The sequence below is a fragment of the Durio zibethinus genome, chromosome 7 (assembly GCF_047325235.1).
Source record: "Durio zibethinus cultivar Kanyao isolate XHJ-2024 chromosome 7, ASM4732523v1, whole genome shotgun sequence".
NCBI classification, from domain to species: Eukaryota; Viridiplantae; Streptophyta; class Magnoliopsida; order Malvales; family Malvaceae; genus Durio; species Durio zibethinus.
This window is the reverse complement of record NC_143168.1, coordinates 19,536,104-19,608,192: the sequence shown is the minus strand read 5'-3', so window position 1 is coordinate 19,608,192 and position 72,089 is coordinate 19,536,104. Positions and strand designations below refer to the sequence as shown.

Below are 72,089 nucleotides of genomic sequence, written 5' to 3'. Positions count from 1 at the left end.
TTCATTTTTAAGAAAATACGAATATCTCTAAAAATCTCCAACATCTAAAAGGATTTTCGAAGCAAGTTCGATTTTAATGATTTTTGAAAATTAATTAAAAATTTCTTATATTTCTTTTTATGAAAATTTATTAATAATAATTCTCCAACATCTAGGCGAAATTATTTTTTTAGAAAAATATTTTTTCTTCCGTCCAACATCTAGGCAGGAAAAATAATAATAATAAAAATAATTTTTTTTGGCGATTTTAATATATATTTTTAATTATTGCTTGTTTTCAAAATTATTATTATTAAAACAATTAAACATTTATTCTAACAAATTTAGAAATTTATTATGCAAGAATAAAAAAATACTCAAAATAACAAAAATAATAATATAAAAAAATTTAGAAAATTTAAAAAAATAAAAAAATAAAAAAAATTTTTTTGCCCTGAACTGGACCGGTTAACGGTTTGGTCTGGATCGGTTGACCGATTCTGTGATTCAGTCAACTGTTCGAGCTAGCGGTCAATGGTTCAATCTGATTCAAATTGGTTCTATTGGATCAGTCAACAGTTGTTGGAAGAGCGGGTTCACGGGTCGGGTTTACGAGGATCTTAGGTCAGATCCGGGTCAACGCGCAGATCTCCCTAGCCTAAAACGGTGTTGTTTTGGCTTGTTGCTTTTTATATAAAATCAAAACTTTTTTTTTAGCTCATTTCAAACCTTCCTCAGAAAAAAAAAAGTCCAGAGCTTCGAGAGAGCTCTTTGGCTTCGGCTAGAATCCGACACCGGACCACCATGTCGGTCACCGTCTAGGTTGCCATCGGCAGTCACTGTCGGTGGTTTTCGATTGCTAGAAATGTCAAAATTCTTCTGAAAGTTCTCTTTAACGTTCTTTTGTCAGATCTGGCTTTCTTTTCGTCAGAAACAGCCTCGATCATCGTAGATCGAGGCTTGAAGGTTTCTACCTTTTCTCTTTTCTTTTTTTTTTTTGAAATGAGACTGATATATATTTTTTTGCTTTTGCAGGTAGCTTGGCTTTGGGTTCCTCCTTGCGAGGAAGATTGTGTTTATCTTTGTTTTTTGTTTCTGTTTTTATGTTTCTATTTGGGTATGGGTTTGGTAAGGGTTGAGGCTTGGATTAGGGTGCTAGTATGGGGCTGAGCTTGTTGAAGGGGGGCTGGGCAGTGATAAAGGGTAAACGCTTGGTGTCTGGTGCCAAAAGGGTGAAATGAATTGGCTCCTGGGCGTCCGAGAGAGAGGTCCTAAAGGGGAAGAATCTGTGAGGTTTTTAAGAGCTTTAAATATGGGGATCTGGGTGGCTGTAGGTGGGTTGAACAAGGGGCTAGTCAGGGGCTGGACAGGGGGCTGATTAGGGTGGCAGCAACGTCGTACCAGCCTTCTGATTTTTGTCTCTTTTTTTTATTATTATATTTTTTTAAATTATTATTAATATTATTATTAAAATTATTAATATTAAACTGAAATGAAAACAGTAAACCCTAACAAAATCGGTGTCTATAGCTTCCCCTCTTTGCACATTACTGAGAATCAGGAATAGGGCAAAGACGAAGAAAACGATTTTGTCTGAAAGCAAATCATGGATTTTTTTATTTACTATTTTTTTAAAACACAAAATGATTGGGATGACACCATAAGTCAAAAAATAATGAATCGATCGAGATAGCATTGCTAATCAAATTTATGCTTAGAGGTCTTAAAAATCATGTCTGAAGGTCTTAAGCATCATGCCCGAAGGTGTTACAGAATCGACCAGGATAACACTGTAAGTCAAAAATAATGAATCGATCGGGATAACATCGCGAATCGAATTTATGCTCGGAGGCCTTAGAAATCATGCTCGGAGGTCTTACAGAATTAACTGGGACAACACCGTAAATCAAAAAATCAAGAATCGATTAGGATAATATCGCCAATCAAATTTACGCCCAGAGGTCTTAGAAATCATGCCCGGAGGTGTTACAAAATCATGCCCGGAGGTCTTACAAAATCTACTGGGATAACATCGCAAGTCAAAAGATAAGGAATCGATCTGGATAATATCGCGAATCGAAATTATACCCGGAGGTCTTAAAAATCATGCCCGGAGGTCTTACAAAATCGACTGGATAATACCTTAAGTTGAAAGATAGAAATCGATCGGGATAACATCGCAAATTGAAATTGTGAGTGGAGGTCTTAAAAATCATGTCCGGAGGTCTTACAAAATCGACTAGGATAACACTGCAAGTCAAAAGATAAAGAATCGATCGGGATAACATCGCGAATTGAAATTATGCCTAGAGGTCCTAGAAATCATGCTCGGAGGTCTTACAGAATCGACTGGGATAACACCGTAAGTCGAAGAGAAAAAATTGATCAGGATAACATAGCGAATCGAAATTATGCCCGGAGGTCTTACAGAATCGACTATGATAACACCACAAGTCGAAAGATAATGAATCGATCGGGATAACACCGTGAATCGAAATTACGTCCGGAGGTCTTAGAAATCATGAAAATCTTTGAAAGCTCCTCCTAATCAGAGGCAATGAAACTTTAAAAATTTGAAAATCTTTTACTCGACAGTCTTTAAAGTTGTGCCTGAAGATCTTAGAGATTATACCTAGAGGTCTTACAAATCTCAAAATCTTTGCATGCTCCTGCTAATCAAAGGCAATGAAACTTTAAAAATGACTTTCCCATGATCAAAGATTTTTGAGACTTTAAAGGTCTTGTTTGAAGAAGGTTCCTCCTAAACAGAAGCTTCAAAATTTTGTTTGAAAAAGGTTCCTCTTAAACAAAGGCTTTGAAATCTTGATTGAGAACGGTTCTTCTTAAATAGAGACTTTAAAACTTTAAAAACATGCCCTTTTTTTCTTTTATTTATTTTTAATACTCGCAAAGTTGATATATCCAAACATGATACAAATGTCTATTCTCATCAAATGATGCTAATGGAAATATCGATGCAAATGTCAATGCCAACATAAGAATGCAAATGCTTGATACATTTAACTTTTTCATAATGCAAATGACAATGTCCTTTTCATGTAGATGCCCCTACAAATACCTTTTTTTAGGATGCAGATGCCATGACGCAAATGCAAATTCTTTTTATGGTGTGAATGCAAATGTCTTAAACAAATGCCAATGCGAGCGATGCAAATACGAATGTCTTTCTTGTGATGCAGATGCAAGCGATGCAAATGCAAAGACTCTTCTTGCCCTTTTTTTTAAAAAAAAATTTTGTTTAAATTTTCATTATTTCATTTTCACCCAAAAAAAATGATCTCAGTATTATGTAAAAAATACTCAAATAATCTTGAAAATTTTCAAAAGTGGTAAAAAATTACCCCACATAAAGTATCTTCACAATTAATGAAAAATTTAAAACTCAAAACTCCCAAATCTCTTGGAAGTTAATGACTACTATTTAAAAAGCTTATGGATGGGAGGGTAATTGACAATTCAACTCATTTCACTGGTGGGCATATCTAATGGAAAGCTGGACGAGGGTTGCAAGGATTTTTTTGGGCTCCAAAAGAGATAAATTTTTTTTTAAAACACTTCTATTTTGAAAATATGATACTTCAATGTGAGTCAAAACTAGCCATTACTTTCCAAACAAGATTTGGGAAGAGGACAAGGCTGGTTTTTTTTTTTTTCTTGAAAGGTCTTTAATAGGTACCAATCTTTCAAAAGGCTTTGCATCGAGATTTTTTATTTCGGATAAAACCTTGGAACTCTGAAATTCATTTTGGGGCCTTAAAAATGACTTTAGCTCTAAACTGCCATTTTAAGGTTTTCACCTTAGAGTTATATTTTTTATCAATGAAGAATTCAACAAGTATATACAAATTCAATGACATTGCTTTTTAATCCAAGTGTCAACATTTGATCAAAATGGACTTTTCAAGGTATGTAATGTAGGCCAAGTTTAGGGGTTTTGAAAGAATAGATAAATAGGCTCAAAATATGTTATTCAGGGTAATTAGGCCAAGGATCTTGATGAACATTCCCTGACTTTCTTCCTTTGCCCCTTTTTTTTGAAACATTTGGCTTTAATTTCAGCAACTTTATTCACCTTTTTTTTTTAGCCTTGAATTCTCATTTTCAAGGTACATAGTTTCTCTTCTTTTCTCTTACTTTTTTTTATTCTAACTGAAGCTTAAGGTTCTTATCTCTAAGGTTTCTTTGCCTTAAAAATGCTTAATTTCATCTTTGGCTATCTTGAAATTTCAATTGAAGCCTTGTTCACTTTTTGCCCCAAACTTTCACCTCCAAAGGGCATGTTAGATGCTTTCAATTATCGGATACTTTTCTTAAAGTTGATCTTGAATATATCCTAATTTTACCCCCCAATGTAGAAAATGATCATTGGCTATGGTTTATTTTGGAACAAAAAATTTAATAAGCTCAAATGGGTAGCAAATGGATAATTTTTATGTATGAGAAGGATAAAGAAAGATGGCCATTCATCATTTCAAACATGATCACTTGGCTAGAAGAGCAAATCATTGAAGATGTCTTTTTTTTTTTCTTCATTTCTTTTTTTTGCTTTTTTTTTATTTTTTTTGATGCCCCATCCTTTTTTACTCAAGGTTCTAATGACAATCAAGTCGTATAAGATCGATCGCATAGTTCAAAAAGGCTCTTTGGGCTTCAAAATTTTTTTGGCATTTTCTTGGTGAAAGGAAGAGAAAAGGTGTAAAGGTATGAAACAAATTATCTTAGGCAGAAAGGGATTCTTTTTTCTTTTTCTCAATACGCCTTAAGACATGGAACAAAGGTTATTTAAGAAAAAGGCTCAAACGTTTTTGTATCTATAGTCATAGCAAAATTTTGACACATATTAAATTATCAATTGAAATTTTAAAAGAGTATTCGATTTTTGAAATTCAAAACAAACTTTCAAAATTAATCTCTTTTGTTTTTTGCCCAAGAAAAGATTATCGGCCCTTTAAGGTCTGAACTCAAACTCACATTCTCTGAAAGGTTATGGTTGATGAGTCCAATCATTTAAGTGATTAGGGACATGAAAGTATTTGAAAAGGTGTGGAGGTATTTGATGAGCTTTTTTCTAATAGTAATCACCATTTCCCTTAAGAATCCTTCCATCTTTATTGCAAAAGAAAACTTCTTTTTCTTTTTTTTTGTTTTTTTTTTTTAAAGTTATTTATGTGGGACTTTTATTCAAACAAATGTATAAAGAGAAAATTTCATGAAAAAGAACCAAAGCATTCAATTCCTCCAAAATAAGTTAGATAACTTCTAGAGACATAATGCACATGTCATACATATACAATAAAAAAAATAAAAAAAAATAATCCTATCCTGATTTTCAAAACTCAAAACCTCCCTCTTCATCTCAACTTCGCACATTGATAATTGAATGGAGTTAACAACTTCCATTGTTCTATTACCTCTGGAGTTAGAATACCATTCTTGATAAGATCTTTAACCTTTTCTTTTAACTATTTGCATTTTTTAGTTGAGTGGCTAATTACCCCCATATGGTAATCACACTTGCCATTAGGATCATAACTCTTTACTGATGGATTTGGTGTTATTTTCAAAGGCACAAGAGTGAGATATCGACCTTCTATTAGCAAAGGCAAAAGGTGAGAAATAGGGATAGGCCATTTCTCTTGATCATTCTTTAGTCTCTTTCAATTCTTTGTTGGTTGGATGGTGGGTTCAAATATAGGAACAAGATCATGAATGACCATTTGAGGATAAGAATTTGCTAGAAAGCTCAAATGCTGGCTTGGTTGGCAAAGATATCAGTTTTGAGAGATATGGCTTATGATAGGGTGATGAGGTTGATAAACAGGATAAGGATCATACAGGATAAAGCTATTAGGTAGATGCCCCTCTATTGTGATTGCTTGCACCTTTTTTTTATTCTGTTCTGATGTACTTTCCTTTTCAACATCTACGTATCTTTTAACTTAATCATGCCACTCTTGATTGCATTTTCTATAATTTCACCAAAAATTATCATGTCCGAAAAGTTTTTGGAGATATTTCCAATCATTCTTTCATAATAGGGAGTGTCCAAAGAATTGACAAACAAAATAGTAATTTCTTTCTTTGACAAAGGCAATTGTACTTGAGCTGCTTTGTCTCTCCATCTATGTGTATATTCTTTAAATGTTTCAGTTAATCTTTTCTTCATGTTCTGCAAGGATAACCTATCTCGCACCATATCTTCAACATGCTTGTATTGTGCTAGGAAGGCCCTAGCCAATTCATTCCAAGAGTAAATCTTACTTTGGTCTAACTGAGCTTACCATCTTGCTGCAGGTCCAGTGAGACTATTTTGAAAGTAATGGATTAACAATTTATCATCATGAGTGTAGCCTATCATCTTTCGACAGGACATGATAATGTGTGTTAAAGGGCATTTCGTTTCATCGTACTTTTTAAAACCTGGGGCTTTGAATTTTAATAGAATAACAAGATCAGGTACTAGACAAAGTTCATTGGCACCAACATTCTTGTACATATCATGGCTTTCAATTACTTTTAATTTTCTTTCCAACAGATCATACTTATCTTCCATCACTATATCTTTTGATGGATCTGGCATCCTTTTCAATTTCTTCAATTCTTTATGATCATCCACATTAGGCACAGTAGTGAAGTCGTGAGGAGTATGCCCAGGATTGACATTTGTCTAAACTGATGGTAACTTGGCAAAATGGCCAATATAAAGTTGATGAGTTGTTGGAGGTGCTTGTGACACATTGGGATCTTGAACATACGTAGACCCAGATGGATATAATGGTGTCTCAATAGCTATTTCTTCCCTTCTCTTATACGTTTCAACAATTTCTTTTCTTTTTGTCAATTCTACTATCATCCATTTTAATTCTACCAGTTGTCTGTTCAAGTTCTATTGTATTCTTGTGACTGTTTCGTTGATCTCTCCCTGAGCTTTTTTTACTCTGTCTATTCAATCTGCATCTTCATGTTTCATGACTCTGGTATAGACTCGAGTGCTATAAGGTGCAAACTGAACTGACCTCGTTTCTTAGGATAGTTATCCTTGAACCTTTTATTAATTGCCAGAAGTTAGAAAATGCATGACATGAATTCTATAATAAAAAATCTTTTGACTTTGAAGGTTTAACAAAAGTAGATTCACAATCATCATCTTTTGTCTTTAACTAGCATGAAAAATAATAAATTCAAATAGATGATGCATCATGTGCAAGCTAAATTTTATTATTATTAAGAAGAAGGAAACTCGAGTTTCATCATATATTATGGCTGGGTTATCTAAAGACATTCTTTCCTCTTTGAAAGTTCGATGAAAGTATATTCACAACTGTCACTCTTTTTCACTAGCTCCAATTATTAAAGGTGGACAAAAGCATCAATTCATAGAAAATCTAGGTTAAAAAAAGTTGTCATTCATTCCAAAAGTATCAAGTTTACACATCATAAACCATTCTAGGACTGGGGCCAAAAAGTGCCAAACCTGCTCCCATTTCCCTTTGTCTCACCTAAAAAATACTTGACTATGATTACTAGAGAGAACAACTCTTTGCTTAAAAAGCTTTTTATTCATCATCCTGACTAACTTTACTATTGCCTGCAGCACTGCCTACCATTTCAACATGGATCAAAGAAGGGTTCTCGTGAATAACTGGCTTCATCTTATCTTCAAAACTCAGATATCTGACTTTCATCAATCCCTGTACCCTATGTTTCAAAGCTGTGCAGTCTTTCAGAGAATGGCCCACAACACCAAAATGGTATCCACATCAAGAATTAGGGTCATACTATTTGGGAAAAGGTGGTTTACGAGGTTCAGTAGGGATGGGGGCAATGAGGTAGTTTCCTATGAGCAGCAGGTATAACTCTATGTAGGACATGGGTATTGGATCAATAGGAACTTTTCTTTTGGTGTTACTAGAGTTTTTCTGTCCTATGGTTGGTTTGCTTTGCTGAAAATGTGCTAGTATAGTTGGTCTCGAGGTGAATTGAAAAACTTTAGGTTGAAGATTAGGCTGATAAAGTGGTGATTGGATAGCATACTGAACAAGTGATTGTGAAATGTGAGGTGGGGGACGTGAATTCAAGTGTGAAATTTTTGAAGGTTACCTGACACTTGGGGGCTTAATCCTAAGTGCTTAGAAAAGAGGTTAGAAGTAGTCATAAGAAGGATTTAGGTATAGGTTAGGACTTGTGATAGTTGGTGATGGTTGTTTGAAGAAAAGTAACTCCTTATTGGAAATCAAACTCTTGAGGTTAGTCATTTGTGTTGCTAGTTCACCCATTTCTCTATTGAGTTCGCCCAAACTTTAATCACTGTTCAAATCAGCCAATGCCTTAGTTTGTTCTGGAAAAGTGCTAAAACTAATAGGAGCCAATTGATCTTGACTTGATGGAATCGAAAGTGACAATGATCTTTGAGGAGGAACAAACTCAACTCCACCACTACCTTTAACCATTTCTATCAATTGAGCCATTTGTCGTTTCATCTCTCGAAGCTCAAGCCATAATTCCTCTTGACTCAACTCCAAAGCACTAATCTTTGCTTCCAATTGATCTCCCATTTTTGCCATTCTAATTTCTACCAAGACAGACATTTTATTTCGGGACTTAAACCAAAAATTCTAGACTATTACCCTTATTGAATGAATATCACAAAAACAAAGACACACAAAGTATGTTTATGAATACATTAATATGAGAATGTCACGAAATGCATATATACTTATGACAATGGATTTTTATATGTACAAAGACCCAAATAAAAATTTTTGTCAACCATGAATGTGTATGCAAAAAAAATACAATGCTATGTTATAAGAATGGTGGGATATGAAATGCAATGTACGTTCCATACGACCCTATTATTCATGAATCTATATGTATGAAATGCAACGACATATTTACGTGAATGATGAGATGTATTCCTATGACTAATGCAGCATACTTATATGGAATGGATGAACCTATCAAGTGATCATTATATTTTTACATGAAATGCAATGCTTATGTTATGTCATCCTAATGAACTGACGCTACTTTTAAACATGTAATGAGATAGAATGTGAGCACTACTTATTAAGACGCGTATGGTAGGCATGCATCATTTATCAACAAGTGTATAACATGGGATGCATGCACTGTCCACTGATGTGGATGGGATGGAGTGCTCATATTATCCTATCATGATACGCATGGGATGGGATACATGTATTATTTCATCATGATGCATGAAATGCGAAAGATGTAGTAAAATACAAATTTTTTTGTTTTGAGAAGGAAAAATGAAATAAATGAGGCTTGAAAATTAGTCTTTATTCGGCTAATAAACAAAGAATTTAAGAAAAATCTTTAATCTTTGAAAATACTCTTTTACCTTTTTTTTTCTTTTTTTTTCAATGATTGACCTAAAATAAATACCATATATTCAAATATAATGCACACAATCAAAGAATATATATAAAATAAAAATAAAATAAAATAAAATAAAATGACTCAAGAATTCAAAACAAACAAGTAAGAGAAATAATATAATAATCATATAACAAAATAATATAACGTATACTGTCCTAATTTTTGGTAATTTTCTAAAAAGGTGGCATGGCTCTATCTTAGGTAGGCTTCCTATGGCTCACGATATGCTGGGTTAGGATTTATATGTCTAAAGGTTCCCAGACTATTCCTCACATCATTGCCTATTATAGACTAGTAAGGTTCCCCGATCCTCGTCCATTATGGGTTATTAATGGAAAGGGTTCAATCTGAGTGGAATTGTTTTGCTAGCAAATGTGGAGGTTATCATCTCACAAGAGCGTAGTTACTTCACTTCCTCCTAAAAAGGGTAGAGCCTGGGTATAGAGCTCATGCATGTGAGCGAATATGCAAAGTGTGTGTAAAGCAATGTATTAATCCAAATAAATAAATCAAAAGAACAAAATCAAAATAATAACTATCATGCAATTTATTCTGTTTATTAACTTGTATATATATATTTTTTGAAAAATTAAAACAAAGGGAATTAACTAAATATTAAATAAAACCAATTAATCCAACCATTGCTAATATTGCATAATTAAAATTTTGGCCTGACTCTTAAATGTCCCCAGTGGAGTCGTCAAGCTGTCATAATGGTTTTAGGACCGCCAGACGTAAAGTGTTTTAAATTCAAGAAAAATAAAAGGGAGTCGCCACCAATCTTTGTTAGGGTGTGATTGGCCACCCAAAAGTTTATCTTTTTAATAAAACTATAAAAATAAGTTTAATGTTTATCAAAAAGATAAATTTTGGTCTATGAAAAATCAAGTTGGGTTCGGGAGTTGGTTACTTGTGGGGAAGGATTAACACCCTCACAACGCCCATAAATTGGTACCATTTAATTATGCGTTATTTTTTATGTTGCATAAAAATGGTTTTGATTTGAAATTTAATACTAATTCCCTTTGTTTTTTAAAAAATATTTTTGCTAAAATTTTTATTTAGAAATATTGAGAAAATCTTTAAGTTAAAAAATTATCTTAAAATTCTCCAACATCTAGGCATAATTTAAAATAACTCTTTTCGCTTAAGATTTAACACAACAATCCTTAAAATGAAATAACACTCTTTATAGAAAATTGTTGGTGACTCTCTAACATTTAGGCAGAGTACCAAGAATTATTTCTTTCGAAATGTTATTTTTATTTTATTTTGTAATATTACAATTTTTTGAAAAGTATTATTCTTTTTTATTATAAAAATATTTTATCATCAAGTAGTAAATAAAAATTAAAGATAGAATAGTGCAAATAATTACTAATAATAATATGCTAACGTATGTATGCCAATGAATGTCATATAAAATAAAATGCAATTTAAAAGTTGGATTCTTAAGTATAATGAGACCACCCCGACTCTCTAACATCTAGGCAGAGCTTAGGTGCGACTGTTTATATTTAAGATCCCGATTTGTTATTATACTTTTTATTTATTAATCTTATTATTAATGCGAATTAAGAAATTGTGTGAAAAGACCTAACGAAGTAAAATTTTCTAAATACCTCATCATCTATACGGCATTCGGGAACAAATTGCTTCAAATGGAATTTTCACATCTGTCCTTAAGATTTTTAGGATGTTTTGAGTAAGGGCTTGAGTAGAGGTTTTAAAAATTAAGGTTTCAAGATTTTGAAGATTCGGATTTTAAGAGTTTGGATTTAAGTTTTGAGGGTTTTAGTGTTTGGTTTTAAGGTATTGAAGGTTTAGGGTTTTGATTTTAGAGTTTTAAGATTTTAGCATTTCGATTTTTAAATTTGAGGTTTGGGGTTTTGATTTAAGGGTTTAGATTTAGGAGTTTAAAGGTTTAGGATTTCGGATTTTAAGGGTTTTGAATTTTAGGGGTTTCAAATTTTAAGGGTTTGGATTAAAGGGATTTTGGATTATAGGGGTTTGGATTTAAGGAGTTTTAGAAACCTAGGATTTTGAAAATTAAGAATTAATGTTTAAGGTTTCGTTTTTAAGAAAATATGAACATCTCTAAAAATCACCAACATCTAGGCGGATTTTCGAAGCAAGTTTGATTTTAATGATTTTTGAAAATTAATTAAAAATTTCTTATATTTCTTTTTATGAAAATTTATTAATAATAATTCTCCAACATATAGGCGAAATTATTCCTTTAGAAAAATGTTTTTTATTCCCTCCAACATCTAGGCAGAAAAAATAATAATAATAATAATAATAATAATTTTTATTTTTTTTTTTGGTGATTTTAATATATATTTTTAATTATTACTTGTTTTCAAAATTATTATATTAAAATAATTAAACATTTTATTCTAACAAATTTAGAAATTTATTATGCAAGAACAAAAAAAATACTCAAAATAACAAAAATAATAATATAAAAAATTTAGAAAATTCAAAAAAAAATCAAAAAAAAATTTTTTTTACCTGAACCGGATCGATCAACAGTCCGGTCAACGTTGGTCTGGATCGGTCTGCCTGGTTCTACGGTTTAGTTAAAGTTCGGGCTAGCGGTCAACGGTTCGATCTGGTTCAAACCGATTCAATTAGATCGTTCAGCTGTTGGAAGAACGGGTCCACAGGTCGGGTTACGCGGATCCTGGGTCGGATCCGGGTCAACGTGCGGATCACCCTACCCTAAAACAGTGTCGTTTTGGCTTGTTGCTTCTTGTATAAAATCAAAACTTTTTTTTAGCTTATTTCAAACCTTTCTTAGAAAAAAAAAGTCCAGAGCTTCGAAAGAGCTCTCTGGCTTCAGTTAGAATCCAGCATCGGACCACTATGCCGGTCGCCGTCTAGGTTGTCGTCGACAGTCACTGCCAGTGGTTTTCAATTGTTGGAAATGTCAAAATTCTTTTGGAAGTTCTCTTCAACGTTCTCTTATCAAATCTGGCTTTCTTTTCGCCAAAAACAGCCCCGATCATCGTAGATCGGGGCTTGAAGTTTTCTTCTTTTTCTCTTTTTTTTTTTTTTTAAATGAGACTGATATATTTTTTTTTGCTTTTATAGGTAGCTTGGTGCTGGGTTCCTCCCTACGGGGAGGATTGTGTTTATCTTTGCTTTTTGTTTCTATTTTTGTGTTTCTATTTGGGTATGGGTTTGGTGAGGGTTGAGGCTCGGATTGGGGTGCTAGTATGGGGACTGAGCTTGTTGAAAGAGGGGCTGGGCAGTGATGAAGGGTAAGCGCTTGGTGTCTGGTGCCAAAGGGGTGAAATGAATCGGCTCCTAGGCGTATGAGAAAAAGGTCTTGAAGGGGAAGAATCTATGAGGTTTTTAAGAGCTTCAAATACGGGGATCTGGGTGGTTGTAGGGTGGCTGTAGGTGGGCTGAACAGGGGGCTGGTCAGGGCTTATCGGGGGACAGTGACACCTTACCAGCCTTCTGGTTTCTGTCTCCTTTTTTTTATTATTATTATATTTTTTTAAATTATTATTATTATTATTAAAATTATTAATATTAAACTGAAATGAAAACAGTAGACCCGAACAAAATCAATGTCTACAGCTTCCCCTCTTTGTACATTACTAAGAATCAGGAATAGGGCAAAGACAAAGACAATGATTTTGTCCGAAAGCAAATCATGGATTTTTTTATTTATTATTATTTTTAAAACACAAAACGATTGGGATGACACTGTAAGTCAAAAAATAATGAATCGATCGAGATAACACTGCAAATCAAATTTATGCTTAGAGGTCTTAGAAATCATGTCTGAAGGTCTTAAGAATAATGCCCGGAGGTCTTACAGAATCGACCAAGATAACACCGCAAGTCAAAAATAATAAATCAATCGGGATAACACCACGAATCGAATTTATGCCTGGAGACCTTAGAAATCATGTCCGAAGGTCTTCCAGAATTAACTAGGACAACACCGTAAATCAAAAAATAAAGAATCGATCAAGATAACATTGCGAATTGAATTTATGCCCAGAGGTCTTTGAAATCATGCTTGAAGGTCTTATAGAATCATGCTCGGAGGTCTTACAAAATCGACTGGGATAACATCGCAAGTCAAAAGATAAGGAATCGATTGGGATAACACCACGAATTGAAATTATGCCCAGAGGTTTTAAAAATCATGCCCGGAGGTCTTACAGAATTGACTGGATAATACCGTAAGTCGAAAGATAGAAATCGATCGGGATAACATCGTGAATGAAAATTATGCTCGGAGGTCTTAAAAATTATATCAGGAGGCCTTACAAAATTGACTGGAATAACATCGCAAGTCAAAAGATAAGAAATCAATCGGGATAACAACGCAAATCAAAATTATGCCTGGAGGTCTTAGAAATCATGCTCGGAGGTCTTATAGAATCGATTGGGATAACACTATAAGTCGAAAAGAAAAAATCGATCAGGATAACATCGCGAATCAAAATTATACTCAGAGGTCTTAAAAATCATGCCCGGAGGTCTTACAGAATCGATTGGATAACACCGTAAGTCGAAAGATAAAGAATCAATCGGGATAACACTGCGAATCAAAATTATGCTTGGAGGTCTTAGAAATCATGAAAATCTTTGAATGCTCCTCTTAATCAGAGGCAATGAAACTTTTAAAATTTGAAAATCTTTTGCCCGGAGGTCTTGAAAGTTGTGCCCGAAGATCTTAGAGATTATACTCGAAGGTCTTACAAATCTCAAAATCTTCGCATGCTCCACCTAATCAAAGGCAATGAAACTTTAAAAATGACTTTTGCGTGATCAAAGATTTTTTAGACTTTAAAGGTCTTGTTTGAAGAAGGTTCCTCCTAAACAGAAGCTTCAAAATTTTGTTTGAAAAAGGTTCCTCTTAAACAGAGGCTTTAAAATCTTGATTGAGAATGGTTCCTTTTAAACAGAGACTTTAAAACTTTAAAAACATGCCCCTTTTTTTTTATTTTTAATACTCACAAAGTTGATAAATCCAAACATGATACAAATGTCTATTCTCATCAAATGATGCTAATGGAAACATTGATGCAAATGTCAATGCCAAAGTAAGAATGCAAATGCTTGATAATCTGACTTTTTCATAATGCAAATGACAATGTCCTTTTCATGTAGATGCCCCTACAAATACCTTTTTTTAGGATGCAGATGCCATGATGCAAATGTAAATTCTTCTTATGGTGTGAATGCAAATGTCTTATACAAACGCCAATGCAAGCAATGCAAATACGAATGTCTTTTTCTTGTGATGAAGATGCAAGCGATGCAAATGCAAAGACTCTTCTTGCCCCTTTTTTTTTGAAAAATTTCTATTTAAATTTTCATTATTTCATTTTCACCCAAAAAAAAATGATCTCAATATTATGTACAAAATACTCAAATAATCTTGAAAATTTTCAGAAGTGGTCAAAAATTACCCCATATAAAGTATCTTCGCAATTAATGAAAAATTTAAAACTCAAAACTTCCAAATCTCTTGAAAGTTGATGACTACTATTTAAAAAGCTTATGGATGGGAGGGTAATTGACAATTCAACTCCTTTCATTGGTGGGCATATCTAATGGAAAGCTGGATGGGGGTTGTAAGGATTTTTCTTAGGCTCCAAAAGAGATAATTCTTTTTTTAAAAACATTTTTCTATTATTGAAAATGTGATACTTTAATGTGAGTCAAAACTAGCCATTACTTTCCAAACAAGATTTAAGAAGATGACAAGGCTGGTTTTCCTTCTTTTTTTTTTCTTGAAAGGTCTTTAATAGGTATTGATCTTTCAAAAGGCTTTGCATTGAGATTTTTTATTTCGGATAGAACCTTGGAACTCTGAAATTCATTTTGAGGCCTTAAAAATGACTTTAGCTCTAAACTACCCTTTTAGGATTTTCACCTTAGAGCTATATTTTCTATCAATGAAGAATTTAACAAGTATATCCAACTTCAATGACATTGCTTTTCAATCCAAGTGTCAACATTTGATCAAAATGGACTTTTTAAGGTATGTAATGTAGGCCAAGGTTAGGGGTTTTGAAAGAATAGATAAATAGGCTTAAAATATGTTATTCAAGATAATTAGGCCAAGGATCCTGATGAGCAATCTCTAACTTTCTTCCTTTGCCCTTTTTTTTTGAAACATTTGGCTTTAATTTCAGCAACTTTATTCACCCTTTTTTTTTCTTTGAATTCTCATTTTCAAGGTACATATTTTCTCTTTTTTTTTCTCTTACTTTTTTTATTCTAACTGAAGCTTAAGGTTCTTAGCTCTAAGGTTTCTTTGCCTTAAAAATACTTAACTTCATCTTTGGCTATTCACTTTCTTGAATCTTGAAATTCCAATTGAAGCCTTGTTCACTTTTTACCCCAGACTTTCACCTCCAAAGGGCATGTTAAATGCTTTCAATTATCAGATACTTTTCTTGAAGTTGATCTTTAATATATCCTAATTTTAGCCCCCAATATAGAAAATGATCCTTGGCTATAGTTTATTTTGGAAGAAAAAATTTAATAGGCTCAAATGGGTAGCAAATGGATAATTTTTATGTATGAGAAGGATAGAGAAAGATGGCCATTTGTCATTTCAAAAATGATCACTTGGCTAGAAGAGCAAATCATTGAAGATGTCTTTTTTTTTTCTTCTTTTCTTCTTTTTACTTTTTTTATTTATTTTTATTTTTTTTATGCCCTATCCTTTTTTACTCAAGGTTTTAATGACGATCAAATCGTATAAGATCGATCGCATAGTTTAAAAAGGCTTTTTAGGCTCTAAATTTTTTAAGATATTCTCAATCATTCTTTCATAATAGGGAGTGTCCAAAGAATTGACAAACAGAATAGTAATTTTTTTTTTATAAAGACGGTTGTATTTGAGCTACTTTGTCTCTCCATCTATGTGCATATTCTTTAAATGTTTCAGTTGATCTTTTCTTCATATTCTGCAAGGATAACCTATCTAGCACCATATCTTCAACATGTTTGTATTGTGCTAGGAAGGCCCTAGCCAATTCATTCCAAGAGCAAATCTTACTTCAGTCTAACTGAGCTTACCATCTTACTGCAGGTCCAGTGAGACTATCTTGAAAGTAATGGATCAACAATTTATCATCATTAGTGTAGCCTGTCATCTTTCGATAGTACATGATAATGTGTGTTAAAGGGCATTTCGTTTCATCATACTTCTTAAAACTTAGGGCTTTAAATTTTAATCGAATAACAAGATCAGGTACTAGACTAAGTTCATTGGTGCCAACATTCTCGTACACATCATGGCTTTCAATTGCTTTCAATCTCCCTTCCAATAGATCATACTTATCTTTCATCACTATATCTTCTGATGGATCTGACACCCATTTTAATTTTTTCAATTCTTTATGATCATCCACATTAAGCACAGTAGTGAAGTCATGAGGAGTATGCCCAAGATTGACATTTGTCTGAACTGATGGTAACTTGGCAAAATGGCCAATAAAAGGTTGATGAGTTGTTGGAGGTACTTGTGACACATGGGGATCTTGAACATACATGGACCCAGATGGATATAACGATGTCTTAACAGCTGTTTCCTACCTTCTCTTGTACGTCTCAATAACTTCTTTTTTTTTTATCAATTCCACTATCATCTGTTTTAATTCTACCAATTATCTATTCATGTTCTGTTGCATTCTTGTGACTGTTTCGTTGATCTCTCCCTGAGCCTTTTCTACTCTATCCATTTGATCTGCATCTTTATTTTTCATGACTCTGGTACAGACTCGAGTGCTATAAGTGTGCAGACTGAACTGACCTCGTTTCTTAGGATAGCTATCCTTGAACTTTTTATTAATTACCAAAAGTCAAAAATGCATGACATGAATTCTATTATCAAAAATCTTTTGACTTTGAAGGTTTAACAAAAGCATATTCACAATCATCATCTTTTATCTTTAACTAACATGAAAAATAATAAATTCAAACAGATGATGCATGATGTGCAAGCTGAATCTTATTATTATTAAAAAGGGGGAAACTTGAATTCCATCATATATTCTGGCTGGGTTATCTAAATACATTATTTTCTCTTCGAAAGTTTGATCAAAGTATATTCATAACCATCACTCTTTTTCACTAACTCCAATTATTAAAGGTGGATAAAAGCATCAATTCATAGAAAATCTAGGTTAAAAGAAGTTGTCATTCATTCCAAAGGTATCAAGTTTACACATCATAAATCATTCTAGGGTTGGGGCCAAAAAGTGCCAGACCTGCTCCCACTTCCCTTTGTCTCACCTAAAAAATACTTGACTATGATTACTAGAGAGGATAACTCTTTGCTTAAAAAGCTTTTTATTCATCATCCTAACCAATTTTACTGTTGCCTGCAGCACTGCCTACCATTTCGGCATGGATCAAATAAGGGTTCTCATGAATAACTAGATTTATCTTGGCATCAAAACTCAGATATCCGACTTTCATCAATCCCTGCACCCTATGTTTCCTAGCTATGCAGTCTTCTAGAGAATGGCCCGCAACACCAAAATGGTATTCACATCAAGAATTTGGGTCATTCTATTTGGGGAAAGGTGATTTACGAGGTTCAATAGGGATGGGGGCAATGAGATAGTTTCCTATGAGCAGCAAGTATAACTCTATGTAAGACATGGGTATTAGATCAATAGGAACTTTTCTTTTGGTGTGACCAGAGTTTTTCTATCCTATGGTTAGTTTGCTTTGCTAAAAAAGTGTTGGTATAGTTAGTCTCGATGTGAATTGAAAAACTCTGGGTTGACGATTTGGCTAATAAAGTGGTGATTGGATAGCATGCTGAACAAGTGATTATGAAATGTAAGGTAAGGGACGTGAATTCAAGTGTGAAGTTTTTGAAGGTTGCATGACACTTAGGGTCTTAATTCTATATGCTTGGAAAAGAGGTTGGAAGTAGTCATAAGGAGGATTTAGGTACGTGTTAGGACTTGAGATAGTTGGTGATGGTTGTTTGAAGCTAAGTGACTCCTTATTGGAAATCAAACTCTTGAGCTCAGTCATTTGTGTGGCTAGTTCACCCATTCCTCTCTTGAGTTCGTCCAAACTTTGATCACTGTTCAAATCACCCAATGCCTTAGTTTGTTTTAGAAAAGTGCTAAGACTAACAGGAGCCGATTGATCTTGACTTGATGGAATCGAAAGTGACAACGATCTTTGAAGAGGAACAAACTCCACTCCGCCACTACTTTTAACCATTTCTATCAATTAAGCCATTTATCGTTTCATCTCTCGAAGCTCAAGCCATAATTTCTCTTGATTCAACTCCAAAGCACTAATCATTGCTTCCAATTGATCTCCTATTTTTGCCATTCTAATTTCTACGAAGACAGACATTTTATTTCGGGACTTAGACCAAAAATTCTAGACTACTACCCTTATTGAATGAATATCACAAAAACAAAGACACACAAAGTGTGTTTATGAATACATGAATATGAAAATGTCATGAAATGCATATATACTTATGACAATGGATTTTTATATGTACAAAGACCCAAATAAAAATTTTTGTCAACCATGAATGTGTATGCAAAAAAAATGCAATGTTATGTTGCAAGAATGGTGGGATATGAAATGCAATGTATGTTCCATACGACCCTATTATTCATGAATCTATATGCATTAAATGCAATGACATATTTAAGTGAATGATGAGATGTATTCCTATGATTAATGCAGCATACTTGTATGGAATGCATGAACGTATCAAGTGCTCATTATATTTTTACATGAAATGCAATGCTTGTGTTATGTCATCCTAATGAACTGACACTACCTTTAAACATGTAATGAGATGGAATGTGCACACTACTTATTAAGACGCGTATGGTAAGCATGTATCATTTATCAACAAGTGTATAACATGGGATGCATGCACTGTCCATTGATGTGGATGGGATGGAATGCTCATATTATCCTATCATGATACGCATGGGATGGGATACATGCATTATTTCATCATGATGCATGAAATGCGAAAGATGCAGTAAAATACAAAATTTTTTGTTTTGAGAAGGAAAAATGAAATAAATAAGGCTTGAAATTTAGTCTTTATTCACCCAATAAACAAAGAATTTAAGAAAAATCCTTAATCTTTGAAAATGTTCTTTTGCCTTTTTTTTTCTTTTTTTTTCAATGATTGACCTAAAATAAATACCACATATTCAAATATAATGCACACAATCAAAGAATATATATAAAATAAAAATAAAATAAAATGACTCAAGAATTCAAAACAAACAAGTAAGAGAAATAATATAATAACCATACAATAAAATAATATAACGTATAATGTCTTAATTTTTGGTAATTTTCTAAAAAGGTGGCATGGCTCTATCCTAGGTAGGCTTCCTATGGTTCACGATATGTTGGGTTAGAATTTATATGTCTAAAGGTTCCTAGACTATTCCTCACATCATCGTCTATTATAGACTAGTAAGGTTCCCCAATCCTCGCCCATTATGGGTTATTAATGGAAAGGGTTCAATCTGAGTGGAAGTGTTTTGCTAGCAAATGCAGAGGTTATCACCTCATGAGAGCATAGTTACTTCATTTCCTCCTAAAAAGGGTAGAGCCTGGGTATAAAGCTCATACATGTGAGCGAATATGCAAAGTGTGTATAAAGCAATTTATTAATCCAAATAAATAAATCAAAAGAACAAAATCAAAATAATAACTATCATGCAATTTATTCTGTTTATTAACTTGTATATATATATTTTTTGAAAAATTAAAACAAAGGGAATTAACTAAATATTAAATAAAACCAATTAAATCCAACCATTACTAATAGCGCATAATTAAAATTTTGGCCTGACTCTCAAATGTCCCCAGCAGAGTCACGAAGTTGTCATAACGATTTTGAGACCGCCAAACGTAAAGTGTTTTAAAATCGAGAAAAATAAAAGAGAGTCACCACCAATCTTTGTTAGGATGTGATTGACCACCGAAAAGTTTATCTTTTTAATAAAACTATAAAAACGGGTTTAAAGTTTATCAAAAAGATAAATTTGGTCTACAAAAAATCAAGTTGGGTTCGGGAGTCGGTTACGTGTGTGGAAGGATTACCACCCTCACAACGCCCATAAATTGGTACCATTTAATAATGCACTATTTTCGATGTTGGATAAAAATAGTTTTGACTTGAAATTTAATACTAATTCCCTTCGTTTTTTAAAAAATATTTTTGTTAAAATTTTTATTTAGAAATATTGAGAAAATCTTTAAGTTAAAAAATTATCTTAAAATTTTCTAACATTTAGGCAGAATTTAAAATAACTCTTTTCGCTTAAGATTTAACACAACAATCCTTAAAATGTAATAACACTCTTTATAGAAAATTGTTGGTGACTCTCTAACATCTAGGCAGAGTACCAAGAGTTATTTCTTTCGGAATGTTATTTTTATTTTATTTTGTAATATCATAATTTTTTTAAAGTATTATTCTTTTTTATTATAAAAATATTTTATCACCAAGTAGTAAATAAAAATTAAAGACAGAATAGTGCAAATAATTACTGATAATAACATGCTAACGTATGTATGCCAATGAATGTCATATAAAATGAAATGCAATTTAAAAGTTGGATTCTTAAGTATAATAAGACCACCTCGACTCTCCAACATCTAGGTAGAGCTTAGGTGCGACTATTTATATTTAAGATCCCGATTTACTATTATACTTTTTATTTATTAATCTTATTATTAATGCGAATTAAGAAATCATGTGAAAAGACTTAACGAAGTAAAATTTCCTATATACCCCATCATCTAGGCGGCATTCAGGAAAAAATTGCTTCAAATGGAATTTTCACACCTGTCCTTAGGATTTTTATGATGTTTTGAGTAAGGGCTTGAGTAGAGGTTTTAAAGATTAAGGTTTCAAAATTTTGAAGATTCGGATTTTAAGGGTTTGGATTTAAGTTTTGAGGGTTTTAGGGTTTGGTTTTAAGGTATGGAAAGTTTAGGGTTTTGATTTAAAGGTTTGGATTTAAGAGTTTAAAGGTTTAAGATTTCGAATTTTAAGAGGTTTTGAATTTTAGAGGTTTTGGATTTGAGGGGTTTCAGATTTGAGGGGTTTGGATTTAAGGAGTTTTAGAAACCTAGGATTTTGAAAATTAAGAATTAGTGTTTAAGATTTCATTTTTAAGAAAATACGAACATCTCTAAAAATCTCCAACATCTAGGCAGATTTTCGAAGCAAATTCGATTTTAATGATTTTTGAAAATTAATTAAAATTTTCTTATATTTCTTTTTATGAAAATTTATTAATAATAATTCTCTAAATCTAGGCGAAATTATTTCTTTAGAAAAATATTTTTTATTCCCTCTAACATCTAGGTAGGAAAAATAATAATAATAACAATAATTATTATTATTATTATTATTTGGCGATTTTAATATATATTTTTAATTATTACTTGTTTTTAAATTTATTATTATTAAAACAATTAAACATTTATTCTAACAAATTTAGAAATTTATTATGCAAGAATAAAAAAAATATTCAAAATAACAAAAATAATAATATAAAAAAAATTTAAAAAGATCAAAAAAATTTTTTTTTTACTTGAACTGGACCGGTTAACGTTGGTCTAGACCGGTCTGACCGGTTCTACGGTTTAGTCAACAGTTCGGGCTAGCGGTCAATGGTTCGGTCCGGTTCAAACCGGTTCAATTAGACTAGTCAGCAGCTGTTGGAAGAGTGGGTCGGGTTACGTGGATCTCGGGTCAGATTCGGATCAATGCGCGGATCTTCCTAGCCTAAAACGGTGTCATTTTGGCTTGTTGCTTCTTATATAAAATCAAAACTTTTGTTTTAGCTCATTTCAAACCTTCCTCAGAAAAAAAAAGTTCAGAGCTCTGAGAGAGCTCTCTGGCTTCGGCCAGAATTCGACACCGGACCACCGTGCTAGTCACCATCTGGGTTTCCACCAGCAGTCATTGCCGGTGGTTTTCGATCTCCGAAAATGTCAAAATTCTTCTGGAAGTTCTCTTAAATGTTTTCTTCTCAGATCTGACTTTCCTTTCACCAGAAAACAGCCCCGATCGTCATAGATCAGGGCTTGAAGTTTTCTGCCTCTTTTTTTTTCTTTTTTTTTTTAAATGAGACTGATATATTTTTTTTTTACTTTTGCAGGTAGCTCGACGCTGGGTTTCTCCCTGCGGGGAGGACTGTGTTTATCTTTGTTTTTTGTTTTTATTTTTATGTTTCTGTTTGGGTATGGGTTTGGTGAGGTTTGAGGCTCAGATTGGGGTGCTAGTATGGGGACTAAGCTTGTTGAAAGGGGGCCTGGGCAATGATGAAGGGTAAGTGCTTGGTGTCTGGTGCCAAAAGGGTGAAATGAATCGGCTCTTGGGCATCCGAGAAAGAGATCCTGAAGGGGAATAATTTATGAGGTTTTTAAGAGCCTCAAATAGGAGGATTTGGGTGGCTGTAAGTGGGCTGAACAAGGGATTGGTCAGGGGGCTGGTCGGGGGCAGCAGCGACGCCAGCCCTCTGGTTTTTGTCTTTTTTTTTTTATTATTATATTTTTTAAAATTATTATTATTATTATTATTATTAAAATTATTAATATTAAACTGAAATGAAAACAGTAGACCCGGACAAAATCGGTGTCTAAAGTGATGCTTTATGAAATCTCTATGCGAGAATTTTTTTTAAATATTACCAATATATTGGAGTGTTTATAGAATATCTTTAATATGATAAAAATTTTTCATTTCTTCAAAAAAATAAATAAATAAAATTTTTAAAGAAAAAATAAAATGTGTGTATTAACATATTATCATTTGCATTGCATGTACGGCATAGTTTTTAATGAAAAGTAAATCTGAGCCTACGAAAATGAGATTCTAAAGTATTCTGAAAAGCGATACCTAAGAAATCTCTAGGTAAAAAAGAGTTCTTCTAATGTTACCAACGTATTGGAATATTTTAACAATTATTTCAATAAAAGGGTTCTAATTTATGTTTCCTAAAAAAATGAAACAACGATAGTAATAATAATAAAATTTTAATAAAAATTAAAAAAAAGAATTTGATAAACAAAGGAAGTCAGAAAAATTATTTTTTAAATATCGAAAGTAAGATTGTTTTTCTCAGGATTAATAAATTACACATAATTAATTTGTACTATTTTAAATGGGCACTATAGGAGTACTAATATTTCCTCATGCGTAACTAACTCCCTGATCCAGACTGTTTTACACACTCTAAATTATTTTTTTAATAAATTTTAATTAATTTCAAAATTTTATTTAAATGATAAATTTTAATAAGTGGTCAATCGTACCTAATTAAAAAAGATTGATAGGACTACATTTTTTATTTTTTTATTTTCGTTCTTTAAATTTTTCGGGTAGCTTCAAAACTGTTACAACATTATTATTTAAGTATGTCAGTTAAATTTGGTTGCATTTCAAGTTTCTCTTATTATTTTTTCTTGTTTTTACATTAACAACATGAATTACTTTATTTTTTAAGAAATTGATTGATTACATGATATTGTGAATTATTTAATGATCGATAAATCACTTGAGATTATTAAATCACATCCATCTATTTAAATACTTGTGTGACAAAATTGCATGATATTATGAAAATAAAATGATGAGATATACCATTTAATCTATAAGTATGTAGGATATATTTTAGAGTGAAATGTAGAAATTAATTTGTTTAAAATTAATTTTGAAATTTTGATTCCTTCATTATTTCGTAATTAATCTCCAAATTGATTTTTTGATAAAGAAAAAATAATGAGCTAGAAATGATCATCTGTGTATCCATTTTCGAGATATAAATAAGTTGGTTAACAAGTCTTAATCAATTTATGGTTTGAGCATTTACTTTAACCCACAATGTATTTAAGTTACCCATTTCACCGTACAAAATCAAATTATTGAGATTTATGGAGGTTAGCTGATAAGTCAACGTCATATAACGAGATTATTATTACTACGTCAATTACGATAGTATAATTTTTTTTCCAAAAATAATAATTGTGTTTTTCAAGAGTACAATAATTGAGTCTAACGATGTCGCCCTTTTTTTTTTTTTCAAATGGTTAATATTAATGAATAAACTTTGAATAAATTAAAATATTTAATTTAATATTTAAATTATAAATTTATTAATTAAAAATAGTATTCAAAAGATTATTTATTTAACAATATTATTATTTTAAATTAATCATATTAAATATAAATATCATATTAATTAACATGTTTATAATTTAAATATTTCATTAAAAATTTTAAAATTTTTATAATAAAATATATAAAAATAAATTTAAAAGATAATAAAAAAAAGACATATGTAATGAATAATGCTGTCAAAAACTGCAACATTTATATATTTTACATGATTCATTGAAATTATTATCCTTGAAGATAAGTTTGATATCATTTAATAACTTTATGCAAGCATTTTGCAGCTCTCTGAATAGCTAAATTATTAATCTGCATTTGGCAGCTTTTGTTTGGTGAAAAATAATGTTGGTATTAGTTAAAAAGAAAAAGAAAACAAGGAAAGAAAAAGTATTCATACCGGGAACATTTGGTTTAGTAAATATGTAATTGAACTTACTTTTGTTTATAAGCAGTCTTGTGACTCAACTTTGTATTAACTTTTTTCTTTTTTGAGAAAATTTTCTATTAACTCTTAAATCAAGGAGGATGGATATCAATTGTCAATGAAACTTAAGTGATAAGTACTTCATTTTAATGTGATTAACTAGTAATGTATATGAAAATTAATCAATGACTGAAATGTTAATGAATTTAAATTAGAAATATAGTAATTGAAAATTCTCTAAATCAGAGTACACATGATACCTTTCTCTTGGTATATATACACATCAAAATATAGAAACATATAGGAGCCTACAATCGAAATCAAAGTATATAGCCATTTTAATAAGAGAGCATTTTATTTATAAAGTTTTTATTATAATTTTATAATTATTTAGTTATAATAAAAATTATATAAAAATTTATCATTTATAAATATAACTTTTACATAAAATTTTGATAACCTTCTCACAACTTTAAATTGTGTTTACTTAATTATATTATAATTATTATAGGTAATATATTCTCTCTACTAAGCTTTGGACCAACTTCAATATTCTTTCTTAATTAGCTTTTTTTCTTTCATATTATCATAAAAATAAAAACAATATTTACTCAATTTACACTTGTTGTTAGTGTATTTATTATTTTTATGTTGTGTTAATAATTTTTCATTTTTAAATATTATTTATGTTGTGCATTTTCTTAATCTTTAAGTTATTTTTAGCCATTAAACTTGTATATTTACGTGGAAATTGAAGTTAAAATAATATAATACATGTTTAAGTTTATATTTAATATATTATCAATGTAAAATACTTTACACAGTTAATAAATTACATAATAATATGTTATTAAAAATTATTTTTAAATATGTATTTTAAGATAAAGAGTATTTATTTTTAATTTTACAATTAATTTTTTATGAAATATCGTTACATGTTAATTGATAGTGACTAGACATCTATTAAAAAACTCTAATTATTCCCACCTATCATTTTGTTCATTATAATTAAATCCTATAAATACATTAATTTCTCAATAATTTATTTAAAAGACAATAATAAGACTAGCTAATAAATAAGTTTTCATTTAAGTTGTGCTTTTCTACGGATTTTTTTGTCCAAATTTCACATAAAATTTTAGCTGAATGGCATTAATTTATAAAACAAAAATAACTAGCAATATATACTAATAAATAAATAAATTACATATTAAACAAATAAACAATTTACGTATTATTCATTTGACATCAACTAATAATATAATTAAAAATAATATAATAAAAAATATTATTCAATAATTTTATTTTTTTTAATCAAACATAACCAAAATAAACACATAAATTTAATCTTATCCAAAATTTATCAAGTGATTAAAAAATCACTTTTCTTTAAAAAATGTTGGACTCCTTAAACTAAACATCTCCTAAAAGTTAAAATTTTTAAAATACCCTTCTCGTCATACCATATCAAAATATTGAGATTTACGGAGATTAGCTATCACGTCAGCATCATATAATGAGGTATTATTATTACATCAATTACGTTATGGCTATAATTGAGTCAATGTGTAAGTATAATAATTGATAATTTTAGAATGATAAGTTATTTAGATACTTTTAGAATTGTATTTATTGTAAAAAGATTATGGATATTTTATAATGTAAATTCAAATTTATTATATCATACATAATTTGTCATATAGATTAGATATGAAAAATATATTATATTAAATATATTTTAGAGGCATTTTATAAACTATTTGTAAATACTAAATTTGTCGGGATTTCAATTTAAATTTCTTAATTTTGACGAGTTTGTGGGTCGAAAGTTGATTTCTTTTTTTTTTAGGTCTAAGCCCACTATTTAATTTTAAATTTAATTTTATTACTTATATAAAAATACAATAATATTAATAATAATCCATTAATTAAATAAAAAATAAAAAAAAATAACAAATGCAAGAAAATAAGGGGTTAGTGCCAGTGGGTTCCGTGCATGGCATCACTGGCCACCCACCCCTATGCCCCTATTCACCAGAGCCATGTACACCTTCCTGTACACCTACCTTGAGCTCCACTATCACCATACCTTGCACCAGCTACCCCCTGAGCACCATTTTCCTTACAAAAACCCTATTATAAGCCATAAGAAGAGGACATCAACACTAAGCACTAAAAATGACCACACCCTATACACTTAGCCTCACAGGACCCTTTCTTTGCCAACACCCAAGTACCCTTCTCTCCCATTCAGAACCCCTGCTAGCCTCTTTTCATTTAAACTTTAGCGTCGGCCCTTCTAAACTGCCCTTGTCTGCACCCTTAACCCAAGGAGACCCCAAATCACCTAGCATACCCACAGTCTCTTAAGACAACACTTTTCCCCAAATCGCATCACCCTTGAGCACCAACCTTTCTCAACGTTTGCCCACGGTTCTTTCCAACACCCACTTCACCCAAAAACTCTTGAAAAATCAGCCTCGACACCAACATTCCCTAGATCAAATGGCCTTGCCCACACAAAGCTCCTCAGCACTACCCTTGCCATCTCCCCCAACCTGAACCACTAGCACCTCCAAACCAACCCAACCTCTAACTAAGACATAAACACTGGCCTTCCCTAAAACCGACACTAGCAGCCAAACCTTCACTGTTGCATCATCTATAATACCATCCCTAATCGTTTCATTTCCAACCTTTATCCGTCACTACCTAGAGCTAAGATCGTACGAAACACCACCCATCCCCAGTCCTTACACACAGCCAACACAGCCTCTGTATACATCTAACTAACAACACACCGCAACCAAAAAATAAAAAAATAAATAGAAAAAAGAGGTCAATCAAAAGCCTCAATTTTCTCGATAGGGAAGAACCCAGCTCCATAACCAAACCTTCTACATAGAAAAGAAAAAAAAGGAAAATCTTTATTGAAACTTTGAGGCTTGATCTGTGTCGATTAAGGCTATTTTTCACAAAAATGAGGATGAATCTGAGTTCAAAGGGTTAAAAGCAATTTTCAAAAATCTTTTGAAAATTTTTTTACCATCGAAAAAGATCACCTGTGACATCAATTTGTCCAGTCACACAAAAATAATAAATAAAATAATATTATTATTAAATAAATTAAACAAAAATACAAAATATAAAATACAAAATATAAAATACAATAAAAAAATAGAATAAAAAAAAAGGGATGGCAGTGGTGCCTTCCCCAGCACCACTGCCACCATACCCTACCACCCATCCCCCTTACCCTACTATCCACACTTTATCCACTACCCTCACTGTGAAATAAGACAAAAACAAATAAAGGCAGCATGGGGCTCGTGCTTGCAACCTATGCCGAGCCTTATGCCATTCACTACTGGAGCTCTATAAATAGAGCTCCTAGCCGAACAAGAAAAAAAAGAGGGAAAATAAGAAGAAAAAAGGGAACCCTACAAAAAAAAAAAAAACACAGTCCTCATCATTTGACGAGGAACCCCAGCACCTAGAGCTTTCTTGCAACAAAAAACAAGATCGATCAGTACGGGTTTTCAAAAAAAAAAAACAAAAAACTCAAAAAACTTCAAACCCAAATCTACGACGATCGAAGATTTTTCTCTTGAAAAGGACAGTGGATCTGAACTCAAGAGGTCGAAAGGAGTATTTTGAAAAATTTTGACAATTTTTCGATCATCAACGATCACTGACAACGACCACCACCGGTGACCCGACGGCGGCCAATGCAACAGTCCGGTGATCGGACGGTGAAGAAGCTCTGGAGCTCTCCCCCTTTTTTTTTCTGAAACAGAAAAAGAATGAACAAAAATTTTTTTTTGTTATATATAGAGGCCTAAAGGCCAAAATGATGTCGTTTTGAACCTTAAGGATCTGTGCGTCAACCTGTGATCGAACCCGGGGCCTGCGCATCTGACCCGCGACCCACTTCCTTCGTCAGTTTCTGACTGGTCTGACTGAACCGAAATCGAATCGGCTAGACCAAACTGAACCGATACCAAACCACTGAACCAACCAAATCGCACCCGAACTGTCGGATCGAACAGCACATTGATCGGATCGTTGACTGGTCCGGTTCAGGTAAAAAAACTTTTTTTTAATTTTTATATATTATTTTATTAAAATTTATGCATATTAAAATATTCATATTTGTTAGATTAAATGATGAAATTGTAATTAAAATTTTTATAATTTTGTTTATTTTTTTTAAAAAATAAACTTTAAAAACAAAATAATAAAAAAATAAACTTAATGATAATACAAAAAATAATAAAAATGCAAGAAAAAAAAATTTTTATCCGACAATTAGATTCAAAGGTATTCCGAGTAGTGATGCCTACGAAATCTCTAGGTGAGAAGATTTTTTTAAATACTACCAGTGTATTGGAGTATTATATAAAAATTTTTAATACAATAAAAAATTTCTTTTGGTTATAAAAAAATAATATATAAGAACTAATTAATAAATTAAGAATAAATAATAAAAAATGAGAGAAAAAGAAATTTTATCCAATGATAAGATTCTAAAAGTATTTCGAGTAGAGATGCTTTAAGAAATCCCTAGTTGAGAAGATTTTTTCTTAAATATTACCAGTGTATTGGAATATTTATAGAAAATCTTCAATACAATAAAAATTCCTCTGTTCTTCATTTCTTTTAAATAAGAATAATAATATAAATTAATAAAATTTCTAAAAATAAAAAATAAAATATGTGCATCATGTTATTATTTGTATTGCATGCATGATATAATTTTTATGAAAAGTAAATTTTGACCTTCGAGGATGAGATTCTTAGGTATTCCGAGAAGCGATGCCTAAGAAATCTCTAGGTGAGAAAGAGTTCTTCTAATATTACCAATGTACTGGAGTATTTTAAGAATTATTTCAATAAAAAAGGTTCTAATTTATTTTACTCGAATAAATTTTGAATAATAATTTTTTTAAATAAAACCAAACAAATCAATTTCCAAAAAAAATCAAGAAAATTATTTTTCCAAACACCAAGAATGAGACTATTTTTAATCAAAATCAAAGGATAACACGTAATTAAGTGGTATCATTTTTAAACGAGCGTCGTGGAGGTGCTAATCCTTCTCCACCATAACCGACTCTCGAACCCAGACTGTTTCACAGATCGTGAAATTATCTTTTTAATTAATTTTAAAATCTTATTAGAAGGATAAATTTTAATAGGTGGCCAATCGCACCTAGCCAAAAAAGACTGGTGGCGACTCTATTTTTTGTTCTTTTATTTTCGTTTCCAAATGCATCGAGCGGACACAAAACCGTTACGATAGCTTGGCGACTCTACTGGGGACTGCCTTTTATTTTAGAAAATCTGGCCAAAATTAACTACTTGTTATCCTCAAATTTGATTTAAACAGTCTTAATCAATTTCTTAGATTTTTATTTTTCATTCTCAATAAAAAAAGGTAAAAAAAACAAATCAAAAACAAAAAGTAAAAAAATTCACACACATTTATTTTACTATGCCTCTTATGTTTTATTTTTCTGTATATATTACTCTCAATAAGTTAGGATATATTTGCACATAATGACATGACGCATCTCATGCATGAGCTCTATACCCTAGTTTCATCCTTTATAAGAGGAAGTAAAGTACCTATGCCCTCGTGAGGTGATAACCTCTGGAATGGCAAGCGAAATACTTCCACTTGAATTAAACCCTTTCCATTCGTAGCCTGTAGTGGGTGAGGATCGGGGTACCTTACTAGTCCAACATGGACGACAGTGAGGAACAATTTGGGAACCTTTAGACACTATCAATCCAAACTCAGCATATAATAAGCCTAAAAAATTGGCCTTTTGTAGAGTCTTGTCCACCTTCTTATAGGAAAAACTTAAGAATAAAAGTTGTGTATAATACAAAACAAAATAAAACAAAAAATCTCAAAACTAAAAAAATAAAAAAAAATTTTTTTCCAAACTTCACACTAACTTAATTTTGTTTCTTTTTCTTTTTCTTTTTGCATTAATCATATCATACAGTTCTGTATCGAGATATTTGCTCTAGGACATATTTCTCCTAAGAAGTTTTCATGGATCCCATAAAACTACAGATCTGCTTATCCTCAGTCAGTGTGCCATGTGAGCCGTATAATAAAGTACATGTTTGGTCAAAAGAAGCTCGATAAAAGAATGAAGATTGTTTGCCTACCTATTATGTGTTTGAATTACCTGAAAAAGTGCATTTAGATCTCACACAGAATAATTAAAAGAGTTAGCTACTATCTGGGTCAGTTAAGTGAAGAAAGAAAAGAAAGCTTTCGTAAAAAGTATGAATAGATTGCATCTCTCATTTTAGTACTGATCGATGAACAGCTGGTCAAGGTAGCTATATAGTTTTGGGATCCACCCTATAGATGCTTCACTTCTAATCAGAAAGATTTGGTGCTAACTAGAGAAGAGTATTCTATTTTACTCGAGATAGAACTATAGTGTCCAGATAAAGTATTCACCCGAAAGCCAAAATCAGGTTATCATAAAAAGTTGGCCAAGCTTATGGAGGTTAAAGTGGAAACCATTGATTCTTTTGTGAAGCATAAAGGTGAACATCTTGGCATTCGTTGAGATTTTCTTCGAAACTTCATTCAGGGGCATTTAAATGATGATCAAGATATGACTGTGTTTGCTCTAGCATTGTATGACATGGTAATCTTTTCAAAAACTTTGGGTTACATTAAGATAACTGTGGTAGATTTTTTTGAGCAAATTGAAACCCAAGCAATTAATCCCGCTCTAGTAGTCCTAGCTGAAACCATCAGGTCATTGAATTTCTATCGACGAAATGAAAAAGGACGATTCATAGGATGTGCATCTTTATTATACGTATGGGTTAGAAGTCATTTCAAGTATGGGAAGAGTGTATTTTTGAAACCATATCTTTGAAATAAGGCACCAATCGAAGAGTTTTGTAAAAGCCAATGGCCGACGTTAAAGACTAAAAAAGAGTGGGTCCTTTTCTTACGAAGGCTTATTGGGGATGAAATCGAATGGATGGCACTTTGGATGCCTCGTGTACCTTTGTTGTATCATAGAGGAAATGAGCCGTAGATACTGCTGTCAGGATTATAGGGTATTATAAGTTATGCTCCATTGATGGTACTTAGGTAATTTGGTGCAAAGTAATTTATTCCTGCCACTCATGATTTGGCCCCAATAGAATTCATTTACGGGGAATCAATCCATCAAGAACTTCAGAGCAATTGATTCAAGCATGAAAGATAACACGAAGAATGAGATTAGGGCCTCTCATCAACAAAGTCACTTCTGATTACCAAATTTGAAAAACAAGGTGGCCTAGAGATATAGTACTCCCTCCTATTGACAACTCATATCAATTAGTTAATTTTTCGAAAGAGGTGCAATTATCAAAAGTTGAGCTTGTCAAGAAAGAATTAAAAGCTGAAAAAAAATAAAAAGAAAAAATTTGAGACTTCACGAGAAAGTAAGGCAATTAAATATGAAGCAGAGATACAAGAGAGTAGATTAGAAAAAGTCATAAAAGAATGGGATCTGGCTAATAGTGATTTAAAATATCTACACCAGGAAAATAAGAGGTTACGAGTCTAATTCAAAACCAAAAAAGTCACTAAGTCTTACCTTAGTCAGTAACGTAAAAGGATGAGCTTCAAGAGGAAATGAACCAATGGAAAGGCAAAACTCAAGAAAAGCAAGAGGAGATCACTAGCATTTCTTAAGAATGTCAGAATTGGAAGGGATTATACTTTACAACCTCAGCAAGATTGGTGGAATGCCAAAACGAAAGGAAAGGTTAAAAGTCATGCTTGCAAAATAGAGAAAAAAGCACTTTGAAGTACTGAATGAAAAAGAATCACTTCACCAGGTGATTTAAGGGTTAGAGATACAACTACAAGACCACAAGAGCCATATTTTAGCAATAATAGATGAGTGGCATAGAAGGGAAAAAGATTAGATCACATGTGATTCAGAAAGGCATGTTCACATGAGATGGAAGGCAAAAAGCTTAGGGAGGCAACAGTACATAGAACACTTAACTAATCCAGTTTGTAAGGTAGTGAAGAAAGCATGAGAGCTGGTTGAAAGGTAAAAGCATTAAGAAGAGAAGTCAATCCCATAGAAGAATATGGACAGCGCCTAGTGAACTTTCTAGATGAGGCAAAGGACCGTTATGAACAAGTTAAATGCTTCTATGGATATAACTCTAGGATGGTAAATCCCATGTAATAAAAGTTGTATAGAATCAATAAAAATTTATAATGTTAAAATTTGTCCAAGAGCAAATATCTCCTACTTGCATTCATGCATCATGTACATCATTTTTCATAAAATAAGTGAAAAATAAAATTTTCAACACATAGCATTCTAATTTTTTTTTCTTCTTTTTCAAAACAAAAAAAAAAACTTTGTGGTAATAAAGGTTCAAGAATAGCTCACCCATCAAAAATTTTGACGCAACCTACTCGTCATTCATATAATACCAGGAATTAAACAAGAATCATGGAGCAAAAATAAGCCAATTGATTTGAGAGAATAGAAAAAGTTCAAGAGGATTTAAGAAAATATCTCAGTACAATAATAGATATCTTAGAAAACTTGACAAGGAAAAAATAGTGGAAGAAAATCCTAGCTTTCATGAGCAATTGTTAGATATGGTAGATCCTGTTTACCCTCTAAGGTTTAAGCCACGATCGACTTAACTTTTTCAAGAAACTAGAGTACCAATTTCTACTCCTGATGGATATCCTAATCTTTATCCAGGAATGACATCCACACCTGTACCAGGATAATTTCAAAATTTTGTTAATCCTGTCATGATGGAAAAACCACTTGAGTCGATCTTAGTTCCTGATTTAGATGATCCCAAGGAGAGAAAAAAGCTAAGGATAAAGACACTTGAGAAAGTATAAGATGCCAGTGCCCCGGAGAAGATGAAGTTATTGGAAGAAAGGCTTAGGGTTGTAGAGGGAATGAATTTTTATAGCTCCACAGATGTAGCTAACCTTTGTTTAGTCCCAGATGTGGTCATTTCACCAAAATTTAAGGTCCCTGAATTTAAAAAATATGATGGCACGAAATGTCCAATGACTAATATCACCATGTATTATCGTAAAATGGCAGCACATACTCATGACGAGAAATTATTGACGCACATATTTCAAGATAGCCTTACGGGATATACAGCTAGATGGTATGTCCAACTAGACAACACTCATATTTATTCCTGGTAAGAGCTCACAAGGGCATTTCTTACACAATATCAACATGTCAGGGCTTTAGCTCCAGATCATTTATCTTTACAAGGTATGAAAAAAAAGGTAACTAAGAGCTTCAAAGAATATGCACAAAGATGGAGAGACATGGCTACACAAGTTCAACCTTTTCTCACTAAGAAAAAAATAATTGTTTTATTTGTGAACACCTTAAAAGCACCATACTAAGAGATTTTGATAGGCAATGCAACAAAAAACTTTACAGATATGGTGATATTAGGTGAAATCATTGAAAATGCTATAAAGAATGATAGGCTCGATGCAGGAGAGATAAGTGGAGCAAGAAAAGGTGAAGCTCTTAAAAAGAAAGAGAATGAAGCTCAAGCAGTGAACTATATGGGGTAACAATTCAAAAGTTTCACACCTTATCCTACCTCAACTACCAAACCCATTACCTTTTCGTAAATAATATTACATCCACTCCTTATCCATACTAGTCATACCAGTCATTACCACAACTGACTTATCCACCTCATTTTCAGCCATCCTTTCAAACACCCACCTACAATCGTCCTGCTGCACCTACTAGACTAGAATGGAGACTTAATCTTAATAATGTTTTAAGAGCCTTGAGAACTACCCAAGAAAAAACCATGTTCGATCCCATACCCATGACATACATAGATTTGTACCTTCAACTTATCGAGAAACATTTATTAGCCATAGTTATTGTTGAGCCTTTGAAACCCTCATTTTCCAAATGGTATGATCCCAATGCATATTGTCATTATCACTATAAGAATCCAGGTCATTCTACTAAGAACTGTATTGTTTTGAAGCATAAAGTACAAGGGTTAATCAATGAATGGGTGTTACACTTTGATACCAGCCAACAAAAAACTTTAAATGTTAATGGAAACCCTCTATCGAATCATATTAAACCATCAATAAATGCTTTGATTGATGGGCAAGCTATGTGAAAAAAGGGGTAGAAGAAGTTAAAACTTTGATGGCTAAAGTATTTGAAGCCTTGGTCAAAGCTGACATATTAAAACTAGTAGAGCTTCAAAATCACTCTGAAATAATTAACTCAATTGAAAGATGTGACTTTCATAAAGGTGCTTTGGGGCATTCTATTGAGAATTGTCACCAATTCTGTCAAGAGGTGCAGAAGTTGATGGATATAGGTCGGATAGAATTTTACGAAGAAAGAAAAAGTTAATGAAAGTTGAAGTGTTTACTATTGATTCAAAGAATAAATTTATACATAGATCAGTAACAATTTATTATGATGAGAAGTCAACACCGAAGCTAGAAAAACTCACCTCTCGACCAATAGTGATAATTAAAGTTTCTAGCTTTTTTTCATATCAGAATGATAAAGCAGTATCATAAAAGTATGATTGTGATGTTATAGTCAACCCAGATACTGCGAACATAATGGGCATAGGAGACGTGACTCAAAGTGAGAGGTGTTATATCCTAGAGGCTCTAGAAAAAGCTAGAAAAGAGAAAGCCAAGGTAAAAAAAAAAAAGAAAGTCAAAGTGGTCTTGATGCAGCCCTTGAAAAAGAATGTCAGAAGCCAATCTTTGAGAGTGAAACATGTGAATTTTTAAAGTTAATAAAACATAGCGAGTATAGCATGGTAGAACAGCTTAACAATATGCCAGCTTAAATTTTGCTATTATCATTATTGCTCAGTTCAGAGTCACATCGTAATGCTTTGCTGAAGGTGCTAAATCAAGCATATGTATCTCACAATATTTCTGTTGAATATGTGAAACAGCTTGTTAGCAATATGATAATTTCAAATTATATCTCTTTTAGTGATGAAGAGATTCCTCTTAAAGGTCGAGGACGTACCAAGGCTCTTCATATTACTGTGAAATGTAAAGGTCATATAATGGCTAAGGTTTTGATTAATAATGGCTCATCTATCAATGTTATATCTGTGACTACTCTGACAAAACTCCCTGTTGATGGATCTTATATAAAACCTAGTCATATGATAGTGAGAGCCTTTAATGAAACCCGAAGAGAGTTGCTGGGGGACATAAAAATACCATTACAGATTGGCCCATGCACTTTCAACATGAAATTTTAAGTTATGGACATCTCTCCTTCATATAGTTATTTATCGGGTAGGTCGTGGATCCGTATGACAGGTGCTATTCCATCCTTATTACATTAGAAAGTCAAATTCATTATTGAAGGGAAGTTAACATATGTGGTAGGAAAAGAAGATTTATTGCTAACTCAATTGATAAATATTCTTTATGTGGAATCAGCAGATGAAGCTCTGGAATGCTCTTATAGATCCTTCGAGATTGTCAATACAACATATATAGCTGAAGGATCTAAATTGTATTCATCACACTTGTTTATGATAACTAAAATGGTAGTCAAATAGCTTACCAAGATGGGATGGTGACCTGAATTCAGACTTGGGAAGAACCTACAAAGAATCACGAAGCCATCGACCATATATGAAAAAAGAGACAGATTTGGCTTGGGATATAAGTTAATAAGAGGGGATATAATAAGAATAGTGAATAAGAAAAGAGATAAAATGATAGCTAATCTTAGGGGATATGAGCCGGAGTCAAAGCCTATGGTCATTCCATACCTCTATGATTCTTTTCACTCGGGAGGATATATTTATCTAGATTTACCAGGAGCCCTAAGTGCAGGATTCATGGAAGAATTTTTAGAGCTGGCCATTCAAATGGTGGATGATGAAAAAAAGAAGAGTGGAAGTGAAGAGCTGTTCGTGTACCCTTATCTTCTAGATTTTAAGCTAGATAATTAAAAAGTTATAAAGCTACTTGTTGTCTTTAAAACTTTGAAAAAGTAATGTACTGTGAAACTTTAAATCCCTAATTACTTTCTACGAGTCTTAGAAGATCTTTTGTGGTGTGTTTATGTTTGTCATTTTAATAAAAGACTTAGAAAATGCATCCGTATTTCTTCTATTGTTTTCATCTTTATTTTTTTTCCATTCTTCTCTTTCTATCATTTTTTTGCCATTCCATTTTTGTGTGCCAATATTCTCTTCATTTTACCCTTTGCAGGGTCCCAAACAATGAACACGAAGATAATAATGGCAATAATCTCATATTTGATTTCAAAAACTTAATTCATGTTGATGAACTTAATAATAAGGAAGATTTAGATAACTACACACTGCTTCTTGATTTGTTAAAACTAATAGAACATGAAGATAAACCAATTGAATGCCATTAAAAAATTACTGAATTAGTGAATTTAAGAGATGGTGAAAACAAAAAAGAGGTTAAAGTTGGTATATCTCTTTTACTAGCTAAAAGACAGAAGCTAGAAGAGCTATTCTGAGAATATATAGATGTGTTCACGTGAATTTACCAGGATATGCTAAGACTTAGCACTGATATTGTAGAGCACAAGTTACCTTTAAAACCAGAATGTAAGTCGATGCAGTAAAAACTAAGGCGTATGAAACAAGAGATGCTACTGAAAATTAAAGAGAAAGTGAAGAAGCAATTTGATACTGGATTTTTGAAGGTGGTAAAATATCCTGAATGGGTAGCCAACATAGTGCTAGTTCCTAAGAAGGATGGAAAAGTGAGAATGTGTGTCGATTATCGAGATTTGAATAGGGCAAGCCCTAAGGATAACTTTCTTCTACCTCACATCGATACTCTAGTGGATAATACTACTAGGCATTCCATATTTTCTTTTATGGATGGCTTCTCAAGCTATAATCAGATCAAGATGACTCAAGATGATATAGAGAAAACTATATTTATGACCATATGGAGGATATTTTGTTACAAAGTCATGCTTTTTAGGTTAAAAAATACTGGTGCCACTTATCAAAGAGCAATGATGACTCTCTTTCATGACATGATGCATAAAGAAATAGAGGTATATATGAATGATATGATTATGAAATCTCATGAAGGAGAAGATTATGTAGTCAATCTCAAAAAGTTGTTTAACAGGTTGAGAAGATTTCAGTTGAAGTTGAATCTTACTAAATGTACATTTGGTGCCAAATCAAGAAAATTATTGGGCTTTATGGTCAATGAAAGAAGAATCGAAGTGGACCTGGATAAGGTACAAGCCATCCAGAACTTATCTCCTCCTCATACCCTAAAAGAAGTGTAAGGTTTCTTAGGGAGACTGAACTATATTGCTCATTTCATCTTTCAACTCACCTACAAGTGCGATCTTATTTTCAAGCTTATTAGAAAACATGATCCGGGAGAATGGAATGATGAATGCCAAGAAGCTTTTGATAAAATCAAAGAATACTTATCAAATTCGCCTATATTGGTACCATCTATTTCTAAGAAAGCCTTTGATCTTATACTTAACGATACATGAAAATTTCATGGGATGTGTGCTAGGGCAAAGAGATGAAACTGATAGGAAAAAATGAGCAATATACTACTTGAGCAAAAAATTCACTAATTATGAGTCCAAGTATTCACCATTAGAGAAGATATGTTGTGCATTGGCCTGGACAACTCAAAGGCTTAAACAATACATGCTTTATTATACTACTTGGCTCATAGCAAAGTTGAATCTTATTAAGTATATCTTTGAAAAGTTCTCATTGATAAGAAGAATAGCGTAGTGGCAAGTTATGCTTTCAGAATATGATATCATTTATGTGACTCAAAAAGTTATAAAAAGAAGTGTCATAGCCGAGTTTTTTGCTGATCGTGTTGCCGAAAAATATGAACCAATAAACCTGAAGTTTTCTGATGAAGATGTGATGGCCATTAAAGAAAATGAACTTGTTGAAGAGTCTTAGAGGATGTATTTTGATGGAGCTGCTAATGCTTTAGGTCATGGTATTGGGATAATTTTAATATCTCCTGATGGACACTATTATCCCATTACAGCCAGGTTAAATTTTAATTACACAAATAATGTGGCTGAGTATGAGGCCTGTGTTATGGGCCTGCAAGCAGCAATTGAAAAAAAAATCAAAGTATTAGATGTGTTTGGAGATTCAGCTCTAGTCATCTATTAGTTGCGAGGAGAATGAGAAACCAGAGATTCCAAGTTGATACAGTACCATAAGTACATCTTTTAGTTAGTCAAACAATTTGAATAAGTTCAATTTGAGCATTTACCTAAAGAGGAAAACCAAATTGCTAATGCACTGATACTCTAGCTACAATGATTAAAATAGATGCAAATACTGAAATCCAACCCATCAAACTGGATATGAAGGATGAAACAGCACATTATTCAGGTGTTGAAAAAAAATTGATGGGAAGCTATGGTATCATGACATCATACAATACATTAAAAGCCAGCAATACCCAGAACATGTAACAGAAAATGATAAGAGAACTATTAGAAGGTTGGCTATGAGTTTTTTTCTTGATAGAGACATCCTATATAAAAAAGGTCGAGATCAAGTACTCTTAAAGTGTGTGAATACAGCTGAAGTGAAAAAGATTATTAAAGAAGGGCATGATGGAGTTTTTGGGGCGCATGCAAATGGTCATATAATGGCTAGACAAATTATGAGGGCTGGATACTATTGGTTGACAATAAAGAGTGATTGTATTGATTATACCAAAAAATACCATAAGTGTTAGATCTATGCTGACAAGATCTACACTCTTCCAACAGCATTGCATGTTCTGGCTCTTTCATGGCCATTCTCTATGTGGGTTATGGATGTCATCGGTCCCATCACTCCAAAAGCTTAAAATGCACATAGATTCATCTTTGTGATGATTGATTACTTCACAAAATAGGTAGAAGTTACATCATACGCTAGTATGACCCGATCTATAGTATGTAAATTCATAAAAAAAGAGATAATATGCAGATATAGGCTTTAAAAGACAATTACTTTTGATAATGCCAAAAATTTAAACAGTAAAATGATGAATGAAGTTTACACTCAGTTCAAGATTCATCACCGTAATTCGACACCATATCATCCAAAGATGAATGGGGCATGGAGGCTGTAAATAAGAATATCAAAAGAATCTTGGAGAAAATGACTGATATTTGTAAAGATTGGCATGAGAAGTTGCATTTTGCTTTGCATGCTTATAGAACATTAGTCCGAACATCTACTGGGGTCACCCCGTTCTCTTTGGTATATTGAATAGAAGCTGTGCTACCGATCGAAGTGAAAATTTCCTTGCTGAGAGTCCTGATGGAGGTAAAATTAGAGGAAGCAGAATAGGTTCGAAATCGCTATGAGTAGTTGAACCTCATTGAAGAGAAAAGACTTACAGCACTTTGTCATGGTCAATTATATCAAAAGAAGATGATGAGAGCACATGATAAAAAAATTCATCCCCGTTGCATTAGGGAATGAGATTTAGTGCTGAAAAAGATCCTTTCAAATCAACATGATAATCAAGAAAAATGGACACCAAATTGGGAAGGCCCAAATGTGGTGAAAAAAGCCTTTTCTGGTGGGGCATTGATTTTCGCAGAGATGGACAAAGTGATTTACCTACTCTGATAAACTTAGATGCTACGAAGAAATATTTTGCTTAAAAGAAAAAAGAGAAAAAATGAAAAAAAGTAAAAAATGAAAAGGTAATGACTTATCTAAGCTGAAAACATGAAAAAGGTGACTTGGATGCGAAGAAGAAGCATCATTCCATAATTCAGGGGTAAGTGTAGTTTGATGAACTCTAAAGGATCAAAAAAGTCATCTAATTTAGTTTTAGAAAAAGAATCTGGGAATATTTTGTTCATGATTATCTTATGATCATTATTTGGGCACCTTTGTTTCAACTTAAATACTTTGCCATGCACTTGTTACCAGTCTAATAAAATATGCTATCTTTTCTTTAGAAATAATATTTATCCATTCCTTTATTCTCATTTTTGTCTGCCATACGAATATGAAAAATGTGTGATTGCATTTTATTGGTCTTGGACTTAAAATAATGAAAAGAAAAATAGACATGAAATATCTTAGCATTATTTTTTAAAAGTTGACAAAGGCAAATGAAAAAAGAGAAGAAAAGCAAGACAAGACATTGATGTTGTATACTTTTGAAGAAAAGTATTGGTAGGGAAGAATTCAATGGTCAGCTATTAAGAACAGATTAATCATATAGCAATTATTAAGAATTCTGATAAAAAAAGCAAAAAGTGAGAGATTTCGAGAACCTTTTTACCATAATGAATAATTTTGATTGCATTACATGCATTGTATTTAGAGCACTCAGTACATGCATCCATGAATAAGGAGGACAAAGACTTTCCATTTCCTAATCAAACAAAAGATTTCAAAAGAGAAAAATTTACTTGTTCAAAGATAAGAACTCGATTTAAAGAACATATGAGATTTTTAAAGTTGTCGAGCCTCTGTTGAGAGGAGCTTTTCCAAATGAGATTTTAAAGTTGTTGAGACTCTATTGAAAGGAGCTTTTTCAAGAGAAGTTTTAAAGTTGTTAAGCCTCTGTTGAGAAAAGCTTTTTCAAGAGATGGATTTTAAAGTCGTTGAGCCTCTACTGAGAGAAACTTTTTCAAGATAGATTTTAAAGTTGTTAAGCCTTTGTTAAGAGGAGCTTTTCCAAATGAGATTTTAAAATTGTTGAGCCTTTACTGAGAGGAGCCTTTTTCAAGATGAATTTTAAAGTTGTTGAGCCTCTGTTGAGAAGAGTTTTTTTAAGAGAATTTTTAAAGTTGTTGAGCCTCTACTGAGAGGAGCTTTTTCAAGATGGATTTTAAAGTTGTTGAGCCTCTGTTGAGAGAAGCTTTTTCAGATGAGATTTTAAAATCGTTGAGTTTCTGCTGAGAGGAGCTTTTTCAAGAGAATTTTTAAAGTTGTTGAGCCTTTGCTGAGAGGAGCTTTTCTAGATAAGATTTTACAATTGTTGAGCCTCTGTTGAAAAAAGCTTTTTAAGATGAAATTTTAAAGTTGTTGAGCCTCTGCTGAGAGGATCTTTTCAAATGAGATTTTTAAGTTGTTGAGCCTTTGCTGAGAGAAGCTTTTTAAGATAAATTTTAAAGTTGTTGAGCCTTTGCTGAGAGGATGTTGAGCCTCTCCTGAGAGGGGCTTTTCAAGATGAGATTTGAAAGTTGTTGAGCCTCTGCTGAGATGAGCTTTTCAAATGAGATTTTTAAAGTTATTGAGCCTCTGCAGAAAAGAGTTTTTTTTTTAGATTTTAAATTTTCAAAAGTTGTCAAGCCTCAAGTGAAAGGAGCATTTTCGATTTGGTGAGAAAAACTTTTTGAGTAGTTTATGTTCACCAAAAAAAAAAGAGAAATAAAGAAAAGAAAAGAAATATCTTTTTGGATTTCGAACAAAATTGTTGTCTTTGTCTTTGTCATATTCCTAATTCTCAGCAATGTATAAAGAGGGGCAGTTGTAGACATCAAATTTGTTTGGTCACACAAAAATAATAAATAAAATAATAATATTATTATTAAATAAATTAAACAAAAATACAAAATATAAAAATACAAAATACAATAAAAAAATAAAAAAATAAAAAAAAAGATGGCAGTGGTGCCTTCCCTGGCACCACTGCCACTATACCCTACCACCCATCCTCTTTTACCCTACTATCCATACTTTATCCACTACCCTCACTGTCAAATAAGACAAAAACAAATAAAAGCAGTATGGGGCTCATGCTTGCACCCCATGCTGAGCCTTATGCCATTCACTACTGGAGCTCTATAAATAGAGCTCCTGGCCAAATAAGAAAAAAAAAAGGAAACAAGAAGAAGGAAAGGAACCTTACAAAAAAAAAAAAAACAACACAGTCCTCGCCGTTCGACGAGGAACCCCAGCGTCTAGAGCTTTCCTGCAACAAAAAAAGAGAGCAGTCAATGCGGGTTTTCAAAAAAAAAAGAAAAATAAGAAACTCAAAAAACTTCAAGCCCCGATCTACGTTGATCAGAGCTTTTTCTCCCGAAAAGGACAGTGGATCTGAACTTAGGAGGTCGAGAAGAGTATTTTGGGGAATTTTGACAATTTTTTTATCACTGGCGATCATCGACAACAACCATTGTCGGTTACCCGACGACGGTCGACGCGACGGTCTGACGACCGGACGACGAGAAAGCTTTGAAGCTCTCCCCAAAACTCTCCCTCATTTTTTCTGAAATAAAAAAAGAATAAACAAAAAAAATTTTTAGTTATATATAGAGTCCTAAAGGCTAAAACGATGTCGTTTTGAACCCTAAGGATCCGCGTTTCAACTTGTGACCCAACCCGAGGTCCACGCACCCGACCCGTGACCCACTTTCTTCGTCAACCTCTGACCGATCCGACTGAACTGGAACTGAACCACCCAGACCAAACCAAATCGATATTGAATAGCTGAACCAACCAGACCAAGCTGAACTACACCCGAACTGCCAGACCTAACCGCGCGTTGACCGAACCGTTGATCGGTCTGGTTCAGGTAAAAAGAATTTTTTTTTGAATTTTTTATATATTATTTTATTAAAATTTATGCATATTAAAATATTCATATTTGTTAGATTAAATGATGAAATTGTAATTAAAATTTTTATAATGTTGTTAATTTTTTTAAAAAATAATAATAAAAAAAATAAACTTAATGATAATACAAAAAATAATAAAAATGCAAGAAAAAAAATTTTTTATCTGACGATAAGATTCAAAGGTATTTCGAGCAGTGATGCCTACGAAATCTCTAAGTGAGAAGATTTTTTAAATACTACCAGCGAATTGGAGTATTTATATAAAAATTTTCAATACAATAAAAATTTTCTTTTAGTTATAAAAAAAATAATATATAAGAACTAATTAATAAATTAAGAATAAATAATAAAAAATGAGAGAAAAGAAAATTTTATCCAATGATAGGATTTTAAAAGTATTCCAAGCAGAGATGTTTTAAGAAATCCCTTGATGAGAAGATTTTTTCTTAAATATTCCAGTGTATTAAAATATTTATAAAAAATCTTCAATACAATAAAAATTCCTCTGTTTTTTATTTCTTTTAAATAAGAATAATAAGAAAAATTAATAAAATTTCTAAAAGTAAAAAATAAAATGTGTGCATCATGTTATTATTTGTATTGCATGCATGATATAATTTTTACAAAAAGTAAATTCGAACCTCCGATAATGAGATTCTTAGGTATTCCAAAAAGCGATGCCTAAAAAATCTCTAGGTGCGAAAGAGTTCTTCTAATATTACCAATGTACTAGAGTATTTTGAGAATTATTTCAATAAAAAAGGTTCTAATTTATTTTCTCGAATAAAATTTGAATAATAATTTTTTTAAAATAAAACCAAACAAACCAATTTTCAAAAAAAAATCAAGAAAATTATTTTTCCAAACACCGAGAATGAGACTATTTTTAATCAAAATCAAAGGATAACACATAGTTAAGTGGTACCATTTTTAAACGGGCATCGTGGGGGTGCTAATCCTTCCCTACACATAACCGACTCCTGAACCCAAACTGTTTCACAGACCATGAAATTATCTTTTTAATAAATTTTAATTAATTTTAAAATCTTCTTAGAAGGATAAATTTTAATAGGTGGCCAATCGCACCTAGCCAAAAAAGATTGGTGGCAACTTCATTTTTCGTTCTTTTATTTTCATTTTCAAATTCGTCGAACGAACACAAAACTGTTATGATATCACCAGTGACTGATGATGGCGACGGCATGATGGCTGACACAGCATTGACCAATCGAAATCTAGGAAAAGGGGCAATAGTTGGCCTAAGAGCCTTCAGTTTAGAGAGAAAAGCTCTCTCTTTTAGAGAGAAAAAATCTAAAAAAATGAAATCCAAAATTTTGTTATGGTTTTTATTAAAAAAAAACAACAAAACAACATCGTTTTAAAGGGCCAGGATTCGTGCGTGACTCGACAACTCGACTCAGGGTCTACGCATCCGACACGAGACTCGGCTCCCCCTTGAACTCATACTGGTCCAGTTGACTGGCCCAGAGTGAAATTGACTATACTGTTGATCGGTCCGATTCAAGTAAAAGAAAATTTTTTAAAATTTTTTAATATTTTATGTATTATTTTGAATTTTATTATTAATATTTATGCATGTTAAAATATTTAAATTTATTAGAATAAATTTTTATTTTTTGGGTAAAAATGAAAATAAAAATAAATAATGAAAAATATAGTTTAATGTTTGATAATTTTATTAAAATTAAAATTAACCTTATAAAATAATATAATAAATAAAAATAATAACTAAAGATAATAATGATAACAATAATAAAAAAGGAAAATGGTTTCTTAACTTTTGATATTTTTAAATTTAAGAATAATAACAAAAAAATAATTAAAAAATGTACAAAAGAAAATTTTTGTCCGATGATGAATCAAAGGTACTCCAAATAGTGATACCTAAGAAATCTCTAGGTGAAATTTTTTTTTTAAATACTACCAACATATTGGAGTATTTATAAAAATTTTTCAATATAATAAAAATTCTTTTTTTTAATAATAAAAATAAAAATAAACTAATTTGTTAAAAATAAAATAATAAAGAATGAGAAAACAAAAAATTTTATCCGAGGATAAGATTCTAAAAGTATTCTGATTAATGATGCTTTATGAAATCCCTAGGCAAGAATTTTTTTTAAATATTACCAATATATTGGAGTATTTATAGAAAATCTTTAATATAATAAAAAATTTTCATTTCTTCAAAAAAATAAATAATAAATAAATAAATAAAATTTTTAAAGAAAAAAATAAAATGTGTGTATTAACATATTATCATTTGCATTGTATGCACAGCATGGGTTTTACTGAAAAGTAAATCCGAGCCTACGAAAATGAGATTCTAAAGTATTTTGAGAAGCGATACCTAAAAAATCTCTAGGTGAGAAAGAGTTATTCTAATGTTACCAACGTATTGGAATATTTTAAGAATTATTTCAATAAAAGGGTTTTAATTTATGTTTCCCAAAAAAATGAAACAACGATAGTAATAATAATAAAATTTTAATAAAAATTAAAAAAAAAGAATTTGATAAACAAAGAAAGTCAAGAAAATTACTTTTTAAACATCGAAAGTAAGATTGTTTTTGTCAGGATTAATAAATTATACATAATTAATTGGTAATATTTTAAATGGGCACTATAGGAGTATTAATCTTTCCTCATGCATAACTAACTCCTTGACCCAGACTGTTTTACAGACTCTAAAATAATTTTTTTAATAAATTTTAATTAATTTCAAAATTTTATTTAAATGATAAATTTTAATAAGTGATCAATCGTACCTAATTAAAAAAGATTGGTGGTGACTACGTTTTTTTATTTTTTTTATTTTCGTTCTCCAAATTCATCGAGTAGTTTCAAAACCGTTACGACATTATTATTTAAGTATATCAGTTAAATTTGGTTGCATTTTAAGTTTCTCTTATTATCTTTTCTTGTTTTTACATTAACAACATGAATTACTTTATTTTTTAAGCAATTGATTGATTACATGATATTGTGAATTATTCAATGATCGATAAATCAATTGAGATTATTAAATCACACGCATCTATTTAAATACTTGTGTGACAAAACTGCATGATATTATGAAAATAAAATGATGAGATATACCCCTTAATCTATAAGTCTGTCAAGATATATTTTAGAGTGGAATGTAGAAATTAATTTGTCTGAAATTAATTTTGAAATTTTGATTCCTTCATTATTTCGTAATTAATCTCCAAATTGATTTTTTTATAAAGACAAAATAATGAGCTAGAAATCATCATCTGCGTATCCATTTTCGAGATATAAATAAGTTGGTTAACAAGACTTAATCAATTTATGGTTTGAGCATTTACTTTAACCCACAATGTATTTAAGTTACCCATTTCATCATACAAAATCAAATTATTGAGATTTATGGAGGTTAGCTGATAAGTCAATGTCATATAATGAGATTATTATTACTACATCAATTACGATAGTACAAATTTTTTTTTTCCAAAAATAATAATTGTGTTTTTCAAGAGTACAATAATTGAGTCCAGCGATGTTGCCCTCTTTTTTTTTTTTTTTTTCAAATGGTTAATATTAATGAATAAACTTTGAATAAATTAAAATATTTAATTTAATATTTAAATTATAAATTTATTAATTAAAATTGGTGTTCAAAAGATTATTTATTTAACAATATTATTATTTTAAATTAATCATATTAAATACAAATATCATATTAATTAACATGTTTATAATTTAAATATTTCATTAAAAATTTTTAAAATTTTTATAATAAAATATATAAAAATAAATTTAAAAGATAATAAAAAAAAAGACATATGTAATGAATAATGCTGTCAAAAACTGCAACATTTCTATATTTTACATGATTCATTGAAATTATTGTCCTTGAAGATAAGTTTGATATCATTTAATAACTTTATGCAAGCATTTTGCAGCTCTCTGAATAGCTAAATTATTAATCTGCATTTGGCAGCTTTTGTTTGGTGAAAAATAATGTTGGTATTAGTTAAAAAGAAAAAGAAAACAAGGAAAGAAAAAGTATTCATATCGGGAATATTTGGTTTAGTAAATATGTAATTAAACTTACTTTTGTTTATAAGCGGTCTTGTGACTCAACTTTGTATTAACTCTTTTCTTTTTTGAGAAAATTTTCTATTAACTCTTCAATCAAGGAGGATGGATATCAATTGTCAATGAAACTTAAGTGACAAGTACTTCATTTTAATGTGATTAACTAGTAATGTATATGAAAATTAATCAATGACTGAAATGTTAATGAATTTAAATTAAAAATATAGTAATTGAAAATTCTCTAAATCAGAGTACACATGATACCTTTCTCTTGGTATATATACACATCAAAATATAGAAACATATAGGAGCCTATAATCGAAATCAAAGTATATAGCCATTTTAATAAGAGAGCATTTTACTTATAAATTTTTTATTATAATTTTATAATTATTTAGTTATAATAAAAATTATATAAAAATTTATTATTTATTGTGGTAACGGTTTTGGGACCGCTAGATGTAAAGTGTTTTAAAATCGAGAAAAATAAAAGGAAGTCACCATCAATCTTTGTTAGGGTGTGATTGGTCACCCAAAAATTTATCTTTTTAATAAAATTATAAAAAAATAAATTTAAAGTTTGTCAAAAAGATAAATTTTGGTCTACGAAAAAAACCAGGTTAGGTCCGGGAGTCGGTTACATGTGGGGAAGGATTAGCACCCCCATAATGCCCATAAATTGGTACCATTTAATTATGTGCCATTTTCGATGTTGGATAAAAATGGTTTTGACTTGAAATTTAATACTAATTCCCTTTGTTTTAAAAAATATTTTTGCTAAAATTTTTATTTAGAAATATTGAAAAAATCTTTAAGTTAAAGAATTATCTTAAAATTCTCCAACATCTAGGCAGAATTTAAAATAACTCTTTTCGCTTAAGATTTAACACAACAATCATTAAAATGAAATAACACTCTTTATAGAAAATTGTTGGTGACTCTCCAACATCTAGGCAGAGTACCAAGAATTATTTCTTTCGGAATGTTATTTTTATTTTATTTTATAATATCAAAAAAAAATTTTAAATGCATCATTCTTTTTTATTATAAAATATTTTATTACCAAGTAGTAAATAAAAATTAAAGACAGAATAATACAAATAATCTCTAATAATAACATGCTAACATATGTATGCCAATGAATGTTATATAGGATAAGATGCAATTTTAAAGTTGGATTCTTAAGTATAATGAGACCACCCCGATTCTCCAACATCTAGGTAGAGCTTAGGTGCGACTATTTATATTTAAGATCCCAATTTACTATTATACATTTTTATTCATTAATCTTATTATTAAAGCAAATTAAGAACTCGTATGAAAAACTTAATGAAATAAAGTTTTCTAAACACCCCATCATCTAGGCAGCATTCGGGAACAAATAATTTCAAATTGGATTCTCATACGTGTCCTTAAGATTTTCAGAAGGTTTTGAGTAAGGGTTTGAGTATAGGTTTTGAAGGTTTGGTTTTAAGGTTTAGAGGGTTTTAAGGCTTGAATTTTAGGATATGAAAGGTTTAGGGTTTTGATTTTAGAGTTTGAAGATTTTAGGGTTTGGGTTTTGAGGTTTGGGGTTTGGATTTAAAGGATTTCAGATTTTAGGGGTTTTAGAAAATGCGAACATCTCTAAAAATTTCCAACATCTAGGCGGACTTTCAAAGCAAGTTCAATTTTTATAATCTTTTTTTAAAAATTAATTTAAGAAACATAATTTTTTTATAAAAATATTTTTTTTTTAAAAAAAAGGTTCCTTTTTTATGAAAACTTATTATCAAAAATATTATTAACTTATTTAGTATTTTTTATAATAATAATTCTCCAACATCTAGGCGAAATTATTATTTTTGAAATATGATTTAATTCCTTCCAACATCTAGGCAGAGAAAAAAATTCTATTATTATTATTATTTAAGCATTTTTAATAATTTTTTAATTATTATCTTACTTTGTTTTCATTTTATTATTATTAAAACAATTAAAAAACTTATCCTAACAAATTTAAAACTTATCATGCATAAATATAAAAAAAAACTTAAAATAATAAAAATAATAATATATAAAAAAATTAGAAAATTCAAAAAAAAAAATTTTTTTACCTGAACTAGACTGGTGAACGGTCCTGTCAACGGCGGTTCGGGTTGACAGTTCGTCCAATGGTTCGGGTGTGGTTCGACTCGGTCTGGGCACGGTCCGGTTGGTTCAACGGTTTGATACCGGTTCGGTTCGAGTTCAACGATTCGGTTCCGGTTCAGTTAGACCGATTAGAGACTGATAAAGAATCGGGTCACGGGTCGAGTGCGCGAACCCTGGGTCAGGTCGCGGGTTGACACATAGATCTTAGGTACTTAAAATGATGTCGTTTTGGGCATTTATTGGAACAACGTCATTTTGGCTATTGACAGCTTATATAAAAGTTAAAAAAAAAAATTTCATTCATTTTCTTCCCTCTTCAGAAAAAAAACCCTTTTTTTTTTTTTTTTAGCCAAACGTAGTGCTGATCGGTCGCCATCACTGTCACCGTTGTCGGTGTCGAAAAATTCTCAAAAACACTAAAATGTTCCCTTCAATTCCTTGAACACAGATTCGACTTTTTTTTTCGAGAGAACAAGCCTCGATCGATGTAGATTGGGGTTTGAATTTTTTTTAGTTTTCTGTTTCCTTTTTTTTTTTGGTAAAACAAAGACTAATATGATTTTTTATTCTTGCAGGGAGTTTCGACACTGAGGTTTCTTCCTACGGGAAGGACTACTTTTTTTTTTGTTTATTTTTTTGGCAGTATGTTTTTTCCTTTTTGTTGCAACGTCTCTAATCCTCTCTGTGTGTTTTTTGGTTTAGCTCGGAGCTCTATTTATAGAGCTCCAACTGTGCATATGCTTGAGGAAATGGCACAAGGCTCGACATGGGGGGTAAGCACGAGCCTCATGCCTTATTATTTGTTTCTGTCTTATTTGACAGTGAGGGTAGTGGCTGTCAGCGCGATGGGTGATCAGAGGGATGGAGGGTAGGGTATGGTGATCAGAAGGGTGGGGTGTAGGGCTTGGTGGCAGTGGTGCCGGGGAAGGCACCACTGCCATCCTTGATTTTTCTTTTTTCTGTTTTGTTCTATTTTTTTAATAATTAATTGATTTTTAATTTTAATTAAATCGATTTTATTATTATTATTAAAATCATTATTGTTTTCTATATATAAAAAAATATACCAAAAAAAATCAGTGTCTACAGCTGCATCTCTTTGTACATTACTGAGAATCAAGAATATGACAAAGACAAAGACAACGATTTTGTCCGGAAGCAAATCATGGATTTCTCAAAAAATTTTCTTTTCTTTTGTTTTTTTTTTTGATAAATTTTTAACCACAGTTCGAGTGATAAAGAAAATGACCAAGATGACATCGCGAGTTGAAAAATAAGGAATCAATTAAGGCAATATCACAAGTCGGATAATAAAGAAAATGGTCAGGGCAACACCGCGGGTAAAGGAATAATAAGATCAGGATTGAACTTAGATTGAATCATAAGTCAAAATATAAAAAGATCGGGATTGAACCACGAGTCAGAAAAAAATAACAATCAAGATTAAATTACGATTTTTGATTAAAGAAATCAAGATTGAACTGCGAGTCAAAATAACATCAACTTGGATTGAATCACAAGTCAGAAAATAAAGAGACCGGGATTAAACCACGAGTCAAAAAATAACAACAATCAAGATTAAACTATGATTTTTGGATTTAAAGAGATTGGGATTGAACCGCGAGTCAAAATAACGTCAACTTGGATTGAATCGCAAGTCAGAAAATAAAGAGAGCGGGATTAAACCACGAGTCAAAAAATAACAATAATCGAAATTAATCAGGATTAAACCACGAGTCAGAAAATAACAACAATCGAGATTAAACTGGGATTTTGGATTAAAAAAATCAGGATTGAACCCCGAGTCAGAATAACGTCAACTTGGATTGAATCATAAGTCAGAAAATAAAAAGATTGAGATTAAACCACAACTTAGAAAATAACAACAATCGAGATTAACCTGTGATTTTGGATTAAAGAAATTGGGATTGAACGTCGAGTCAGAATAACGTCAACTTGGATTGAATCACAAGTCAGAAAATAAAGAGACTGGGATTAAACCATGAGTTAAAAAATAACAACAATCAAGATTAACCGGGATTAAACCACGAGTCAAAAAATAAAGATAACAATCGAGATTAAACTATAATTTTGGATTAAAAAAATCGGGATTGAACCTTGAGTCAGAATTCAATCAAGATTAAATTGTGATTTTTGAACTTAAAAAGATCGAGATTGAACCGCGAGTCAGAATATAAAGAGATTGGGATTAGACCGTAAATTAGAAAATAAGGAGACTGGGATTAAACTGTAATTCAAAAACTATAAAAATGATCAGGATTAAAAAATGAGTCAAAGATTAAAGATAACTGGGACTGAATCACAAGTTAGAAAAATAAAAGCGACTAAGATTAAACTGTAAGTCGAAAAGCTATAAGAATGACTGGGATTAAACCATGAGTCAAAGATTAAAGATAACTGGGACCGAACCGTAAGTCAAAAAAATAAAAACAATTAGGATTAAACTGTAAGTCAAGAGGCTATAAGAATGACCGGGATTAAACCACGAGTCAAAGATTAAAGATAACTAGGATTGAATCGTAAGTCAAAGAAATAAAAGCGACTAGGATTAAACTATAAGTCGAGAAGCTATAAGAATGATCGAGATTAAACCATGAAGCAAATATTAACGACGATCGGGATTGAACTGCAAGTCAAAGAAATAAAAATAACCATAACTGAGCTATGATTTGAGAAATAAGGGATTTGGTACTCCATAAACCGATAGTTTGGTTTTAAGAATTATCTTAGAGGTAACATATTACCTTCAGGGCTATCATATTTGTTTTGAAAAAGAGGACTTCTTTCTGATGTTTATAAATAAACCTTTTATGCAACTTACTAAGAGGTATGCGATGCATGTAATAATTGTGATGATTGAAAGGATAAAGATGCAACCAATGAATTATATCATGCGTTTTCATCCAAGTTAATTTAACTTTTGGTTCAATTCTTTCAATCTTTAAAAGTCGCTTCCAATAGTCTTGCCCTTCTAAGTTTTTCGATTCTCCTCCAAAAATCTTCGTCTTTTAGTAGACCCATTTGGCTTTTAATTGTTCTAAAAATCTTTTTTGAATTCTTTCTTTATCTCTTCTTTTTCTTTGTCTTCAGTGATCAATCAATCTCATTTCATTCTTTCTGACCCTATATTATTATTTCTGTCATCCTTATATTGCATTCTCTTTTTGAGCGATGCATTGATCCATTATGAACTTTATCAATCATTATCTTAATTTTAAATGACAAATGCAATGATTTTTGATTCAAAATTAGTGTGGAACACAGTCATTAATGGGGTATTTTAGGTTTAGAAAGACAAAGATAAGCCTTTTGGGACACAAAGAACAGTTAACTTAAAAGTATTTCAAGAACCAAATTATCAATTCTCTAGATAATGAACATTTGAATGACCTTAGCCTACTTAGACCAGGTTTTCTCCAAAAACTTATTATATTTATGATCTTATCACGTGTGATTTCATATGACCAATCCTTGCCCCATATCTGTGACTAATGGGAACTAGCCCCCTAAAAGTCATCTCCCTTACTTCTAGCGAGAATTTATCTATTTGGTGCCACTCTTTCATTCTTTGAAAGACCTTCTCGAGCTTCATTTTCATTCGAGTCACTTTTTCAGGTTTTCAGCTCAAATGACACATTTTGATTCAAACTGCCCTTTTCAGGTTTTCAATTTGAATTACTTTTTTTTCATTTTTTTGTATTTTTTTTATATTTTTTTCCTTTTTTTCTTTTTAAGCAAAATATTTCTTGACAGTGTCCGAATTTATAGGATTTGGCAATTCATCACTGTCCATTTTTGTAAGGATCAGAGTTCCACCAGAAAAAGGCCTTTTTTTACCACATATGGACCTTCCTAATTAGGCATCCATTTTTCTCTATTGTCATGCTGACATGGCAAAATCCTTTTCAAAACCAATTCACCCTCGCGAAAGCATCGAGGTCGTATCCTTTTGTCATGTGCTCGTATGATTCTTCTTTAATACATTTGTCTATAATTGAATGCTGAGAGCCTTTTCTCTTCAATAAGATTCAGTTGCTCGAAACGATCTTGAGCCCATTCTGCCTTATCCAATTTTGTCTCTATCAACACCTTCAGAAAAGGAATTTTCACCTTGATCGGTAATACAACTTCCATCCCATACACTAGTGAAAATGGGGTTGCCTCTGTGGAGGTTCAGATTGATGCTCTATAGGTAAGCAAACCAAAAGGTAACTTTTCATGTCAATCCTTATATGTGTCAGTCATTTTTTCCAGTATTCTATTGATGTTTTTATTCACAGCTTCCATTGTACCATTCATTTTTTGGCGATATGGTGCTGAATGATGATGCTTGATCTTGAACTATACATATAATTCTTTCATCATTTTATTGTTCAAATTGTGACCATTATCTGAGATGATCCTTTTTGGGAGCCCATACCGACATATTATCTCTTTTTTTATAAATTTACACACCACTGATCGCATAATACTAGCATACGAAGCTGTTTTTACCCATTTTATAAAGTAATTGATTATCACAAAGATAAATCGATGCCCATTTGAAGCTTTTGAGGTTATGGGTCCGATCATATCCATTCCCCACATAGAGAAAGGCCATGGTGGTGCCAAGACGTGTAGCGAGACTAAAGGATAATGAATTTTATTTGCATAAATTTGACATTTGTGACACTTCTTACATAACTGATGTAATTATTTTCCATTGTAGACCAATAGTAATCAGCTCTCATAAACTGTTTGGCCATCATATGCCCGTTAGCATGTGTTTCACAAATTTTTTCGTGTACTTCTTTAAGTATCCTTCTTGCTTCCACAACATCGACGCACCTTAATAAAATTTGATCTCGACTTTTTTTATACAGGATTTCTCCATCAAGCACAAAAACTTACTGCTAATCTTTGAATGATCCTCTTATCATTTTTTGAAGCCTGCTCTGGGTAGTTTTGACACTTGATATATTGTATAATGTCATAATACCATGGTTGTCGATCTACCTCTTCTTCCATGTTTGAATAGTGGGCTGGTGAAATTTTCATTTGTACTCTAATGGGCTGAATTCTTATACTATTATTTAACTTGAACATTGCTGCCAAAGTAGCCAAGGCATCAGCAATCTGGTTTTTTTCTCGGGGAACATGTTGAAATTGGATCTCTTTAAAATGTTTCATCAAGCCAGTTATGTGCTTTTGATATAACACAAGTTTTGAGTCCCTGGTCTCTCATTCACCTTTTAGTTGATAAATTACCAAGGCTGAATCCCCATATACTTCTAGTGTTTCAATTTTCTTTTTAATGGCCATCTGTAATCCCATGACGCATGCTTCATATTCAGCAATATTATTTATGCAGTTAAAATCTAACCTTACGGTACAAGTAGTAATTCTCTTCTGGAGATATTAGCACTGCTCCAATGCTATGCCCCATTATATTGGATGCCCCGTCAAAAAATATTTTCCATACTTTTCTTATAGGCTCTTTATCTTCATCCTGTAAGATTGCCATCAAATCTTCATCTGGAAACTCAAACTTCATAGGTTCATAATTTTCTGTAGTTCGATCGACAAGAAAATCAACAATTGCACTCCCTTTTATGGATTTTTGTGTCACATACATAATATCATATTCTGAGAGCATGACTTGCCATCTCGCTAACCTGCCTAATAAAGATGGTTTTTCAAAAATGTACTTGAAAGGATCCAATTTCGATATTAGCCACGGCGTATGGTAGAGCATGTATTGCCTGAGTCTACGAGTAGTCCAAACTATGGCACAACATATTTTTTCTATTTGGGGGTACTTGGCCTCGTACTTTGTAAACTTTTTACTTAAATAGTATATAACATGCTTTTTCTTGTCAGTTTCATCTCTTTGCCTCAATACATATCCCATCGATTTTTCATGAACTGTTAGATATAAAATCAACGGTCTTCCTACAATTGATGGAACCAACACCGGTGGGCTTATCAAATACTCTTTAATCTTTTCAAATGCATTTTGGCATTCTTCATCCCATTCACCAGGATTATTTTTGTGAAGCAACCTAAAGATTGGATCACATTTCGAGGTAAGTTGGGATATGAAGCGAGAAATATAATTCAATCACCCCAAAAACCCTCTCACCTCTCTTTGCGTGTGTGGTGCTGACAATTCTTGAATGGCTCAAATTTTATCAAGGTCTACTTCTATACCTCTTTCACTGACTATAACCTAACAATTTTATGAATTTAACACCAAAGGTGCATTTGGCTGGATTCAGCTTAAGCTGGTATCTCCGTAATCTTTCAAAAAGCTTTCTGAGATTAACAACATAATCTTCCCCTTCCTGAGACTTAGCTATTATATCATCAATGTATACCTCTATCTCTTTATTTATCATATCATGAAAGAAAGTGACCATCGCTCTTTGATATATGGCACCAGCATTCTTTAGCCCAAAAGGCATAACTTTATAGCAAAATGTGCCTCACATTATCACAAATGTAGTTTTCTCCATATCTTTACGAGCCATTTTGATCTAATTATAGCCAGAGAACCCATCCATTAATGAAAAAGTGGAGTGTTTAGCAGTGTTATCTACAAAGGTATCAATATGTGGTAATGGAAAATTATCCTTTGGGCTAGCCCTATTTAAATCTCGATAGTCCACACACATTCTAACTTTTTCATCTTTCTTAGAAACTGGGACTATATTGGCTACTCATTCAGGGTACTTGGCTACTTCTAAAAAACCAGCGTCAAATTATTTTTTTACTTCTTCTTTTATCTTAAGTAACATTTTTGGCTTCATGCGTCTAAACTTCTGCTATACTAGTCAGCATTCTAGTTTTAAAGGCAACATATGCTTAAACACCTCTGTGCTAAGTCCTAGCATATCCTAGTAAGACCATGTAAATACATCTATGTACTCTCGTAGCAGATTCACCAACTTTTGCTTCTCAATCAGTGATAGTGAAGTACCGATCCTAACTTCTTTCTTATTATCACCATCTCTCAAATTTAATGGGTCAATTGATTCTTGGTGGGGTTCTATAGTTTTCTTCTCTTGTTCCATCCATTTCAACAGATCATGAGATAAATCATAATCTTTTGAATTAACATCGTTATCAAGCTCGTTAATGTGAGTAGAATTTTTAAAATCAAACCCAGTGTTATTACCTTGGTCATCTATAATGTTCATTATTAGAAAACTTGAAAATGGGTGTAATCACAAAGAAATATGTATTGATCTTGGTAAAGGCAAAGAGAATGGTAATGAAAGAAAAAAAAATGAAAAATAGAAAACATGGTATAAGTGAAATGCATTACATTCATCATTTTATTAAGACAATGAAAATAAGCCCATACATTTCCTCTGCATGCTCTTGGACAGAAATAATTGGAATTTTTGAGTTAAAAGGTTTAAGGATAACAAAATGGTACACCATTCTTAGGTTTCTTAACCTAAAAAGATCTTTTTATTCTACATGACTTCTTCCTCTACTATAATCAAGAAAAGACTTCTTCTAATCCCACTACCGGTTCCCTTTGTTTGACCTCTGTTGATCCAAGATAAACATACTCGCCTGAACGAAATGTTTCATACAAATAAAGGAATACCATTTTTTCATCAATCAAATTTTACCCTTTGAGGCACGCCATTCTCTTTTCTTTCTTCTCCAGCATTACATTCTTTTTATCAGCAGTCGTAGGCTTATAGCCTAACCCCCATATTTCTTTATTTTCAATCGAGCATGGTGTTCTTATGATTCCTTGTAAAGCTTTCCCTAAGCCTTGCCAACAGTCTGCTTGATCACCATATTCGTAGCTTTTGATAATTAAGATATCGGTATCCTTGACCCTTCTCTTATGTAAGTAGTATTTGCTATTTCAAAAGCTCTGAAAGAACATTTGATCACTTCTTCTGCTGCCTTAACGTAAGGAGTTATTAAGGTCTTTGTTACTAATAAATCCTCTTCACCATCCACACAGACTTATTTTCTTTCCATGATGAATTTTACCTTCTGATGTAGAGATAAAGGTACAACTTCGATCGTGTGAATCTAAAGTCTTTCAAGTAGATAACTATATGCAAGAGTTATGTCCATTACTTGAAATATGACACTGAAGGTATAAGAACCGATCTGCAATAGGATCTCTATATCACCAATTACCATTCTTCATGCCCCGTCAAACGCTCTTACAATCATATGGCTATTCCGCACGTGAGAGGGATCTACTGGAAGCTTTGATAATGTCATTAAAGGCATAACATTAATAGATAATCCATTGTCAATCAGCACTTTGGCCATAGTGTGAGACTTGCACTTGATAGTAATATGAAAAGCCTTAACACTACCACGTCCTTCCGGAGGCATTTCATCATCATTAAAGGTGATGAAATTCAGGGCTATAATATTCCCAACCATGTGATCTACCTTTTCAACAGAAATTGTATGCTCGATGTGAGCTTGGTTAAGTACTTTCAGCAAAGCGTTCTTATGCGGCTCAAAATTTAATAGTAGCGATAGTAAGAAAATACGAGATGGCAGTTTATTTAGCTGGTCAACTACACTGTACTCACTATGTTTAATGATCTTTAGAAACTCACAAGCTTTTTTTTTTTACATCGATTTGTTAACTTGTACTTTTGAGCTTACCATAGATTGAGAATCTTAGCTTTTTCTTGTGTCTTTTTCTCCTATCTTGCCTTTCCAACATTTCAGGAGTGTAAATTCGACCACTTCGGATCATTTCTCCTATTTTTGCTATGTTGGCAGTATTCTCCGTACTTGGATTATTCGAGGTCAAATTAGGACCTCGCATCACCACATCATAATCTATCTCCATAGGACTGCTTTGTCGGTTTGATAAGGGAATGGACTAGGGACATAAATGGTCATTGGTGTCTTGGAAGAGAAGATGGTTTTTTCAGTTAAGGGCTTTGGTTTCTTATCATAGTAGACAGTGAAAGGTTTGGGGATAAAAGATTTGCCAAGATGATCATCACCTACTGTATTCACACTATTTCCATCACATTCATCATAAAACTCAATGATGGTCTCATCCATCAAGCTCTGTAATGTTCATTTAAAGTCCTCACAACCTTGGATCGAATGTCCAATCGATTTTCCATGGTACTTACAAGAATGTTCGAGGTTTTCATGACTTCTATTGTTATCCAAAAATAATGGTTGAATCATACTGGCCTCACATAAATAGTCATACACCCATTCAAAATGAGTCTTTATTTCATCCACACATTTTTTTAATTTTCACATCTTTTTCCTTATCCATCATATTAATTTTCCCTCTTGTGTGATCTAGCAAAGGGGTTTCACTAACACTTTGCTTGAATTTAGTGTCAAAAGTTAAAAGGCCATCATTTATCAGACCTTGTACCTTATGTTTAAGTGCTGTACAATTTTCAATAGAGTGTCTTGTAACATCATAATGATAATCACACTTAGCATTAGGGTCATACCAACTCGGGTAAGGTGGCTTTAATGGTTTTATGTAGGAAGGAACGATGAGATGACCTCCCACTAATTGAGAGTACAAATCGGTATAAGACATAAAAATTGAATCAAAATGAGGTCTTTCTTAATTGTTATTATTTTGTGGGGTTTTTTATTGTTGTTTGGATGGATTGGTTGGGCAAATGGTCTAGTTGGAGGTGCAGAGGTGTAATTGGATGGCTAAAGGCTAAAGCTTGGTTTGGAGTGTGTTTGTCGGGGTACTCGGTAATGATATGGTTGTTGAGAAATTTGGTTAGCGACAGGGTAGTAAGGAGGGTTTGGAGGGCTTATATTATATGGGACAGAAGGATGATGCAAAAGATTTTTATGAGTAACAGCATATGTCTCATGCTCTTTCTTTTTTGAACTTGTTGTTTTCTTTTCAGGCCCTTCAATTTTGTCACTTTTGATAGCGCTCTCTATCATTTCTCCTAAGATTACCATGTCAGAGAAGTTTTTCATGGCATTCCCTACCAATCTATCATAGTACAGAGCTTTCATTGTGTTGACAAATAGCACAGTTATCTCTTTTTCAGTCAATGGTGGTTGGACTTAGGTTGTCACATCTCTCCACCGATACGCATATTCCTTGAAGGTTTCTATTGATTTCTTCTTCATATTTTGTAGTGATAACCTATCAGGGGCTGTATCCAGGACATGCTTATACTAAGCAAGAAAAACTTTGGTCAAGTCTTTCCACGAGTAGATTTTGCTCTGATCTAATTGCACGTACCATTTTACTACTGAACCAGTCAAATTATCTTGAAAACAGTATATCAAGAGTATGTCATTATGGGTATGACCAGTCATCTTTCTATAAAACATGATAATATGAGTGGAAAGACATTTTGTTCTATCATATTTCTCAAAATCTGAGGTCTTGAATTTTAGTGGGATAACCAAGTCAGGCACTAAGCTCAACTTATTGGCATCAACAACCCCATAAATGTCATTACCTTCAACTATTTTGAGCCTTTCTTCAAGTTGGTCATACTTGTTTCGTATTTCTAAGTTTATAATAGGCTTTGACATTTCATGAAACTTTTTCTGTTCAATTGGTTCATCAAGATTTGGTACTATGGCGGGATCAACTGGGATAGGCCCATCATTAGTATTTAAGTGGATTGATTGTTAGCCAACAGCATTATTGACATAGGGATATGGCTGCATACTTGGTGGGTGTATGTGCATGCCACGAAGGGCTTGAGCTTGAGCTTGAGGTGGAGTGAATCCAGGAGGATATAATGGTTCTTCCATATTAACTTCTTCTCCTATCTTTGATGCCCTAACAACTTCTTTACCTTTCACTGAACCAATTAGTAATTGTCTTAATTCAGCCATTTGGGCTTCAATACTTTGCTGTATCTCCATCACTCTTTCTCTTATTTTCTCTTATGCCCTTTCGACTCTATTAAATCTGGTTGCATTCTCTTCTTCCATAACTCGAGCTTGAGAACTAGTAATATATCTATGCGAGATTGTCTGACTTAGATTCTTTAGCTTTGCTATCTTTGAACCTTAGTTTATTAACCATGAATTAGAACGCATGATATAATATCATTGCTTATTTACCTTTATTAAAATGCATATATGGAATGAATGATATGCAAATTATGGGTATTGTTTTAGATCATTGAAACAAAAAAGAAACTTTCATTAATTGTAGGGGCATTTATACATCATTCGATCATTTTTATGCTAAAATCATAAAAATATTTGATTTGAGCATATTGCTCCCTAGCTTCACATAAGAAATTCAGTAATCTCTGACCATGGCTTTGAGTTGGTACAATCTCCTGTTCTAGTGCCTTTGCCTTTTGGACCATGTTGCCTGCTTTTTGAATAGCTTTATAGATTTAAGCAGTCAAATGTTCGATGTATTATTGTCTTCCTAAACTTTCTACTCTCCACATATTTCAAGCATCCACTCCATGTTACAAGTATGGGCCTAATAATCCTCCCTCTCTTGCCATTCATTTAAAATCTTGTCTATGTGGCTCTGATGTTGGTCAATTGAAGCTCTAGACTCATTAACTCCTGCTCCAAAGCCTTTTTCTCATTTTGCAAATCATAACTCCTATCCTATTCCTTAGTTCGGCTCTTAGCTTTTCATTTTCCTTTTGGCACCTTGTTACCTTTCCAAAGGCTTCTGAAAATTTTTTTTTCCATTCATGTTATTTTTTGGTGAGTGTAAAGATCATTTCTTTATTCTCTCGAGCTCTATTCTTTCAAAACTCTACCATATCTCGTAGTTTTTCCATATCCTTCTTGGATCCCTTCAAAGGTTTACTGTCCAACCTCAGTTTTCTTATTTTCTTGATGCAGATTTTACAGATCTTCTTTCAATACTTTACGTTTTTTGGTCAATTTCTGTACTACATCATCTTTCATCATTAAATCATATCTCAATTGGTTAACCCGATCCATCATAGCCATATTCTCTTTCTCTAACCTTTTCTTTTCAATCTCAAACTCTCGTTGGGTGATCTCAAAAGTTGATAATACCAGTACTGAAATAGGAGCTGTTAATTTTTCTGAAGCATCGGTTGGTAGAGGCCTAATTTCGTTAACCCTTTTGATCCTCTAAGCAAGGTAATCTTCTGTAACATTATCTGTAAATCTAGCTAGACTCATTCGGTTGACTTGCTTCCATGCTTTGATAATTTCACGAACCTTTTCATGTAACCGGGTGTCCCATAATCAAACTCGAGTGAAATGAGTCCATGAGTCATAGGGATAAACTGTCGTGAGTCATATTATCTTTGAACCATAAGGGGCACATAACTCACTGCCCCTTATATTCCTAACAAAGGCACCCATGACTCATCTCTACAACTATACAAGATACCCATCAGAAGCATCCATGGTGCCCTCTATGTTACATCCTCGCTAGTGAGCTTCAGAAAGAATGCCAACCATTGACCTTTTGTCCAATCGTTTCTCCATTCTTTAGCTGCAAACTCCTTGATAGGACTGAAATGAATGGAAAATGGCTGAAATGATGTCTTTTTTTTCCCCAAAAATGACTTCTGAGCCAAACAAAAAATAACTGAACATACCCTATAAATCGTCCTTCACCCTTCTTTCTACAAAAATTAAGTGATCTAACAGTTTCTGTCAAAATAGTCAGTGAAAGATTTATACCTTTATCTAATTGCTCAAAAAAGTCAATCATTGATGCTTCTATATGTCCTAATATCATAAGGAATATCATCAATCTATACACGACCAAAGCAAACACATCCAACCCCTAATTAGTATCAATATATTTTTTATATACTCGAGCAGAAAAGCTAATGGAATGGTCTCAACCCCATTTTTTTCCTTCTTATGCTTGTCTATCTCTTCAACCTCTACTTGCATGATCTTGGCTAAATTCTTTCTATATCCGGTAGTCTTATGCTCTTTCCAATAGATCTTATCTTGATTGGTAGACTCTATTTAAAGTAAAGAAGAATATTCTTCAATCGTGGGGGCCAAGTCTTCTTAATTGAATACAAAGCATCGATAAGATGGATACCAGAATTGTATAACTGCTCTCATCAATTGTTCATCAACCTTCACTGACATAAATAGTGCCACATCCCCATATTTCTTGGAAAAAGATTTTTTTCTCTCTGTTCTCCACTGTTTCCAAATAGCTTCCAATTCTGATATATTATTTTGACTGAGATCCATATGCACTGACTGTGGTAGCACCGATATGTGACCATCTACTAAGCAATCTCCTTCTTTCCCCTGAGTATTTTCTGAATGGCTCTTGACCTCTAAATAGCTCTTACACATGGATGACATCCTTTAGGTTTTCTGAAAGTTTTTCTTGCTAAAGATTGGTCTAAAATAATACCCTCTAGAAATATGGTACCTACATGATGCATGCAACAAAATTGAAGACAACAAAAGAATTAAACAAATCAATAATGTAAATAAAACAAATAAATAAAAATGAATAAATGAATGAACAAGTATAACATGCGTCATAACAAAATATACATAGTTTCTAATTTAGGTAATTTTATCGTAAAAGGGACAGCATGGCTCTATCCTAAAGTTGGCCCTTACGACTCACTATATGTCAGGTTAAGATTTACGTGTCTAAAGGTTCCCAGACTATTCCTTACATCATCATCTGTTATAGACTAATAAGGCTTCTCGATCCTCACCTATTACAGGCTAATAACGGAATGGGTTCAATCTGAGTGAAAATGTTTCGTTAGCAAATGCGGAGGTTATCACCTCACGAGAGCGTAGCTACTTCACTTCCTCCTAAAAGGGATAAAGCCCAGGTCTAGAGCTCATGCATGAATATACAGAGTGTGTGCAAAATAATGTATTAATCAAAATACCATAAACACAAAATTAAAATAAAATAACAACTAACATACAATTTATCTTATTCATTAACGCATATTTTTTGAAAATCAAAATAAAAGAGATTAAATGAAATGTCAAATAAAACCAATTAACTCCAACAAATCTTAATAGCGCGTAAGTAAAAATTTTGGCTTGACTCTTAAATTAAAGTCCCCAATGGAGTCGCCAAGCTGTCGTAACTATTTTGGGACCGCCAGACTAAAGTGTTTTAAAATTAAGAAAAATAAAAGGGAGTCACCACCAATCTTTGTTAGGGTGTGATTGGTCACCCAAAAGTTTATCTTTTTAATAAAACTATAAAAACAGGTTTAAAGTTTATCAAAAAGATAAATTTTGGTCTAAAAAAAAATTAGGTTGGGTCCGAGAGTCGATTACGTGTAGGGAAGGATTAAACCCCTACAACGCCCATAAATTGGTACCATTTAATTATGCGCTATTTTTGGTGTTGGATAAAAATGGTTTTGACTTGAAATTTAATACTAATTCTCTTCGTTTTAAAAAATATTTTTGCTAAAATTTTTATTTAGAAATATTGAAAAAATCTTTAAGTTAAAAAATTATTTTAAAATTCTCCAACATTTAGGCAGAATTTAAAATAACTCTTTTCGCTTAAGATTTAACACAATAATCCTTAAAATGAAATAACACTCTTTATAAAAAATTGTTGGTGACTCTCCAACATCTAGGTAGCGTACCAATAATTATTTCTTTTGGAATGTTATTTTTATTTTATTTTATAATATCAAAAAAAAGTTTTTTTAAATGTATCATTCTTTTTTATTATAAAATATTTTATTACCAAGTAGTAAATAAAAATCAAAGACGGAATAATACAAATAATCTCTAATAATAACATGCTAACATATGTATGCCAATGAATGTTATGTAGGATAGGATGCAATTTTAAAGTTGGATTCTTAAGTATAATGAGACCACATCAATTCTCCAACATCTAGGCAGAGCTTAGGTGTGATTTTTATATTTAAGATCCTAATTTACTATTATACTTTTTATTCATTAATCTTATTATTAAAGCAAATTAAGAACTCGTATGAAAAACTTAATGAAATAAAGTTTCTTAAATACACCATCATCTAGGCAGTATTCGAGAACAAATAATTTCAAATGGGATTCTCATACGTGTCTTTAGGATTTTCAGAAGGTTTTGAGTAAGGGTTTGAGTAGAGGTTTTGAAGTTTGGTTTTATGGTTTAGAGGGTTTTAAGGCTTGAATTTTAGGATATTAAAGGTTTAGGATTTTGATTTTAGAGTTTGAAGATTTTAGGGTTTAGGTTTTGAGGTTTGGGGTTTTGATATAAGGGTTTGGATTTTATGGATTTTGGATTTTGGGGTTTGGATTTAAAGGATTTCGGATTTTAGGGGTTTTAAAAAATGCGAACATCTCTAAAAATCTCCAATATCTAGATGAATTTTCGGAGCAAGTTCAATTTTTATAATCTTTTTTTAAAAATTAATTTAAAAAACATAATTTTTTTATAAAAATATTTTGTTTTTAAAAAAAAAAGGTTCCTTTTTTATGAAAACTTATTATCAAAAATATTATTAACTTATTTAGTATTTTTTATAATAATAATTCCCTAACATCTAGGCGGAATTATTATTTTTGAAATATGATTTAATTCCTTCCAATATCTAGGCAGGAAAAAAAAATTCTATTATTATTATTATTTAAGCATTTTTAATATATTTTTAATTATTATCTTACTTTGTCTTCATTTTATTATTAAAACAATTAAAAAACTTATCCTAACAAATTTAAAACTTATCATGCATAAATATAAAAAAAACTTAAAATAACAAAAATAATAATATATAAAAAAATTCAAAAATTTAAAAGAAAATTTTTTTTACCTGAACAACGACGGTTCGGGTTGGTGGTTCGGTTCGACGGTTTGGGTGTGGTTTGGCTCGGTCTGGGCATGGTCTGGTTGGTTCAACGGTTCGGTACCGATTCGGTTCGGGTTTAGTGGTTCGATTTCGGTTTAGTCAGACTGATCAGAGGCTGATAGAGAAGCGGGTTGCGGGTCGGGTGCGCAGACCCTGGGTCGGGTCGCGAGTTGACGCACGGATCTTGGGTACTTAAAATGACGTTGTTTTAGGCGTTTATTGGAACGACGTCGTTTTGGCTATTGACAGCTTATATAAAAGTTAAAAAAAAAATTTCATTCATTTTCTTCCCTTTCCAAAAAAAAAACCTTTTTTTTCTTCAGCCAAATGCAGTGCCGGTCGTTCGCCGTCACCGTCGTCATCGTCGTCGTTCGTCGGTCACCGGTCGCCATTGTCGGTGGTCAAAAAATTCTCAGAAAACACCAAAATGTTCCCCTCGATTCCCTGAACACATATCCGACCTTCTTTTTGCGAGAACAAGCCCCGATCGACGTAGATCGGGGTTTAAACTTTTTGAATTTTCTGTTTCCTTTTTTTTTTGTAAAACAAAAACTAATCTGATTTTTTGTTCTTGCAGGGAGCTTCAGCGTTGAGGTTCCTCCCTATGGGGAGGACTGTGTTTTTTTTTATTTATATTTTTTGGCAGTATTTTTTTTTGTTTTTGTTGCAGTGTCTCTCCTCCTTTCTGTGTGTTTTTTGGTTTGGTTAAGAGCTCTATTTATAGAGCTCCGACCGTGCATGTGCTTGAAGGAAAGGCACAGGGCTCGACATGGGGTGTAAGCACGAGCCCCATGCCCTATTATTTGTTTCTGTCTTATTTGACAATGAGGGTAGTGGCTGTCAGCGGGATGGGTGATCAAAGGGGTGGAGGGTAGGGTATGGTGATCAGAAGGGTAGGGTGTAGGGCCTGGTGGTAGTGGTGCCGAGGAAGGCACCACTGCCATTCTCGATTTTTCTTTTTTCTATTTTGTTCTTTTTTTTAATAATTAATTGATTTTTAATTTTAATTAAACCGATATTATTATTATTATTAAAATCATTATTGTTATATACATATAAAAAAAATATACCGAACAAAATCGGTGTCTACATTTATAAATATAACTTTTATATAAAATTTTGATAACCTTCACACAACTTTAAATTATGTTTACTTAATTATATTATAATTATTATAGGTAATATATTCTCTCTACTAAGCTTTGGACCAACTTCAATATTCTTTCTTAATTAGCTTTTTTTCTTTCATATTATCATAAAAATAAAAACAATATTTACTCAATTTACACTTGTTGTTAGTGTATTTGTTATTTTTATGTTGTGTTAATAATTTTTCATTTTCAAATATTATTTATGTTGTGCATTTTCTTAATTTTTAAGTTAGTTTTATCCATTAAACTTATATATTTACGTGGAAATTGAAGTTAAAATAATATAATACATGTTTAAGTTTATATTTAATATATTATCAATGTAAAATACTTTACACAGTTAATAAATTACATAATAATATGTTATTAAAAGTTATTTTTAAATATGTATTTTAAGATAAAGAGTATTTGTTTTTAATTTTACAATTAATTTTTTATGAAATATCATTATATGTTAATTGATAGTGACTAGACATCTATTAAAAAACTCTAATTATTCCCACCTATCATTTTGTTCATTATAATTAAATCCTATAAATACATTAATTTCTCAATAATTTCTCAAAAAGAGAATAATAAGACTAGCTAATAAATAAGTTTTCATTTAAGTTGTGATTTCTACGGATTTTTTTGTCCAAATTTCACATAAAATTTTAGCTGAATGGCATTAATTCATAAAACAAAAATAACTAGCAATATATACTAATAAATAAATAAATTACATATTAACTAAATAAACAATTTACGTATTATTCATTTGACATCAAATAATAATATAATAAAAAATATTATTCAATAATTTTATTTTTTTAATCAAACATAACCAAAATAAACACATAAATTTAATCTTGTCCAAAATTTATCAAGTGATTAAAAAATCACTTTTCTTTAAAAAATGTTCGACTCCCTAAACTAAACATCTCCTAAAAGTTAAAATTTTTAAAATACCCTTCTCGTCATACAATATCAAATTATTGAGATTTACGGAGATTAGCTATCACGTTAGCATCATATAATGAGGTATTATTATTACATCAATTACGTTAGTACAATAATTGAGTCAATGTGTAAGTATAATAATTGATAATTTTAGAATGATATGTTATTTAGATATTTTTAGAATTGTATTTATTGTAAAAAGATTATGGATATTTTATAAGTAAACTCAAATTTATTATATCATACATAATTTGTCATATAGATTAGATATGAAAAAATATTATATTAAATAATTTTAGAGGCATTTTATAAACTATTTGTAGATACTAAATTTATCGAGATTTCAATTTAAATTTCTTAATTCTGATGAGTTTATGGGCTGAAGCCTGATTTCTTTTTTTTTTTTGGGTTTAAGCCCACTGTTTAATTTTAAATTTTAAATTTAATTTTATTACTTATATCAAAATACAATAATATTAGTAATAATCCATTAATTAAATAAAAAATACAAAAAAATAAAACAAAAAAACAACAAAAGCAAGAAAACAAGGGGTTAGTGCTAGTGGGTGCCGTGCATGGCATCACTGGCCACCCACCCCTATGCCCTTATTCATCGGAGCCATGTACACCTCCCTGTACACCTACCCTGAGCTCCACTATCACCATACCCTGCACCAGCTACCCCTTGAGCACCATTTTCCTTACAAAAACCCCATTACTAGCCATAAAAAGAGGACATCAACATTAAGCACTAAAAACGACCACACCCTATACACTTAGCCTCACACGCCCCTTTCTTTGCCAACACCTAAGTACCTTTCTCTCCCATTCAGAACCCCTACTAGCCGCCTTTCACTTAGACTTTAGCATCGACCCTTCTAAACTACCCTCATCTGCACCCTTAACCCAAGGAGATCCTAAATCACCTAGCATACCCATAGTCCCTTAAGACAACACTTTTCCCCAAATCGTATCACCCTTGAGCCCCCAACCTTTTTCAATGTTTACCCACGTCCCTTTCCAACACCCACTTTACCCAAAAACTCCTGGAGAATCGGCCCCGACACCAACCTCCCTTAGATCAAATGGCCTTGCCCACACAAAGCTCCTTAGCACTACCTTTGCCGTCTCCCTCAACTTGAACCACCAGCACCTCCAAACCAACCCAACCTCTAGCCAAGACATAAACACTGGTCTTCCCTAAAATTGGCACTAGCAGCCAAACCTTCACAATTGCATAATCTATAATACCATCCCTAATCGTTCCGTTTCCAACCTCTATCCATCACTACTTAGAGTTAAGACCGTACGAAACACCATCCATCCCTGATCCCTACACGCAGCCAAAATAGCATCTGTATGCATCCAACTAACAACACACCGCAACCAAAAAATAAAAAATAAATAAATAAGAGGTCAATCAAAAGTCATAATTTTCTCGGTAGGGAAGAACCCAACTCTATAACCAAACCTTCTGCAAAAAAAAGGAAAAAAAGGAAAACCAATTTTTATACAGAAAAAAAAGTTTTTATTAAAACTTCGAGGCTTGATCTGTGTCGATTAAGGCTGCTTTTCATAAAAAAGAGGACGAATCTGAGTTCAAAGGGTAAAAAAGAATTTTCAAAAATCTTTTGAAAATTTTTTGACCATCGAAGAAGATCACCAGTGACTAATGATGGCGACGGCATGACGACTGACACAGCATTGACCGATCAAAATCTAGGAAGAAGGGCAACGGTTGGCTTGAAAGCCTTCAATTTAGAGAGAAAAGCTCTCTATTTTAGACAGAAAAAATCTAAAAAAATGAAATCCAAAATTTTGTTAGGGTTTTTATAAAAAAAACAACGAAACAACATTATTTTAAAAGGCCAAGATTCGTGCTTGACCCGACAACTCGACTCAGGGTCTACGCATCTGACCCGAGACTCGACTCCCCTTTAAACTCATATTAGTCCAATTGAACTATTCTAGATTAATGTTGAACGACCTAAAGTGAAATTGACTAGACTATTGATCAGTCTGGTTCAAGTAAAAGAAATTTTTTTATTTTTTTAAATATTTTATGTATTATTTTGAATTTTATCATTAATATTTATGCATGTTAAAATATTTAAATTTATTAGAATAAATTTTTATTTTTTGGGTAAAAATGAAAATAAAAATAAATAACAAAAACTATAGTTTAAAGTTTGATAATTTTATTAAAATTAAAATTAACCTTATAAAATAATATAATAAATAAAGATAGTAACTAAAGATAATAATGATAACAATAATAAAAAAAGAAAATGGTTTCTTAACTTTTGATATTTTTAAATTTAAGAATAATAACAAAAAAATAATTAAAAAATGTACAAAAGAAAATTTTTGTCCGATAATGTCATAACGGTTTTGGGAATGCCAGACGTAATATGTTTTAAAATTGAGAAAAATAAAAGGGAGCCATCACCAATCTTTGTTAGGGTGTGATTGGCCGTCCAAAAGTTTATCTTTTTAATAAAACTATAAAAATGGGTTTAAAGTTTATGAAAAAGATAAATTTTGGTTTACAAAAAATTAGGTTGGGTCCGAGAGTTGGTTACAAGTAGGGAAGGATTAGCACCCCCACAATGCCCATAAATTGGTACTATTTAATTATGCGCTATTTTCGATGTTGGATAAAAAACGGTTTTAACTTGAAATTTAATACTAATTCCCTTCGTTTTAAAAAATATTTTTGCTAAAGTTTTTATTTAGAAATATTGAGAAAATCTTTAAGTTAAAAAATTATCTTAAAATTCTCCAACATTTAGGCAGAATTTAAAATAACTCTTTTCGCTTAAGATTTAACACAACAATCCTTAAAATGAAATAACACTCTTTATAGAAAATTGTTGGTGACTCTTCAACATCTAGGCAGAGTACCAAGAATTATTTCTTTTGGAATGTTATTTTTATTTTATTTTGTAATATCATAATTTTTTTAAAAAAAGTATTATTTTTTTTATTATAAAATATTTTATCACCAAGTAGTAAATAAAAATTAAAGACAGAATAGTGCAAATAATTACTGATAATAACATGCTAACGTATGTATGCCAACGAATGTTATGTGGGATGAGATGTAATTTAAAAGTTAGATTCTTAAGTATAATAAGGCCATCACGACTCTCTAGCATCTAGGCAAAGCTTAGGTGCGACTGTTTATATTTAAGATCACAATTTACTGTTATACTTTTTATTTATTAATCTTATTATTAATGCAAATTAAGAAATCGTGTGAAAAAACTTAACGAAGTAAAATTTCCTAAATACCCCATCATCTAGGTGGCATTCGAAAACAAATTGCTTCAAATGAAATTTTCACACGTGTCCTTAGGATTTTTAAGATGTTTTGAGTAAGGGCTTGAGTAGAGTTTTAAAGATTAAGGTTTTAAGATTTTGAAGATTCAGATTTTAAGGGTTTTAGGGTTTTGATTTTAGAGTTTGAAGATTTTAGGGTTTCAGTTTTAAAAATTTAAGGTTTGGGGTTTTGATTTAAGGGTTTGGATTTTAGGGGTTTGGATTTAAGAGTTTAAAGGTTTGGGATTTCAGATTTTAGAGGGTTTTGGATTTTAGGGGTTTTAGAAACCTAGGATTTTGACAATTAAGAGTTAGTGTTTAAGGTTTCGTTTTTAAGAAAATACGAACATCTCTAAAAATCTCCAACATCTAGGCGAATTTTCGTAGCAAGTTTGATTTTAATGATTTTTGAAAATGAAAAAATTTCTTATATATTTCTTTTTATGAAAATTTATTAATAACAATTCCCCAACATCTAAGCAGAATTATTTTTTTAGGAAAATATTTTTTATTCCCTCCAACATCTAGGCAGAGAAAATAATAATAATTATTCTATTATTATTTTTTTAAAGCATTTTTAATATATATATTTTTAATTATTATCTTACTTATTTTCATTTTTATTATTAAAACAATTAAAAAACTTATTCTAACAAATTTAAAACTTATCATGCATAAATATATAAAAAAATACTTAAAATAACAAAAATAATAATACATAAAAAATGAGAAAATTAAAAAAAAAAAATTTTTTTACTTGAGCGGGACTGGTCAACGGTCGATCAACGAAGGTTCGATTGGATCGAAAAAGGTTCGGTTCGATGTGTGGTTCGGTTGAGCTGACTAAGGCATAGTTTAGGGAGCAATTCGATCCAGTCTAATAAAATTGATTCAAAGTCGCTGAGGAGCCGGGTTAACGGGTCAGTTCGCGGATCTTGGGTCGGGTTCGGGTCACGCATAAATTTGCCCGGCTTCAACGACATTGTTTTG

The 72,089-nt window shown here is 31.8% G+C and overlaps 1 protein-coding gene across 1 annotated transcript; it reads right to left on the bottom strand.

The window, feature by feature from the left end:
* Window positions 1-27,520: 27,520 nt before the first annotated feature.
* Window positions 27,521-55,802, bottom strand: LOC149518088 (uncharacterized). The gene is made up of 3 exons (XM_089763408.1): window positions 55,275-55,802; window positions 55,160-55,213; window positions 27,521-27,715 (listed from the first exon to the last, which is right to left on the bottom strand). The coding sequence occupies exons 1-3, from the start codon at window positions 55,800-55,802 to the stop codon at window positions 27,521-27,523; spliced, it is 777 nt and encodes a 258-aa protein (XP_089619534.1).
* Between the last annotated feature and the right edge of the window lie 16,287 nt (window positions 55,803-72,089).

What these genes read in the sequence shown, in the direction of transcription:
- LOC149518088 (XM_089763408.1), bottom strand. Translation starts at nt 55,802, where the DNA reads ATGGGATATGTATTGAGGCAAAGAGATGAAACTGACAAGAAAAAGCAT. An exon ending in ATTACTACTTGTACCGTAAG is followed by an intron (nt 55,214 to 55,274) that starts GTTAGATTTTAA and finishes ATGGGATTACAG; the next exon opens with ATGGCCATTAAAAAGAAAAT. An exon ending in TATATGGGGATTCAGCCTTG is followed by an intron (nt 27,716 to 55,159) that starts GTAATTTATCAA and finishes TGACGGATAAAG; the next exon opens with GTTGGAAATGAAACGATTAG.